The following is a 69157-nucleotide window of genomic DNA, read 5'->3' as shown; positions in this document are numbered from 1 at the left end:
CAAACACAAACTCAGCTATAGACCAACCTAAAAGCTTAGTATCCCATCTTCAGCCCCTCCCCCAACAGGAGGCTGATAGCCCTTTATCTGCCAAGCGGTCCGTAATGAAGTCCCTTAACCCAGTTTTGTCACCATGATCTACCTTACCTGACGTCTTCACCCAGGGATTTTGCAGCACTTTGACAGAACCAGGTTAGGTCCAGGCTGCAGGTGCAGTTGTACCAGTGCTTTGGAGAGGTATTAACTGGGAGGGAGCATCGTGGGGTGTCAGAGGAGCTGTGATGGGCTTCAAGCCACATCATCCTACCAGCATCACGATCAGTAGGAATAAAAAACGCCTTCCCAGAACCTACATTTTGCTTGTGGGGGCCCTGTTTGTTAGTGGATGCTCTGGGACACGTGCATTTGTGGTTGTGTTGCAGCTTCTTCTTGCGAGACGTACGACTACCCCCAGCACGGGGGCGGCAGCGCCGTGCAGTCAGTGGAGTCCATGCACGACGGGTACAGCTCCTACCTGGTGAGTTGGCTTTACAGGTTCAGAGACGAGTCGGTTCCAGGCAGAACCTCAGGGGCCCGTCCTGCAGAGCTGACTCGAGAAAGGTCGTATCACTGATTTCCTGCAGGACAGAGCTGGAGGGACAAACACCCAACCCAACATGCGTAGCTTTGCTTTGGGTGCTTCCACAAAGTGTAGCTGCTTGGAGGTTTGACCCAAAAAAAAGGCCCAGGAGGCTTCTTCCTGAAAGCTGGCGGTGGTGCTGAGCTGCATTTTGACATGTTGCCAGAACAGCCTCTTTTGTGCACTTTCTAAGACTTCCTGAACTGGAAATTACTTTACAGTGGCCTTTCATATTGTGTTTTAGTGCAATGGCCAGAGCCCAGAGAAAATTGACTTTCCAGGGTTAAGTGTGCTTCTGCAGATCACTCTGATCATGAGAAGAGACGCCCATCTGGGTGACTAAAACCTTTCCCTGAACTCAGGGTCTTGAAAACATGGTAGGTAGACCCACTCTGTGCCAACTAATGGCCGAGCGGGGGACAGACTGGCCCTTCCATCTATGCCGAGATGTTAAGGCTGGTTTGGTGATGATGATGAGATGCAAGGGGGGTTATTCATAGAATCATAGAATAGCCTGGGTTGAAAAGGACCTTAAAGATCATCTAGTTTCAACCCCTCTGCTCTGGGCAGGGTTGCCAACCACTAGAGCTGGCTGCCCAGAGCCACATCTAGCCTGGCCTTGAATGCCTCCAGGGATGGGGCATCCAAAACCTCTCTGGGCAACCTGTTCCAGTGTCTCACCACCCTCTGAGTGAAAAATTTTATCCTAATATCTAACCTAAATCTCCCCATCTTACTTTAAAACCATTCTCCCTTGTTCTATCACTACCAACACGTATGAACAGGTGTTCCCGCTCCTGTTTCTATTCTCCCTTCAAGTACTGGAAGGCTGCAATGAGGTCTCCCCAGAGCCTTCTCTTCTCCAAGCTAAACAAGACCAGCTCCCTCAACCTTTCTTCATAGGAGAGGTGCTCCAGCCCTCTGATCATCTTAGTGGCCCTCCTCTGGACCTCTTATTGCAGGCTGGGGCTGAGCAGTGTCTTGATTCTCTCAATGTCCTCCCACTTGTCCCCCAGCAGGCCAAGGCCGTGGTGGCCCGCTCCCACAGCGCCGACTCTGAGGACAACTACGTCCCCATGAACCCTGGTTCGTCACCCCTGATCCACGCTGAGAAAGCCAATGACAACGCCCAAAATCTCTACATCCCCATGAGCCCAGGGCCGCATCACTTCGACCTGGTGGGGTTGTCCTCGGCCACCCTCCCCTTGCACAAAGGAGGAGCCATGGCGCAGTGCCACAGGAGGTTGAGTGAAATCCAGCCCCCGCCGGTCAACCGCAACCTCAAACCCGACCGGAAGGGTAAGAACAGGTGTTTGTGGGCAAAACTTCCCTGGAACCCTTCTATCCTTGTGATATTTTCGACTACATCTGTCTTGTGCCACAAGCAGCACGGTCAGACCCTCAAGTCTTCCTCTTCCCCGTACCCTTCCTCTTTCAGGAGGACTGTGGTGATCCCATCAATAGTATGTCAACATCTAACCCAATCAGTGCACCAGATGAGGGCTGGGGCTGCAGCACAGTATGCTTCTCTTCCACATAATGAACCACCCCAGATGAGAAGAGCTTTCACATTACCTTACAAATTTCCTTTTCAAATCCCTCTGGGCAAGTGCTCTGGCCAGAGGTTGCTCAGTGCTGCCAAAGCCTTGGTCAGCTCTGCCTGGCTGTGAGATTTTCCCCATCCAATGAGGCATCGGGGATCCCTAATGAGGCACATTCCACTTTTGGGGCCATCCATCTAAATTTGGGGCTGTGGGTCAGAAAAAAAAAAAAAAAAAAAAAAAACTAAATAAAAAAAAACACTTTTTTCCCCAGTCCCAATTTAAATGATTGCAAGGGGTTGGACTGGGGGTATTTGTCATCAGCAAGGAGGGTTGTAGGGCTGATGGGAGAAATGGGAAGAAGCAGCAAGCAAGTTGCAGCAGACTGTCCCCTCTCATGCCTGTTGTGATCTGAATAAATAATTCCCCCCCCCAGCAAAGCCATCACCACTGGACTTGAGGAACAACACCGTCATCGATGAGCTTCCCTTCAAATCGCCGGTCACAAAATCCTGGTCCAGGCCAAGGTGAGTAATGGCATAATGTATACCAAATTTCCCTAAAAGCTGGGTGACCCCTTCTGCCCTATTTGTTTGTTTGTTGATGTTAGAAGCAGGAACTGCAGAGCTGGGTCATGTCTTGAAAACATACAAACATAGGAGCAGCTACGTTGACCTAAAAGTCTGTCACATCCTCATCCATCAGGGCTCAGCAGGATGAGGATGGGAAGAGGATGAGAACTGAGCATTTATAGAGGGATTCTTTCTTAAAGTATCCTGCCACACCGTGGTGGTTTGGGACTCGGGGATTTCCTTGGACACATCATGGCCAGACTTTGGGGTCAGACACTGTTGAAGAGGAGCTTGATGGAGCTTGTGAGCTCCATCAAGCGTTGTGAAAGCCAGAGTCATGTTCCCCACATCACAGCCAGTGGCAGGAAGATAAATTGGTTTAGGTTAGGCTTTCACATGAAAGCCCAGCATGTGGTCAAGAAGCTAATTAAGATCCCTCGGAGACGTTTCCTATTTCTGGGATCTGACACCTCCCGCAGAGCTGTGGCTCCGACGCAGGACCTGTGGTCCGCCACAACTCATGACAAGGCTGAGTGACCCCAAACCAAGCCACACTCAGGGCATGGTACCAATTTCACATCCAGTTTATCCCCAAAAACCCTGTTTCAGCCTAAAAACACAGGGTTTGACCGAGTCGTGTTTGGATTGCCTTGAAAGCAAAGCCTAGCCTGGAGGAAGCCTGCAAAACGAAACCAAAGCACTTCACAGCAAAGTCTGCCGGCCAAAAATAACAGGATTCACACAGTTCCAGTCCTGCTGCTAATTCGCAGGCTGATGTTGTCCAATGAAAGGAAGAAGCCAGGCTTGGCTGTTATGACTCTTCTCATAAATTGGATTGTGTGGAGACTGACTGCAGGGCATGGGCTCTGCGTGCTGAAAGCACTGCACCAGGAAACGGCGAGCAGGCTTGGATTGACAAGATGTCCGAGCCCAGAGAAGCTAATGGGTTCTTTTTTCCCCTTATCAGCTAATCATATGACCCTGCCTTTACTGCAAGGCAACAAATAGCTTTTTAAGACATGGGCTTTAATGCCAGACGTTGGATCGCATTAGGTTATTCTCCGTAATTAGATCTGGCCAATTGAAAACAAGGCAACGCCTCGGAAATTTTGGTTTCCAGCAAAAAAAAATCCAGCTAGGGCCCTACACAGTTAGCAAAGCCTCAAGCTATGGCGGGGCTGGAGGTGAGAAGCCTGCTGTGGACCTCCACAGAGGCTGGCTCTGCATCCTCCCCAGTGAAATACTTCCTGTGAGATAAAAATGTTTATGGGGCCGGATTTATGTAGCTGATAGCAGGAGAGTTACGGGTTTATAGCAAGCAAGGTGTTATTAAAAGAGTCCTAGAAAGAAAAAACAAAACAAGGAGACCAACTGAGTGATTTGTTGACCCATGGGAAGGTCAACCTCAATGCCACCACCCACCATGAGCGTGGTGGTGTTTGGAGCATGCCCTCTCCCATCCCTTCCCAGCCACGAATGATGAGCCCCCACAGCCGTCCCTAAATCCTTGCCTCTTGTCCTTACAGCCAGACCTTCAACGCCGGCTCGCTGCAGTACTGCCGCCCTGTCTCCTCCCAGAGCATCACCAGCACTGACTCAGGAGACAGCGAGGAGAACTACGTGGCGATGGTAAGGGCTAAGATATAGGGCTAAGATGGTGAGAAGCTAAGATATATGGTCCCAACGGGACGTGTACATCCCCCAGTGCTGCAAACGCATTCCTAGCTCGTGGCATGGGAGCACCACAGGGATTCTGGTAGCACCAGGACAGATGTAGTGTGCATCCCTTTGTCCAGCTATGCTCAAAACAGTGGCTTTTGTTCCTAAAATTGTACGTCCTATTGGGGTTTTAACTCAATATGAGAGCAGAAACATGTATTACCCACTTTACAAGGAATTAAGAGGAGAAAAACATGCCTATGAGCTGTCAGGATAAATTTTCCTGATTTAAGTTGTTTTTTTTTTTCATTTTTTTTTAATCTTCCTAATAGCTGCTGACATCATGTTTGTGTGGAGGGCAGGGGCTATCGCAGCAGCAGCAGGGAGTGGCCCTGCTCACAGGGAGGGGATTTTGTCTCTCTTTGCAAAGCTGCTGACTTGAAGCATATTTTGAAGGCTGTGTAACGGAGGGGGCCAAGCAGATCTGTAGCGTGGCTGCGATTAGCAAAGATCCCAGCTCTGGCCTGGCCTTGCAGAGGTGTGGCTCCCAGGAAATGCTGGAGCTTACGTCCGATGTCAGGCATGTGAATAAAATGAGCACAGAGGCAGCAGAAATGCTGTGATATATGAAATCACGAGCGTGCATTTGTATTTATTAGTCCTATACACAACCCAGCAGTGCTGCACACCCTGGTCCCTGCGAGACAAGTGAGAGCATCTCCAGGCAGGGACCTCTTTTGAAAGTGCCGCTGAAGCTTTTCTTTGCCAGATTTGTGTTAACTCCTTTTTTTTTTTTTTTCCTTCTTCCCATGTTAATGCTCATTATCTCTCCTGTCTCTTCCCTGCATTAGCAAAACCCCATTTCTGCTTCTCCTGTTCCTAGTGGCACCAACAGCCCAGCGCCTAAAAAGAGTTCTGGGAGTGTGGATTATCTGGCCCTGGACTTCCAGCCGAGCTCACCAGGGCCACACAGAAAGGTACTGGGGGGTTTCTAAACTTCTGGTTAAGAGCAAGGCATTTTTAAAGGGTTTTTGTGCAGGGCAGGGTTAGTAACATCAGAAAAGTGATTTTTTTCTTTCCTGCAGATCTGCTGTTGTGTTTATTCTAGGTTTGATCTCTCTTGTGTCTGCAGCTTTGCTGGAGGTGTCACCAGAAACACAGGTGTTGAGGGGTTCAGGGATACTGATGAGACCAGAAATTCTGCTAGAGCTTGTAGATCTGGTGCCATAGTCAGAAGCTGTCGGGAGGTCTCCCAAGAAGCAGCAGCAGAGCTTTTTGCTCCTTCAGAGCAACAGGCCCTCCAAAACCAGACATAAGATGCCTTCAGGAGGTCACGCAGAAAGTGCTGGGTATCTGTCTCTTGCTGACATTTGGATGCTTCTACCAAATATCAGGTGGAAATGTGGGAGGGGAAGCTTCCAAAGACCCAGGCATTGGTGACTTTTCTCTAGGTTCAACCATGGCATGAACAGACTTAAAGTGAATCACAGGAAAATAGAGCAAGGGAGAGCCTCGGGAGAACCTTTGTGGGAGCCACCTCTGCATTGGCTTCAGCTTTCTCAACCACCACATTGTTTCTAGGGAAGGCATCCCACTGCTTAGCTCTTCGTATTATTTAACAGTTTTCCCCTGATTGCTTCTTTCTGCCCAGCAGTATTTCTGCAGGTTTTACCAATTTAAATAATAAACCACATGGGTTTGGGACCATCCAAACCATCAACTAGCTCCAGCTGCGGCAGCTGAAATACTCGTAAGAGGCAGAAGAGTTTCCAGGGCCCAAGAAACTATGAAAAAAATATATCTCCTTTTAACCCAGCAGCTCTCTCCCCTGTTGTTTAGGGGATTAAAATAATCTAGAGTTTGTGGAGCTAAGAGGGGTGGGGCTGGGATTTTTTGGTGCACCTACAATTATTCTTGAGCTCTTTACAAGAAAATGATGCAATGCTGAATGTGCAGTATCAGCAGGTAGGTAACACGATTCCAACCAAACATTCAGGAGGTTAGAGGGAGGCTGATGTGCTATGGAATACGAGGGAAAGCCAGGGAGGATCTGGTGGCCTCTGGAGCTGACGGGTGGCCACGGGTGGCCGTGTTTCTCCTCCCCGCAGCCCTCCACCTCGTCGGTCGCCTCGGATGAGAAGGTTGACTACGTGCAAGTGGACAAGGAGAAGACACAGGCGCTGCAGAGCACCATGCAGGAGTGGACTGACGTGCGGCAGTCCTCGGAGCCCACCAAGAGCACCAAGCAGTAGCACCCAGGGCGGGCCGCTCAGCGAGCAAATATCCCCATGGTTTTCCCAGGCTGGGGCTCGCAGCTCCGCTTGGGCTGGATTCCTGAGACTGTTGTCTGCTTAGGGGAGGGGGTCTTCATGACTTTTTTTTTTTTTTTTTAAGACAAAAAGAAACTTAATTTCAGGGGAAGACTTGGCGGATACTGTTTGCTGGTGATAAAGAGCAGCCATGCTCGGTGGCTATGTTTGTGCTTTAGCTGCTGGATGCGCCATCCAGGAAGTTCAACGTAGCAATACCAGGTTTCACCCTACACGTCTGTTGCTTACAGCTATTAAAGCCACCTTGTATGTGCTAACATCATCTCTCCCCGTCTTCTTCCATACCATACCCCCAAACCATGCCATACATGTCTGACAGCATCTCTCACAGGACCTCATTCCCCAGCTCCGATTCCCCAGCTCCTCAAGGTCGCCCTCTTTTCTGCCTCCTCCCAAATCCCAAAACTGAGTAAGGATTGTTCCTGTCTGACTTTACTTTCATCATCCCATCTCTTGTAAATAATGATGTGTTCAAATCCTCTGACAGCTGTTCCCCTGGTGGGACAGCCCCTGTGTTTCTGGTTGTGGCTGTTAACCCTCAGGAGCCTGAAGAGCATCCAGATTGCCCCGTTGAGCCCAGAACTTGCCCCACCATACACGTATATATGCCAGCATGTGCTCACACATGCATGCGTGCATGAAACAGCCAGGTTACTTGGGGTGTCTTCTGCTGTTGATGCTCTCCTGCATCTCTCAAGGTCAGTGGTTTGGAGAGAGAGGCTTTGGATGGCAGAATTTAAGCCTATCCAAAGTCAATTGCCTGTGAATCTGGCCCTAAAAACCCAAATCTGCCTTTGTGGCACTAAAAGAAGTCCATAGGAGAAGAGTCCTACATCCCTGGCCATCATGAGAAGCTCTGTGGTTGAGTACGAGGTGTGTAGAGAGGCTCTGGAGACCCTGGTTGTCCGGCCTGGCATGAGGACAAGTGGGAAGGAGGGAGCAGGAGGCTGTTGTGGGGACCAAGAGAAGGCAGGTGCTGTACCTTAGAGGTTGGATTGGGTTGAAGAGGGTCTGGCAAGGTAAATTTCAGACAAAAGAGTGGAGTAACTGAAACGTTGGTCGGTTGTGAGGCCTTGGGCTTGGGAAGACGCTGGTGAGAAGAGGACAGAGTGTCTCAATGTCAGCTTTAATGTAGCATAAAAGTCAGTTCCTGATGGGCACAAAGGGCCGGACTTTGTATTTTTCCCCATCTTCAGTGATGTTTCTTCAACACAAATAGGACTTTTTGACTGTTGTGGATGGGAATCTGCTGTTGCCCCCTACCTGCATCCTTGACGCAGACAGGCTTTGGAATCACTCCCCAAGCAGCTGGAGTGGAGAAGGAAGAAGAAGAAAGAGGCAGAGATAAGAATTCGGGATCTTACAAAACCAGGAAGGCCTAATGAGCACCACGGAGTGGCCTGGCTGCCAGACAGTGAGTGCTGACACGGACACACAGGCTGGCTGCGAGCTAAGAGCTAAATGAAGGGGACATTAGTTCAGGTAGCGATGTTTGTTAAAAAGGTTGAGTTACCCTTCCTTCGAGCTGAACCCTGCCCCACACCAGGGGCTCTGCCTCCCACCACCACCACCAAGAAAAACAAACATTTGTGTTGATTTTTGATGCTTAAGTGTTAGCACATTTGCTTAATCTTGGCCTGAGTTTGGAAGGGGCCATAGATGGCCCACACAAGTATGGGATCTGGTCCCTTAAGGGCTGGGTTGTAAAATAAGTCTCCAATTTCCATCCCCAGTTTAGGTTTTCTTCTCTTTTGCTGTGAAAGGGGAGGATGTTAATGGAAAAAGCTCTAATGACCCTTTTAAGACATTGCAGCGCTGGCCTTTTACAGGAATAATGAAGCAGATATCCTAATGCTTTTGGTAAAAATAATCATCATCTAGGAAAAAAAAAAAAAAAAAAAAAAGACCCAGAGGGGAAGATTTAGCAGAGCCAGATGCTTTGTGAAGGCCAGGGAGTGTTACAGCCTGCAAGGGCCTTTGCCTCTCATTGAGGGCTTGCATGGTGAGATAATGAAATGAAGAGCAGAGAGCAAGGCTTCAGCTTTCTGTAGCCCCTTTCATCACCGCATCTCAGGGGACACAGAACATTGTCCTGGTCCAGAGCCTGCTGAAGTCACTGCAAAGACTCCCGTGAAGCCCAGTGAGCTCATCAAGAGGACGTAGACAGATCCTGTGGTCTTGGCATCCCATGAGTGCCTGACACACGGGGGGGAAAGCCAAGCCCAGGGACCTGAAGGGTGTTGGCCTGGCTGGGAGCGAGCTCTGCACCATCCCTGCTGAAAAGCAAATGTGATTCAATCAGAAGCTTGCTTTCCCAATTTCATCCTCTGAACTGCTGTACACAGAAGGAGATCGGGGGTCAAGAAGAAAAGGGTCCCAAAGGCACCCTGAAAGCAGGGAGGTGAAGGGGAGGCAGCAGCAACCCTCACTTCTGAGGGCGCAGTGGCTTGAAAGCCAAAACGGGTGGGTTTTGCATTTCCAGTTTCCCAGAGACAAATATATTTCTCATTTTTTTCCCCACTGAGCATCAAGCAAACAGCCCCTCCATACCAAGCAGCAGCTTGCTGACTCCATCTCTCCCTCGCCGTATGTACATGACTATATCAGCCCCTCCTGAAAGAAATCGATGGCTCCAGTGGAAATAGTCATTCCTGCCAGTTGCCGAGATGATTAGAGCAGTCCCCGATGATTAATGTTTGTGCAGTATTTAGTCTTAAACTGTATTGAAAAGCAGCTGGTTTAATTACACGGCCTGCCAAGAACTTTGTCCTGAAGGCATTGAGTTTATCACATCCACTTTATACTCGGATGCTCAAGTATGACTGGCTCTTCTGTTAGGAATAGGTATTTTAGGAAGCGGAGAGCATTGCTAATGATTCATTTTAATTGCAAGCAAAAGAACTGTCTTGTATCCTTAAGTCAGAGCCTGTGCTTCAGCTTTGTGGTCTCATTTAAGAGAAGGGCTGTGCTTTTACGTGTGTGTGCTCATAGAGAAGGGTTGGCTGCGGGACGAGCACTATGACCCCAGTAATTGATTTTAGGAAGCATCAGCACCATGTCAGAAAGCTCTCCCTAAGCTTTAGAACTGCTAAGTTGGTGGGTTTAGAGGCAGAAACTTCCAAAAATACGTATCTCTTGTTGTGAGTCTGCACCTGCTGCTCGCAGCGACTCGTGAGACGTGTGAGTTGCCTTGGAACTGATTACTCCGAACTGGCATTCGAGTGTTCAGGAGGAAATAAATTGCTGGCTCTAAATAGATACCGGGATGAGGTTTAGTCTCAAATAGGAGAAAGAAAATACGTGTGTGTGCAGATTGTGCTGGGGCAGACTGGCAGATGGGGCTGGCACCAAGAGGTGGCCAGGGCTTGGGTTGCCTGGAGGATAACTGGGATGGGCTTGGAGCCACCCAGGCACCGACGAGGGTTGTATATGGGGTGGGAGGACAGAAGGCGGGTGTGTTTGCCAGCAAGAATTGAGTCTTGGTCATCCACACCTCCTTTGGCATGTCTCAAGTCAGATCAACAGAGCGGGTTTGTGGAGGGAAGAGTTTTGCTCAGTGAGGGCCTTGTGCTGGTGGGAGGGCAGCACCCACTGCTCTCAGGACTTACCCAGAGCACTTCACCCCTTGAGGGGTTTGTCCTGCTAGTGTGCAGGAGAAACCCTACCCAGGAGGTGGTGGAGACCCAGCCGCACTGGGGAACACCTTGTTTTGGGGCTCTCTTGCGCTGGTCACTGGGAAGCGGTGCCATGGCTTTGCAGGGTGTCCTGTGAGGAGGCTCTGCTGTCTCCAACCTTGGAGGTATTTTAAGACCTAACTGGGTCAAGGCCTGAGCAAGTGGGTCATTACTGCTGATCCTGCTTGGAGCAGGGAGTGGGACTAGAAAAATCCCTTCCCCTTGATTTCCCCTGGGACCCTGCTGCTGGGGCTGAGTGGGGCCTCCTCCGTGTGAGGGAAGGGGCAAAAGGCAGTGCCTGGATGCCTATAGTGTCCTAAAATCTTCTCCGGCCGTGAAATGACAAGGCACAGCTCAACACCTGAGGTCGTACACCCCAGTGAGGAGGCCTAATATACACGGGGGCCACCCCTTGAACCTGGCAGAGGGCTGGCTGGCCCAGGCCACATCATCCAGGACATGGACACACAGTCTGAGCCACCAGGGAACAGCCTGAACCTGTACATTTATTAGGATAGACATTGACCCAGGGCTCTCCGGAGCCCCACCTGAGCCCCCCCCTCCCCAGGGTCCCACTCCCAGGAGTGTACCTGGAGGAGTTGGTTCCTTTTGGCCACCCATGGCTCCTAGGCTGGGATAGCATTAATTTTCTTTGTAGTAGGTTTTTATGGTGCTATGTTCCAGGTTTGTGATGAGAACAGTGTTGATAACACACCAGTGTTGTAGCTGTTGTTGAGCAGTGCTCACACAGAGTCAAGGACCTTCAGCTCCCGGTGCTGCCCACCAGCAAGGTACCTGGGGCTGTGCAAGGAGCTGGGAGGGGACACAGCCAGGAGCTGACCCAGACTGGCCAAAGGGATGTCCCATGCCATACAGCACCATGCTCAGCAATAAAACCTGTGGGGTAATTTGCCAGGGCTGCCATCGATCAGGGACTGGCTGGGCCTTGGTCAGCTGGTCATGAGCAAATGCATTGTGCATCACTTGTTTTCCTTGGTTTTATTTTTTTCATTTCTTTTCATTTCTTTTTTTCTTGTTTTTATTTTTTTTAACTTGTTATCTGTTTATCTCACCCCATAAGTTTCTAACTTCTGCCCTTTCAATTCTCTTCCCCCTTTCCACTGCAGGGGGAGAGAGAGCGAGTAGCTGTGTGTGTGGTGCTAGCTGCCTGCTAGGGTTAAAGTACCCTGTGAGCTTTGATAGGAAGATGTTTAAATAAACTGAGCCCTGGCACAGGCTGCCCAGAGAGGGGCTGGGGGCTCCTCCTTGGGGATCTCCAGCAGCCGCCTGGACGTGGGGCTGGGCCCCCTGCTCGGGGTGGCCCTGCTGGAGCAGGGCTGGCACCACAGGGACCCGTCACCACCAGCCACTTGGTGAGAGCCTTGGTGTCATGATTTCTCCATGGCCTGAAGCAGTCCATCCCCCCATCAGCTTGTCCTTTGTGTCTCATCCTTGTAGTTGTGATTTTTATCTCCTTCATTTCGCAGCTCTGAGAGATGTGCCATTAACCAGGTTCCTGCCTCAGTGCTTGATCTGAGAAGAGCTGATGTGTAGCAAGGTCTCACCCAACCAACCCACAACCTACATGGGAGAGGTTATCCCCAAAACCATAATAATAAATAAATAAATAAATAAAGCGTCATTTTTAGTGTTGCCCTTCGGGTGACACCACACTTCAGATGGGACAAGGGAGCGTACCTGAACTCTCTGTATCCTGCTTTCTCTCCAGCCTGTAAAATGAAGGTTTTTTAGTGCTCATTTCCCCACCTCACAGTGCGTTGTGAGGTTTAAGTAGTTGACAGCTATGTTGTCACATTGTCCCTGAAAACACCGTGTTTTATCTGAGAGCCCTTTGGACACGTGGAGCATCGTGGAGAGGGAAGGGAGCAGGACCCTGCAGAGCCCCCCGATGAATCCCATAGGGTTAGGACCAAACCTTTAGCATAGCTACATCCCACTCAACCCAGCCCTTGGTGAACACCCCATTGACTTTGGGCATCGTTGCGTGGGAAGGGACCCAGCCAAATTAGGGTAGTTTTCACCATCCCTTTCTTAACCTGCTGCGAGGAAGGGTCAGAGCCCCGGCTTTGAAGCCGTCGCATCGGCAGCCGAATCGCAGGGATATTTTGTGTGTTTCAAAGCCTATGACTGTTCTTAAAGAGGAGTATTTTATTTTATTTTTTCCATTTGTAGAAGGAAGGACAAGAGTAATCTGTGGCAAACTGTACAGTACGTGTCTTCTTGTGGTGTCACTGTTTGAATGGTTATTAAGTTTTCAAATCACTGTGGACAGCTAATCACTTAAGTTATTAATTTATTCTTTGGGGTTTTTTGTTTGTTTTGTTTGTTTTTTTAAAGTAATTTGAAACAATTATTTATCCTGTAAATTGGTCTTGAGTGAAACCTAGGTAATACTTTTTTTTGCTGTTAATAAACATGGTACATGCCTGATGTGAAGGTGATCTCATTTTTAAGTACTGTATATGCAGCGGAAAAGCAACGGGAAAATAAAAGAATGAAAACAAAAAAGGATCTCTCACTGCTGACTCCCTGCACGGATTCAGAGCTGGGAGGGAGAAAGGGGGAATTAACGGTTGGGTCAAGATGAATTAAGCAGCACTTTGAAGCTTTCAGAGCATTCTTCAGGTCACGTCACCAAGCTTCTCCTACAGCTTCAGGTGTCACCTCTCTGCAGTGACAAACTTAAGGATGCACCTAGGGCTCTTCTTGATACCAGAACCCAAACCAGATGTTTCGGGGCTGATAAAGTGAATTTAATACTCTGTCTATATCTGTTCTTGGGACACACTTGGGTACATGCAGGGTGAGGGCAATCACTACCTTCCTCACCCATCAGCAAGGCAAGTCCCAGCTCAGGGCACCAAATCCCCCATAAAACCTAAGAACAAGAACAAATCTTTCTTGCCCAGAGTTAAAAGTTCAAAACACATCACTTCAAAAAAAAAAAAAAAAAACTAAACCTAATAATAATAATAATAAAAACACCAGTGGAAAGCCACCTCCTTACAGCACAGCCCCCCAAAACCTTCTTTTCTAGACAAGGGCAGCATCACAGCACATCTCCAGCACATCTCCAGCACATCTGAGATCCCAAATGTGGAGCTGAGGACCAGGCTGGAGACTCTCCTTGGGCAGAGGTGGATATGAAACTACAGCCCATATGATATCAATATGCTATATACAAATATTCCTGCTATTAATAACACTAATAGTAACATAGTAGGTATTATAATTGGCATAGCATACATGGCAACATCCAATATGGTATTATAATAATGTAACATATTAATAGTAATCATGGTATTAATAATTGATGGCCCAGGCTGCCATCCATGCTGAGCACTGCGTGCACTTTGCCCCTGATCATCAAAATGAGACCTATTCAGGAAGAGCATAGCTGTGGAACAATCTCCCCAGCTTCCCGCATTGCGTTCATTATTTAAATTAGGGTCTCCTCAAAGCAGAGAGTCTCTCCTGCTAAAAAAACCCTCCAGCAGGTAGCCCAGAGCTCAGGAAATGCCCCCAGGTAACACTCAAACACAGAGCAGGGAGCTGGCGTGGCAGAAAGAGGAAGGCTGTGGAATGCTCCTCTCTCATCATCTTTCTGACCCCATCCACCCCATGAGTGCTGCTGTAAGGCACAAAGCTTCTCTGTTGAATTAATTCATTTCCTTTATTTATATGTAGGAAAGACAATAAAAGAATATATATGATAGTATATGCCAGAGATTCGATCCTGTGCCAGAAAATGTCCTCTCTAGCAGACTTTCTGCTTGCATCACCCATAGCAGTGTCTGTGCTTTGTCTTGTCCTCCACTGCAAAAAAAAATAATAAAAAAAAATGCTTCCCCCAAACCCCCCCGGTCAGGATTAGGCCCCACACCCGGGACCTAAGGCACAAGTCTGGAGCTAGAGGAAATCTACTACAGGCGCAAGTGAGGAGCAGGTTGGAACAATAGGTGGGGAGCAGCCAGGGAGGGAGCCACAATCCTACAGATGCATTGCCCAAGGCTTGGGCTGGCTCCTGCCACCAAAATCAATCCCTGTCCCATTGCTGATTTATATAAAGCATTGGTTTACATACTAGGTATTTATGTTGGGTGCAAATAGCATATTTGGTTGGGTTACTCTCCTTGTAAATCAGGACTTTGAAGAAATAGCTAGTGGTTGCAGGGGTCTTTGTATTTTGGTTCAAGATGTCCCAAAGGGAAGCCCCAGTTTTCAAGCCATGAAATGCGAGGTTAACTGAGCCTAAAGACACATCTGGACAAGCAGCTGCGTGCCTTGGTGTGCTGCGTACACTAACAGCATCCAGAGGTCACCAGTAATGCAAGAGGGGCTTGACAGAGCCTGCAAAAAACCACCACACCTCATCAGTCTCTCTTGGCTGGAGGGTTTTGTGCCCCTCAGCATCTTTTAGGTGCTTTGCAATGGTGCACCAAACCCCTCTGGTGAACCTGCTGATGCTCACTGACCCTAAGGAAGCTTGCAGGCTCCCCACCCGGGCATTCCAGCATTGCAATATTGGCTGTGGGGCCTTTTTTTCAGCCTTTTTCCACCTCTAAAGGTTTGTTCAGGTGATCTTCCACAACCACATTTAAAAAAAAAAAAAAAAAACTGTGGAGAGTTTCCCCCAAAATTCAGTGCCACAGAAAAGGCTGCAGGTGGGACCCTCCATCCCCAGACCATTGCTGGGTTCTTCCCCAAACCCCACCCCGTGCCCTCCCCAGGCTGGTGGCAGCAGGCAAGACACGGCTGCGCTGAAGCACAAGAGCACTTCTCCAAACTGTCTGCAGGCGCTGAGCTGCTAGGGTTAAGGCGTTAAGACTGAGTGCATAGGAAGCAGGACAACCCTCCAGGTGCCAGCAATGCAGTCTCGAAATCAGCCCGAGTCCTTTTCCATCACGACATTCCCCAAATCTTCCTCTGAGGTGCTCGCTGTCAGCAGGGTGAGGAAGAGGAGCCTCTGGCTTTGGGTTGGCCACGGGGATGTTTGATGTTCTGGTTTAACCCAGCTGCTAGAAGACAAGTCCATGAAAGGAGCCAGACCCACCTCCACCCGCCGCAGGGCTGCATCCCCCCGAGGAGCTGTCATCGTCCTTGTCCCTGTCAAAGTCCCTCCACCACAGCGGGGATTTCGGCAAGGCGGAAATGTAGGCAGCTCGGTTCCTCGCCTCTTTTTCCTGCTCCTGGGGGAAGGAGGAGAAATAACACAAAGATATTGCAATTTTCTGCAGCTAAACGGCTCCCACCTTCCCTGAGGAGTTAGTTGGCAGCCTGTTTCCATGCTCCTGGGAGCCTCCTCCAAATTAATCTGGGGTTACCAGGCCTCATCTCTAGAACTTGGCAGGGGAGATGCATCAAAGCGTCGTGTCCCTCCAGCCATATGGCTGAGCAGAAAAGAGCCCTTCAACAGGAACCTCGTGAGGGGAGAGGGCCCTCAAATTTCCCTGGGACTCCCAAATTTCACCTCAGATTCCTACAGGACACTGCTGTTCGCAAAGCTCTGAACTCTGCTGATGAATAAAATCTGCTCCGGGGATAAATCTGGTGCAGATTTATCCTTAGGACTTGACCCTGCTGCTGCCCAGAGGGTGGAAATTTGCCCCATGAGCTGCCACGGGATCAGACCCTGCAGTAAGCGGCAAGGGGGGTTACCTGCAGGTAGAGGATGTTGTCTTTGGAGATGGCTTCCATCAAGTCCTTATTGAGGGAGGGTTCACCATGCAGGTGGCCGGCCTCCGCCACAGCCTCGTGCAGCGGGCAGCTCTGCCTGCCCGGCCGCTGCCTGTAGAAGAGCACGTAGGCAGTGTCCTTGGGGAAGAAAGAGGTCACGTTGCTGACTGATTCGAAGGAGGAGAAGGAAACCCTGGTGTCGTTGAAGAGGTACCACTGGATTTCAAAGTCCAACTGCTTGTCGGAAGCTGGTTTCGGTGCCCCGTCCCGCGGCTGCCCGTGGGGAACGGTGTCAGTGCACTCTCTGGAGTAGCAGTAGTAGTGTCCGCTCTCGGAGGAGATGCCCGAATGCACCACCACGCTGCAGAGGTCATACACGACGGACACAAAACTGCTGCCCAGGCCAGCTCTGCCCTTTCTGTGTTGCCAAACATCCTCAGTTTCCTCCGAGGAGACAAGGACAGGTAGCTTGAGCACCACAGGGATGGAGACATTGTCCAGGATCTTCTTCCTCTTCATGGTCCGCGGGTCAAAGGAGAACCGCAGCAGTGTGAGGATGAGGTAGTGCGGCCCCTCCGTCAGCTCCGCCACCTTCTCGGCGTCCTGCAGGGAAGCACATTTCTCACAGTGGTATTTATTCTCTGCTGTCAGTCTCTCCGGGGACAGGAAATAGTTGATTAAATCCGGGACTGATCGGGAGTCCTTGGGAGCGGACGCCTGCTCCCCGAAAGCCAGTATTGGGTCTTTGGTTGATTCTGCTCCAACAGCATCGCTGCTTAAGGGATTTGATGGTTCTCCAGCCTCCTGAAAACCCAACGTTTCCACCGGCAACGGCTGAACTGGGAGGTCTCCGGACACAGGGGGCTTTCTTCGGACCCAAGGAGACCCCATTACCTGGTTTGGGTTTTCAGGAGGCTTGATAAACTGCGGGCCAATTTCTTCCACAGGTAGAACAGAGACACTCCCTGGCCTGTGTATGTGCCTGCCTGGCGGGGGGAAAGCCAACGATAGGTCTGTGAAGGCTTCTTCTCGGGAGGAGACATTCAGACACTTCAAGCAGCGGATCTTTGTCATCATTTTACCCCCAAACATCTTCTCAATCAATGTCTTGTTTAAGTAATGATGCTCCACGGCCTGAGACATCAAGCTGGACTCCTTGAGTTTCTGGTAGATCCTCTTCCCAGTTTTTTCTTCTTCGTGTAATCTTTGGCAGGGGAAAAAAAGTCTGCATTATACACCAAGAACTAGTTTCTAAAGTATGGTTTCTGTTCTTCAGTTGTAGGGTTAATCTGGGTTAGCCTGCCTGTGCACAGGGGTCTGCTGCAGGAGGAAGGTGGGGATGGGCAATGGGCCATTGACCCCACTCCTAGGGGCATCACCAGGACACCAGGATTTGGGATTTCTAGGTGAGAGAAAGGCAAAATCTACATTTTAAATAGTAGGCCTGTCAGGCAAACAGCTTTCCTCTGAGCATAGTACAATTCCAGGAATGTTCAAGCTGAACTCATTGCTGACCTCACCGCCAGGATGGCACAAGCAAGACACTCCAGACTGGTCTCACCATCCTTCACCCCAAGCCTTTACTCTTTGAGTTCCTCCAGCTCTCAGCCACTCGCCCTGCATCCCCGTGGGTCAGCATTAAATATCACGCTGGGTCTATGGGAGCCTGTTGTCGCTGTGCTCTTAAATCAGGGTGCTTGCCACGTACCGATCCAGCAGGTACTTGAGATACTCCGAGCAGTCCTGCTGAGCACCGGGGGTAAACCAGGGTGGCCAGGAGGCAGAGAGGAAGCTCTCAGGTGAGATGGCAGGTCGCTGGCACCAAGAGGGAAAAACACGTTTAAGCCATGGGGTCTGGAGTCCCACTTCACAAAGGGGAAGACTTGCAAGGTTTGCTGCAAGCCAGGACTGGAAGGATTAATTTCAGCCCCACTGAATCTCTTTTTGCTCCACTTTTATGAGAAGAGGAGCTTCTATATGTTCACTTTTACCAGTATATATTTTATATGTATTTCTATGAAATATCCATGTATTTACTTCTTCATTCAATTTTAAAATGGTTTGTTTTCCTGACCCAGAGACTTCTACTTAATTCAGCCTGAATTTAATTTGATGATCAACTTAATTTGATCACAATCTCTCTCACTGAATCCCTTCCTTAAAAAAAAAAATCCCCTAAACTTCCAGCCATCATTCTGATCACTGCAGGCAGGTAATCTGCATAATCACTGATAATGAAATTGCCACCACTAGGAAGCTGCTGCCTAATTAACATGGGGAAAGACTCATCACTGGCAAAGTGACTTTAAGTACTGCCCAAAAAAAGAAAAACAACTAGAATGATGATAGGAAATTACTAAGATACTATTATCTACAAGCTACCTAACGAGCAGTTATGTTACTGTATTTATACACCGCAGGCAACTTAATCTGCCCTGAAAAAAACAGACCCTTCTATGGCCAAATATTCAATTTAACAGGTTCTCTATACTTTTGCCCCAAAGTGATCTGTAATGGCATAATACCACAGTACAACGAGCCAACTCAAGGTTGGAAAATAGAGAGGCATAAATGAATGGGTTCACGGCAAGTGAAAATTCAAAACTGTTTCTTTTGAGGGATAGGAAGACGTTTTTTCAGGAGAGGTCCTAGATATGACCTATAACCTAGATATGACCTATCATCAATGTTGAATTTCAGATTTGTCAAGAAAGCATTCACAATTAATTTGATTATGGGTTATAACTTTTTAATTTCCCTCAAATACAGAAGATTCAAACCATCTGGAATCCACAGGTTTGTTGCTGTTGCTGGTATTGTGTATTTTTTTCTGACCAAACTGTTTTTAAGGAAATTTCTATTGATTGACTGCACTTTGCTGTGAAGCAAGGGGACAAGCAAACTGCTCCAGTCTTCTTTGCTGCACAGCAAGAAATAGAAGCTGCTGCTTTATACCAACAGGCTTTCAGCTGGCCACATATGTAAGCTATTACCAAATGGATTTCATTGTCAAAACTATTAGTGATTGCATCAGTCAAACCCAGGAAGGCCAGAGGCTGAAGAAAGGCAGCCTGGTGTGAACACAGCTCACTTTCATGGGTGATAGGAGCTCGAGACTCGCTTGCCTCCTCCACCCCCAAAATTAGCCTCTTTCACGTAAACAAAATTCGTCCCATTATAAAAATCCACCAAGATCCACAATTCCTTATCAGCACATTGGAGTCGGCAGGAAGCAACTTGGAGACGAGCCTTTCCGCAGCCGACAGTCCAAACAAATAACTAGAACATGAAATAATTACCTGACTGTGCTCCAAAAACGCAAAGAGCCACTGGAGCTTTGTCATCAGGGGCTGGGAGTTGCCCTCGGTTAAATTCAACACTGAATGCCGAAAGCTGCAAAAGAAAACCAGAGAGGCAAAACAAGATGGAAAATTAGTGTGGAAAGCATAACGCCTGTGTGATGAGCAGCCCCGGAGCAGTCTTGAATGGGAGCAAGGGAGCAAAAACTCACTCTGAAGCCATGAAAAGAGACTGTATGATGCTATTCATGTAGCAGGTGTTTCCCAAGTTAATTAAGCCAATCTTTCCTGTCTCTGATTTGGATGCCAGGCGTGGGTAGAAGCAGGCTAGCTCATTCTTCTGGGAGGTCCAAGCATTCTGTCCCAAGAGATGTTTAATCCGGTCTTCGTTTGGAATTGGAAGAGCCTTGGAAAGAGAGATGGGTGTCATGAATCCTTGTCTTTCTACATGAAGAATTACTAAATGGCAACTGCAAAACTCCTCTACTGGAGGTGTCCATGACACAACGCATTTCCCTGCTCTTCACATGAACATGCATCCGTGCAAGGAACAGTTTAGCTGCTAGTGTTAGTACTTTAGAGGCACTCAAGTCTAAACCTATAGCAAAAACCCACAGCCATGACAAGGATTTCTGCAGACCCCCCATAAGAGAAGTCTCTACTCCCAAAACGCAGCCAGCTTGCCCACATAGTGTTCAAACTCAGAATTTTAAGCTGTTTCTTCTGCCACAACTGGAGGTGCTGAGGTTTGGACATCCTTACCAGTAGGACAGTACCTCGGCGCTGCAGTGCAAACTGAGATTTCACATCCATATGCAATACAGAAAAAATGGCCAAGAAGTACATATCTTACTTTAATTGCTTCCAAGACTGGTTCGTAGAGATCTGGAAATCCTGAGAAGCGGAAGAACATGCAGTGGATGAGCTCGGCCAGCTGCTCCAGGGAGCTGGTGGCAGAGTTGGAGTCCTCCTTCTTCAGAGAGGCCACCAGCCTGGGGATGTGAGGGAGCAGCTGGAAAATAAAAGTTTGCCATGCAGTATTTTCCACTCTTAGTGCAGATCAGTACTTGCTAAAACACACACCCATGCTGGAAAGGAATGTTATATGTTAAGCAGGGATTCAAACCTATCAAATAGGTGAATTAACCTACAAGAGGTGTTATCTCATGTGCTATATTTTATTTCATACTGTGTAAACTAAATTGGAATCAGTACAGTCGGATGGGTAGAGACAGGCACGTAAAGAGTACGTTCGTTATTTTGCTTAATCTAGAAAATTTTACGAGCACACAGACCCAAGCACAGATGATACATTGCTCACGGGCACCCTCTGCCGACCCCACAGCTGCACAGAGCCTTGCTAACCGGTTCCCAGCCCTGCAGATGTACTAGTCAGGCAATGTTTTTCAGTCAGTTCTATTTTACGTGATTTTACCCCAGAACGATCCTGGTTTGGAATCCTCAGTTCATCCTTTACCTGGTCGTCCCTTCCTCCCTCTTCTTCCTGTCTTTCTTTCTTTCTCCTCAAAACGTTGGCAATTTTAACCGCTTCCTTTCAACTGGAAAGCTTTGGTGGGGGAAACTAATGAATCCCAGAAGCATTTTATGCATCGATACTTCGCCAAGCTGTGATCAGAACAATTCTCAAAACTCTTCCAAAGTGCCAGGGCAAACAGAAAGAGATAAGAAGTATGACAGGCTTATGCCTTGTTGTTTTGTTGGGTTTGGTTTTTTTTCTTGTTGTTTTTTAAACAGGGGAGGAAATTTGTGCTTGCTGAGCTGCAGATGGAAACTTCAGGCCAAGAGCAACTGATGGCTTTTGGAGTCTTTCAAATTTTGGACGCCTAATCGAAGACAACCCGTTGGAACGTCTATTTTTAGAAACTGAGGAGTTTCTCAAGAAATCAGGCTCATTTTAAAGCGGCTGCAGCTGAGGAACAAGAAAACATCAGTTGAAAATGTTGGCTGGCTTTGCTTTTTTCCAACCTTATCTGTTTATTCTGTGAACTTTAGGTGAAAAGCCAAAAGTAAGGGCTTTAATGCAAAAGTATAAAATCAAGCATTAATAGCAGTAATTTTCCATTAGCTCTTTTATCAGTTCAATCACTGCAAGCATGCCTTTGCTCTCAGACCTACTTTTTAACCACAGCATTCTGGGGGCAACGCTGGTGGGAAGCACAGCTCTTTGTCAACAGTAAAAAAAGTACCACCCTGGAAATGAAAAGAGGGTGCTAAAAGTGGTTGTTGGGGTTTCTTTTGTCTTTTTTCTTTTAAATGAGGCGAATTCGTGACTGGAAGTGTTCTGACCCAGTCTTCAAGTCTTGCTGTGCCGATGTTGTGTGACACTTGGGAAGATGCCCCCATGGCCTCTAGAAATGATAAGGGGGGGGGGCACGTACTGGTGTCACTTTGAAGTCACATATGGGATGGGGCCCACAGAGTTCAAGGGCTAGTCAGACACTTTCTTAGGACACAGCAAGGTTGTTTGGGATTATATTTGCTGCTCCTTGGGCCTTCCAAGATGTTCTCAATGCAAAGTCTTCTAACGCATCGCAAAGTCAGAGTGACAACATCTGCGATACCTCAGCTGGAAGGATGGGATCAAATATGGGGCCCTATCTTCTAAACCTGCCCATGAAACCCCATCCTGGGTCAGCGTCGCCCTGCACACCTTCCTTCCCAGGCCACCCCTCTATGCCCCCTTTCCTTCTGCAATGCAATAGTGCAGTTTGGTGGTGACCCAGACCAAGCTGGGCAATACTGGGCAGGACTTTATTATATATATTACTGTATGACTTGTTCACCAGAGGGTGAGAAACCTCCAGCAGGGCCAGGCTGCAAGTTGACAAGGGCTGGGTTTACATCACAAGACAGAAGCTAGCAGACAAGGGGAATATTCAGCCTTTTGGGCTCCCTCCCAGCTGTGGCGAGGCACTCATCGGAGCGCTGGACGCATCCTTACCAAGTGAAAGGCTTCGTGGGAGTGCTGGAAGCTCAGCAGCATGTACTGCAGGACAGACAAAGCTCCCTCTCTCACGATGGGGTACAGCAACTTGGAGAAGACCTGGTGGGGAGAAAAAAAGCGAATGAGAAGGCAGGCTGGCATCACAACATGAGTGAGAAGGGCCCGGCAGGAAAGGGAGGCACTGGGCATCTACCACACCTCCAGAGTCATCTCCTGTCCAGAGCACCCTAAAAATGCCATCTGGGTTATCAACACTCTTTCAGGCCTGCGCAATGCCTGGCACACCAAGGTGCACAGCTCTGGGTGATTCTGATAGCCGTAACATACCTCCGGACCGCCTGATAGATGAGGCCACCCGAGCACAGAAGGATGCTAGATTTTCTAAGATGTCCCCCTTCTGCTTTATGGTTCTAGTTGGAACCTTATCACCTATCTTTCAGGCAAAGAGATAGAAAGCAAGGGCCTTTCAGAGTCTCTCAGCACTTTCAAAGGCTAAGCAACGATATTTATCTCACTCTACAGAAAATGGCAATGGTCTCTACCCCTTTCAGACCATGCTTCTGAGAATTTTCCAAGTATCACACAGCATTTTAATGGCGGTGTCCCTTTTCTATGCATTAACAGTGGGAAAAAAAATAAAAAATAAATGTTGGAGATACTCCCCTACCTTTCCACTGCTTTATGCACGTGGGGGATCACAGGGACAAATGCAGTTACTGACAATGTTCTGATACAGATAATTATGGTATTGGTAACTTCTGCGGTGACTTCCACTGGAGACACAGCCATGTATTATCTCCATCTTACAAAGGAGGACATAGCAGGACCACAGTATAGAAAATTTTGGAAAATGGCAGTGGAAGTAGGGCTGTATCTGTGCTGGTAAATCAAATAAGGCCATGATACAGGCTTTAAAACTGACCTACGACTATGTGGCCTGTTAACCTACTCACTGGTGTGATGGACCAGCACAGATCCAGGCACAGTTGAAGGACAGAATTTCACATTCCCAAGAACAAGTTGTAGAAGAACTTTGTGTTCTGGGAAGTTAAGTGTTTGGTTGGCTTTGAAGTCCTTGGTTTGTTATATTTCATAACCTTTAAGATATCAGTACCTCTGCAAACCAAGCCCTAAAGAACTTCAGGTTAGGGTCTCAGCTGCCACCACGCCCAAAATCTTTTGGCATGGTGCAGTCCCAAAGTTGGTTAAAGGACTCCCCAGTGTCCAGCTCCCTCTAGCAAGGAGCTAGGCACACAAAGCTAAAATGTGTATTTCTGGAGAACATCATTCCTAGCTACTCACCATCCCATACACAGTAATGCAACATCTACAGAACATGCAGTAGGCTCAATGGTCCTTCAAAACCCCTTGGGACAGCATATTTTCTATACATCTTAAGTCATATCTCATCTTTATTCAGTCGAAAGGCAAGATCTTCCAGATGCAAGGAAATGCTTTCCAAAATGCCCACTGACCTTTTCGATTTTGGAAAGAGTAACTTCAATCAAGATGCTGAACTTCTTCACCGCAGCCAAACCCTTCAGGAGAGCAATAATCCACTTGTCTATGTTCTTTCCCAGGGGCCAGGACACCCAGTCAATCATCCTGAAATGAAATCCAAACTCTTAAAGTAAACAACGGATATATTGTGAAAGCCCAACTCCACTCTGGGTTAAACCTCTTCCAAGTTCCTGTCCATTCAATGGGTTGGCCAAGTAAGAGAGAGGTTCCACATAAGACATTTAGAATCACGTAATAGTTTGGGCTGGAAGGGATCTTACAGACCATCCAGTTCCAACCCACAGGGGGTTCATCAGGACATCCATCCCATTATTCACAGCACAACAGAGCTTGAAGTTGAATTACAGCAATGGCATCAGCATCCTGTGGCTCGTCAGAGGATCTGACCCAAGTCCATGGAAGAAAGGGAGGATTTCTACCATTAACTTAAATCAATTCGAGTTCAAGTTTCTAACACCAGTCTGGCGCCCTATAGACTGCTTTGTGGATTCTCAGATATTTCCTTCAGAGGAGGCCCTAGAAGGACAGCCTCTGTTTTTCAAGTGCTGGATATCTGCGTGAGGTCTTCATTGAGGTCTTCACATTGCTGCTGTTAGAAAACTAATGATACTTGTATGATCTTGGCATTGCTACTGGTAAGGAAAAATACCCAGATCTGGATCTTCATCTTCTCTGAATAGTAAACTTTTATTTTCCAAATCACATTAACAAAAGAAAATACTGCTAACCTTAATAGAAGCCAGGCATTCCTGAAGGTCACAGCTAACAAATTTCTTCTATAGCCACTCAGCCAAAAAGCTGCCATGTTTCTGCAGCTAACACTTCACAGGAGAGTCACTCGTAAAAAAATAACCTCAGACTGAGTGATGACAGGTTGTTTAAATAATTACTTAAATTAAGCCTTTCTAAAAAAAAAAAAAAAAAACATGTTTAAATTAAATGTTAAACAGAACTGCAAGGTAGCCAAGGCTTAGGATCTCCAAAGGTCAAACTTTGCTAATCATTTCAGAACCTTTGATTTGAAGATATCCCAGATCTTCCCAATCTCCCACCTCAGTCCAGCTTTCTTACTCAATCAGCCCCTTTTGTTTATAACCCTACGTCTTGTGCAAGATATATAAAAGCAACCGTGGATAAATAACCACATAAGGCAAAGAGCAAGTCCACAAGGAACCGGGAGGGAAAAAAAAAAAAAAAAAAAGAACAGCTTGAAGAGCAGAATATGTTGGGATGTTGAGAAATAACAAAAATCAAGCCAAGTTGGATAATACAACAAATACCAGAAAAGCTTCTGCAGACATTTGCATCAGAGTAGAATACGGAAAGACACGCAATCGCTGTATACGGAGGATGTGATGGTGATTAAAGATATGATACAGCCTCCAGATTTGACTTCCAAACTAAACACATCCTCTGCCTCTGTTTTGACCGGGAGGAAGGAATTGATCAGGGTGACAAAGAGGAGGCAGATAAAAGATATGAGAATGGAAACAGGAGTAATGACAGCTGATACGAAAGAGTAACGAAGAGCTCATACAGTCCAAGGGGAGGCAGTGATGTTCATCAAGTAAAATTGAACTCTGGTGTGTTTTAATTAGCCTATTAACAATGGCATGGTGCTTTCTGTGGGAAGAATAGGAGGAGAGTTCCTATAATGAAGACAGGAAACAAGAGGGTGACTAAAAAGAAGGGGTAGCAAGCCACGGTGGTTTATCATAGATGACAAAGTAAGATTTGTCAGGATAGCTGATTTTCTAGTCAAAGGACACAAGTAGATCATATCTGGCTGGGTATCTGAGCGGATACAGGACCTAATGGTGTTGGCACAAACATCCTGAACACAGCTGTGAAACTTGTGATGATGCAAAGCTGGGAGGCATCATCAAAACAAAAGGATTGAGGTATCATGAGGTTGATGACTAGAGATGCAGAACCAGGATGAAATGCCTCCATTCAAAACACACGCAAGGCATGTGGGGAGCAAATAACAAGAAATGGCTACTTTGTGATGAGAATTGATCTGCCTGAAGAAGACCAGCAGGGCATCAGATGACTGTGAGTTCCCAGTGTAACAGTAGCCATGGAAAAGGCCAGCACAGTGCTGCAGTGCAGAAGAAAATGACATTTTCCAAAGCAAAACCATCACCTCCTAAGCCATTATTTAAGGCCACAATGCACCTCATCGGGAACACAGTGCACAAACCTCTCCATCCGTGTCCGAGACCGATGAACTGAAGTGGAAGCAGGTGCTGAAAAAGCCTGTTAAGATGGTCAGGAAAATGAAGAACCTCTCCTGCAAGAAAAGCTTGAAATAAGCTGGATTTTTCAGTATACCCCCTGAAAAGCAGAGGGGATGGAGCTGCTGTCTGTACATACATCGACGGAATAAACACCAGGGAGGGAAAAGAGATATTGCAGCTATTTATGCTGGCATAAAATCAAAAGAACTGTAAGAAAGCAGGAAATAAATATCGGCTGGCCATTAGAAGAGAGTTCTGAACCATTAAAGAAATCAAATGGTGGGGCAGCTATGAAAGAAAGCAGTGGGAGCAAAAGCCCTTCCTGCTTTGAAGGCTGTGGCTGGATGTTTATGAAAGGGATCTGTAGCATCAATGCCTATAAAGCAGGGAGATGGATTCAGGGATCCAAAGGCCTCCCTTTACCTATCTTCTTTTACACTGGCATAAAACAACCTTGTCTGCTATACGCTATTTTTTACCAACATTAATAGCCAAGTTATAACCCTGCCCCACCTGCTGCCTGTATTGCTGCAGTAGGAACAAATTCCATCTTAAATTCACACTGCAGTTTCCACATTGCAAGATGGACAAACGTTTTGCAAGCCAGGCCCCTGATTTGCCAAAGGAGCCATTGATGTGGCATGCCCAGCTTTGAAAAGCTCGAATCCTGATTTCCAGAGATAGCAAGTGCTTGCATCTCTGTGGGACAGTAGGTGCTCTCTCTGCAGCCAGAGCTGGGCTCTTTGAAACAGATATACCCTAAGAAAAAAATAAAAAAATAAAAAGAAAAGTAAAAATCGGTACTTCTGAAGTTGTGGATTCACATCTGTAGAGTTTATCTGAAAAGAGACAAACTGAAAGAGATTGTGGTGTACGCTTACACCAGCAGGTGCCAGGCTTGCTGTTTTTACCACTCTTTGCTCTTTAAATGCTTGATCAAAAGCTCTGCCCCACATCCAGTTTGTTCCCCTGCCATGCGCTCCCAAACCCAAGCTTTAGAAGAAGACTTTGCCATGGATCCTAAGCTGAAAGACCCTTTTGACTTTTCCTTTTTTTCTTTGATTTTCTAAGCATGCAGCACGCTCATCAAAAGGCCAACAGTCACCCAGTTTTCTGGGACATCCGTCTGCTTGTAAACACACCGCCAAAACTTCTGCATTTCTCCTAAGTGAGCTTAATTACAATTTGCAGGCCCTGCTTAATGTTTGGCTCAGTCTGAGTAATCATTTACTCACCCTTCTGCGTGACAAAGAATTTGTTAAGGAATGATGCAATCGCTTTTGCAACTCCTATATTTAGACACTGGCATTCGTGGAGGATTTATCGCCTGGAGCTCACAGCAGCATCTGGGAATAGGATCCCAGAAGGAGAAAAAGATGGAGAAGAGGGTTAAGGACTGAGCTGATAACTTGTTGTTGTTGTCTTGGGTTTTTCTAGCCCCTGAGAAAAGCATGACCCCCGCCCCCAGCAAGTCAAAGTGAAGGGATCTCTTTCTTCAGGCATAAAGTTCCCATCAGGAATAATGTGGGTTTCTCTCGTGTAACTTACCTGGGGGAAGGGGGAGAAATCCTTTAAGAGAGAAAGGGAAAAAAAGAGATTTTTCCAGTGAGATCAAGTCACTCCAGCTCCCTTGGGTTAAATGTGTGTGCTCCTGCATGTGAACATCACCCACTTAAATGGAGACCTCTGAGGAAGGCATGGATTAGAGATGTTCCTAGGCAAGGCAGGAGGAAGGTACAGGGGCACAGAGGAGCTGTAGGACTTGGACACGGCTGTGCAAGGAAGATCTGGCGATGCCAGGGAGGATCCTGGCTCTGCAAGGACCAAGTCCAGCTCATCAGGCAGTATTTCACCCACTACTGCTTCATCATGCCTTGATGTCTCCAAGAGCTCTGCCTGCACTGACGTCAGGGATAAACATGGCACAGCACCAAGATCCAGACCAGCAGCACTGCAGCCGTCTGGTGAAGGTCGAGGTGGGCTTGTTGAAACAGTTGGACATTAAAAAATACCTGCGAGGTTTTTAGCTGTGGCTGGTGATTCAGGGTCCTTCTGAAGGGATACAGGGATCGACATGAAATTCTTTAAAGGAGATTTTGGGAAGAAATGGCCCTTTGCATCTTCTGGAAAAATATCAGTTCTTTTCAAGATACGTTATGCTGGATATCCCATAACACTTCTTACTTCTGAGAAAAAATAAACCAAATCAAACCAGACAAATACAATAATAATGATAGTAATAATCAGTCTTTATAATAATATAAGAATAAAAAACAGTCTTTGTTCTAGTTCTTTAGGCCCTCAAAGCTGGAAGAAAGGAGTCAGAAACTCCCACTTCACAAGACACCAGCCAAAATGGCCTTTGTTACAGCCCTGGGATAAAACCCCACAGAGGAAGCAAGTGCAGCTTTGGGGCAGTTTTTTCTCCAGACTAAGAACAACATTCACTAATGCATTCACTAATTCTCCTACCTGCCAATGGCCATCATCATTTGCACGTCGCTGATGCTGTCATCGTTGGTGAGGTTCCTTATGACCCCATCCATCAGCTCCAGAGGCACAAACTGGACCACGCTGGCCAAGGCGTTGGATGGCGCTTCCTGCTCCTCTGAAAGACACGGGCGAGCAGCAGCAGGGAAGATGTTAGTCCCCGGGGAAACCAGGCACGCGAGGTCAGTTCTCAGCTCTAAAAGGCAGATAAATCCTGCCTACATAAATGCAGCTGGCATAAACAGGCCATGAGGAGTCCACGTGTAGCTGTCCTAGGAGGATGATTCCACAAACCCCAAAATACTGAGGCTGGGTTGCATCAGATGGGCTGGTGCAGTCATACACAGCCCAAAGGGATTGCAGACACTAAAACATTATTGCCTGATCCCAAATTCCCTCTGGGTGCTCTCTTTATGTTAGTTACTGCAAATAATCACACTGGGATATGACTGCAGGCTTGCCTGCCTGGAGCACGTTCCAAAAGATGAGGTTTTCATATAGGGAATATTGAAATGTCCATCTCCTTATGGGCTCAGGAACAGCTGGGACAGGAGCTCACCTGCCTACAGAGAGTCCGACCTTTCATGACACTGGGATCTCCAAAAATCTTCTGAGCCCCTCTGCAACAATCTAAAGGCCCCAGAAGGTGGATCAATATCTTCTGTCCTACCTTAAGACATAAGCACCATCCAGAGAGACAGCAGGGCTTCCTACCGCTAGGCTGATGAGAAGTAAGTCCTTAGCTTTGCTCTTACTTTCTGTTAAGGAGCAGGCTGAGGGGTTTCATCGATTCATCGATTGAGAGTGACATTTCTAAGAGCTTTCAGGTCCTGCTCTGACCTGCTACAGATAAGATGCTTTCCATCAAGCCCAGCTGATGCTGAAAAGTACTGAACACACAAACCTGTGCTGCGTATATTTCAGCCCAGCTAACAACTCCTGTGCACAGACTCCACGTGGTTTCAGGAGTCGTTATTTTCTTAGCCTAAGGTCCTGGGTAACAGTAAGTTTATTATATTTCAGTTGTAGTTGCATTTCTGGAGTGGATGGGAACCAAGAAAACCATCAAGCGCTTTTGTTTCTCATCAAAGCCAATCCCTACATTCACACTTTTTTTTTTTTTATCATTACCTGTTGAAGAAATGATAGTGAACAGCTCCTTCAACGAGGGCAGGATGGCTGAGGTCTGAGTCCTCCAGATCCTCTGCAGTAGACCGCTCACCTTGTTCACATGCTCCAAAAACTCCATGATGTCCTCTTCCCCCTCGGAGACGCACTGGAACTGCCCGATGCACCGGATCAGCTGCTGACAAAACAAGACCTGATGCTTGCCCGTGGGAATGCACTGAGGATGCTGGGTTAAGAGTTTGCTGATCTTGGCGCACTGCTTGGGGCCGGGCCTCTCGCAGACTTTCCGGAGCACCTCAATCCTCAACAAGCTGAAAATGCTGCTTGCTGATGGGCTTTCCAAGACAAACTGCAGCCCTAACTGGATATAATCGAGGATGTAATGGCTTCTCTTCCCCAGAGGCCCGTAGCCTTCCTGGAGGAGACTCAGTAGGAAGCGGACATTGAAGAACTCCTCAAATTCCTCCGGGTGGTAGTGGCCATAGACCTCCAAAACCTCTTTCCCAATCTCTCTTTTATATTTGGTGTCCCCCACGAGATACAGCTTGGTACACAGCTCCAGCATAGACCAGCACTGCTCACTGTCCATGGGCTGCTTCGACGCCTCGATGACACGCCTCACGAGGCCTTGCTTCACGTTGTTGGGGTAGGAGGACATCACCACAGCTTCCAGTATCTTATCCATCCCTGCTCTCAGCTGCTGAAAGAAAGAACAGAGCATCAGGTTAGTTCAGGGAAGATTTATGGAGCTTTCAGGACCAGAAACAGAGCTTGGAAGCCATCTGGGACACTATAAAGATGATAATCCTTGTGAGTTTTACATGGTGATATTCTGAGGGATGCAGAAAAGCTTTTACTCTGGTGATGCTTCATTGAAACTGAAGTCCCCAAACTGGAATAAATACACAAAAACACAGATCTTCTTCAGACCAGTCACATCCTTGAGCATTTTTGTCTTGTAAATAACCAAATACAACCTTACACTTGACCCTAGGAAAGGATGAGCTCCCTCTCCTCGAGGGGTGCAGTAGTTCAGGTTGATGCCCCACATTTTCCCAGATTCACTTGGCTCTGAGCAGAGGGAGTGGTGCAGTGCTGGCTGCCCCCCAGGTCCTGCCGCATTTGTTTGCTGGACCAAATTGAGAGGGGAGAGAAACTGCAGAGTCAGGCAAAGCTTCCTATTCGTCACAGCCTGAATTCACCAGCCATAAAATATTAGAAAGTGCTGAAAAAGCCCCCAGGGGTTTCCCTGGAAGAGCTCAGACCATTTCCAGCCAGGTGCTGGATGCACTGCTGCACAAGAAACCCCATCAGACAGCAAGGATTTCTTAAAACCTATTACAGGGAGCCACAGCAGGTTCCCCCTGGTGCTACATGCTGCCCAAATACACAGTGGGAGATTGTCCATTGCTGCCTAGAGCCTGAAATAATCCAGCAAGAGGGAAAAAGAAGTTGTGTATCACCTTCATTACCTAAATGGGATCAGGACAGCGCCATCCATGCTCACGTGTGTATGACCATGTATCCCCATCGCCGGTGCTCTTAGAGGTTGAAAAAAACATGATGTACTCATATCCCTCTCCAGCAACAATGGTGTGATGGCTCTCTAGGCACCATCCTGGCCTTTCTGTCCCCTTTCTGTTCACTGTTCACAAGCTGACCTTGTGGTGGAGGGTCCATCAGCAGCAAAGGATTTCACAATACAGGGTTGGGCTTCAGGTACCACAACCAACCTACACCTCTCTAACCACCCTGGTGTCAGCAGGCCGGGGATAAACAACCCCACATTTCTGTTGTGTATCAGGGTACACCAAGGTGCTCCCTGAGCATGAACCACAAAAATGCCAGCCAGGCAGCCCTTAAAAAGGAGACATTTACCATGCACATTATAATATTAAAACTGTATTAAAGCTACATTCCAGATGCATTGTACTATATAAAAATAAACACTACAGTCTTCAAACTGCACTAAGACAGCATTCAAGTGGCAAAGTTTAGGAGTTAGGATGGCTAATTCAGCCCCAGCACAGCTCCAGATGCTTTCAGAGATATTATTTTAAGGATCTCGTATTAACTTTGCTTTTGTTTTTGTTTTTCCAGGGCCCTCCTGGAGAATGAATCAGGGTTTGCAGTGAAGGAGACTGTTGCCTGTAAGAGCACTGCCTCATTTGTTGCAGAAATTGGAAATGTGTCATAAACAACCCCGGGAACTGCAGGAGAGGGAGGGAGAGCTTCATCATTGGGCAGCCAAACACTGCCCTGGAGATTTGGTTCCTGGCTCTCCTCTAAAAAAGAAATTTAAAAAAAAAATGAGAGAATAAATATTCAGAGAATCAGGTATCTATCATAAGAAGTGGAAGGACTTTAACATTTCAGCATTTCATATTCCAGGCAATAATAACTCACAGTAAAGTTGGGAGGATTGGCTCATTCCTGCTTGTATAAGAGAACTGAGTTCCTGGAGCACATGAAGATGCTGGAGAAGGTCACAGTGTTAATTATTAATCTGAAGAGCTGCTTTGAGGTTCCATCTGTTGTGTAGCTCACATAAAACAGAAAGTACACAATATGAGCTTTGAGTGAAAAAGAAAAAATCCCATGAAGTGGTGAAACTGTTCTGCTCCCCTCGTGAACAACTGGCAGGAGAAACATGGGTAAAATCAAAGGATGAGGAGGGAGGTTTGTGGTCCAACCCTTGCACAAAGCTGAAATTAAACCAAGTTGCTCAGGGCTTTCTATGCCATCCAGGTCTTGAAAACATCGTAGGACAGAGATCACACAACCACCCTGAGCAACTTGCCCCAGTATTTAACTATCTCACAGTGGGAAGCTTTTCCTTATTTCCAGTTAGAACTTCTTGTTTTGATTTATGCCTTTTTTTTTCTCATTCTCCTGCCATGCACTGCTGTGAAGAGCCTGGCTCCATCTCCCAGATAACCTCCTGGTAGGCACTGGGCAGCTGCTATCAGCCAGGGCCCAGCCTTCACCAGGGGGTTGGTACAACCCAGGTGAGTCCATGTTGGATGAGTCCATCCAGAGATGAGTCCATACTAAGGGCAGAACTTTGCATTTGTCGTTGCTGAATTCCATGAGGTTCTTGTCAGCCCTGGCCTGCCCTGGTCCTCCTGTGTGACAGCCCTGCCATCAGGCAAACCTCCTTTGCGTGCCCAGACACAGCTTTCAAAAGGATGTGCCCAAAGATTTTCCCAAAGAGAGGCTGACAAGGCTAGTTTCCGAGATCATCCTTCTTGATTTTTGAAGATGTGCTAGAGAGGGAGGAATGTCTTCCTATCTCATCTTTGTCATGCAGATGCTCAGACCTAGGAAACTGTCCCGAAGACAATCTCCCTTCTGCCTGGCAGGTCAACGAGCAAGGATGGCATTTGGTAGCACACATTGCATTCATAAATACACGGCAGTGCCTTCTTCCCATACCTCCTCAAAATTATAAATAAATAAATAAATAAATAAATAAGAAGTTTAAAAAAAAATGGATGATGTAAAGGACTGCAGCTCTGGCTCCAGACTTAAATTCCACCTAAAGCCACAAAGAAAATGAAGTATTTAAACATCTGCAACAGGCTTTGTTTGCTGCAAGATGTGTCCCTGCAAGGACAGCTAGCCAACCATGCTTTAGAAAGCAGAGAGCGAAATGGACTATAAGCAAAGAGCATCATCGACCAGCTTAGTTTCACTCTCCCAACTGAGTAAACTGCAAACAAAAATAACAAAACAAACCAAAAAAAGAGCCCAGGATGAAAAGTCACCTTGGGCTTTACTTGGGTCTAATCTTCATATTCCGTAATGCTCAGAGGTGTCCTTTTAATATATTTCTCTCCTGACTGTGGTGGTTTTTTTTCTTTAATTAGGACTCATTTCACTTGAAGTCTATCCAATTACTTCTAAGTCAATTCATTCCCCTATCTCTGCCAGCTGCAGATTTCCAGTAAAGGCTCCTCAGTACGTTTTGCAGAATGCGGTATTAGTTCCTGCACCCACACCATAAAAAGCTGCGAAAACATAGATCTAAGATTTACCTTACCTTCAGGAAATCTAGGTAATAAATTCAGCACATTTCCTACAGTGGCATCCAGATTGTTTCATGCTATATAGCTTGATAAATACCACTAAAAGAGGGGAAAAATCCCACCGCCCAAATGTAGGCTGATAAATAATGTGACTTCCTTCTTACTTAAAAAGAAGACAAAATCACGATCTACTTCCCTAAATGCTCTGGAGGTCTGGAAGTACAGAAACAAGAGTCACCTTTTATTGTCCTTAACTCCTGCTCAAGTGGTTTCTTTTATGTCAGCCTAGACATTACTGTTACTCTTGCTTCATCCTCCAGGCAGCCAGGCAATTAGGGCTCAATCCTGCAGGATGCTGAGCTGCTGCAGGATGGAGGAGAGTGCACACAGCACCTTCCTGGAGCACAACATACTGCACGACAGTATTCTCCAAAATTTCTATAAAATTTGCTGTGACTTATTAGACAACTTGTCCAAAGAAGCAGCCCCTTTTGTCACACACCTCTCTAGGTCTGTTTTCCAGGAACATCAAAGGAATTTGCAGTCCTAATGATTTTCTTTTTTAGGGAACAAGTATCTCCTTAATTCATAAGCAATAGGGATATTTTTGGTCCTAAGTACCTGTCCATCCATCCAGCTGAGGAGGGCAAACAGCCTGCAGCACATCAGTACCACATCCAATAGATGCAGCCTCACCAGCAAGTATTGAGCAAGCACAAGCAGTCATTCTTATCACTTCCCTATGACTTTATTTTTCTAAAAGGCTAAAAAAAACTTCATAAATAACCATAAAGAAATTGCAATTGACCTACAGAGTTGTAAATCATCAAATAAAGGCCGTCACCACTGCTGCCACAACCCCTACTCCTTTCTCCCTGTGATCTATTACAGTTTACACAATCAGCTATATTCTTAATTTAGCTGGGATCTAGCTGTTTTGGCTAAATCACCTGAATTAATTGAAGTGATGTGATTCCAGCTCTGTGATCTCTCATGCATGCCTTGAGCACTCACAATGACTTAACGCTGCGGTTTCTTCCTCAAGTCCTCTCAGTGACACAATTGCTGCTTCCCTCTTTATTTCTTTCCTAATTATTTGATATCCTGCTGTTCATTAATATCTAAAGCCTCAGACTGCCTTATTTATTATTTGCACTGTAATAATGTCTGGAAGCTTCAACTGAAGCAGTGCCCACTGTGTATCTATAGGAATATGCACAGAGGAGCATATATCGCATTTGTGAGACAAGCAGATAGCACTCACACTGTTGCAGCAATATAACAGAAACTCAGAGCTAATAACTTCCCCCCAAAATGCAGCTAAATAGCCCTTTAGAAACCAAAGTGAGACTCTACCCATCTGCAGTCGTAGCAGGGAAAGATTGCCAGCATGGAAGCCTGGCCAAATTACAATCTGTAATTACAATCTGCCTTCTCTAATCCACCTTCTCTTTTCAAGGAGATAACATACTCTTCATTTCCTATCCCAAACTGCTTTCCAGTGACAGATTGCACTTGTGTTACGTGTCTCCTACTCACTACAGTTAATTAATTTGGGCTCGTAAGGCTCTTCCACACTTTCTTGCCCTCTGGTGTACTCCATCTGACGCACACTGAGCGCTTGTGGGGCTCCAGGAGGTTGTCTCCATGCTCTGCAGGACCCCCTACCCTGCCCAGCACCTTCCTGTCCTCTCCAGAGACTAAAGATTCATTCGAGTATCATTGCCCAGCTGGACCATCAGCATTTTGTGGGGCTTTGCTGTACAGCAGGAGGTCTGCCTTGGCATCAGCAGGCTTCTTGTGGCCACCCATTTCTCTGAGGGGTCCCTGAAAAGTAACTAGCCAAAGTGCATGCGTCCAGTCAGCCTAAATTTACCAGACAGTAGTCCATATCTTTACTAAATTTTGTTGATGTTTCTAAAATCTGTTGTTTTTATTTCTCCTAAGAAGCCAGAATTGGGGGTGTTGGGCCTGGGGAAGAGAAGGCCCCGGGGAGAGCTGCCAGCAGCCTGCCAGGGCCTGCAGGGGGGGCAGGAAAGCTGGGGAGGGACTCTTGGTCAGGGCTGGGGGGACAGGACGAGGGGCACCGGCTGGAGCCTGGCAGGGGGGAGGCTTTGGGGAGGCCTTGGGAAGAAATTCTTCCCTCTGAGAGTGCTGAGCCCTGGCCCAGGCTGCTCAGAGGAGCTGAAGGCAGCTGCCTCAGCTACCCTGCTCTCTGATCTCCAGTGCTGCTCCTTCGATCCCTTTGGTGCACACAAACCCCAAAGTCTCTTCTCTTGCTTTATGTTTCTCGCTGTTAGGCACTCAGTCATCAGACAAAAAAACGGCTTTGGCTAGATGTCAAAGCGATGAGTGCAGTAATGCCAAATAAAGCCCAAGGCCCTGACATTTTATCCTCTCTCTGTCTCCAGTCTCCTCCCAGCTCCATTCCTCCCCTCCAGACAACAGATACACACACAGCTCTAATACATGTCAGCATCCTTTCCTAATAAAGCATCTCAAAAGCCTTGCTAGCATGTTGTCAGCCATCATCTCCAGCTGTGGCTGCAGAAACTGAGGCACAAGGGATTACATTTCTCTATCCCATTGTCCTGAATTCAGTAGCAAAGACACAGGAACCAGGACGTAGACCACCACTGACAAACCACTGGCTTTATGGCTAAGCCCAGCACCAACCACAGACAAAATTTCCTCCTCCCAAAACCTTTTGCTTTCCTCCCTAGCCAGAGCTCTCAGCCAGGGCTGCGTTTCTCTGCTGCCCCTGTGCGATACCAGGAGTGCCTGGCTCCTGCCCTGACCTTCAGACCAGTGTCCTTTCTATTATCACCCCCAGGGACTGTAAATACATCTACTCCGGAAGGCTTTTTTTGAGGTATTTATAGCGTAAACATCACTCTCCTTCCTTCACATTTCTGTCTGCTTTTATCTGTGTATAGAAATAAAAGCCCTGGAGATAGCCCAAGCGAAAACCACGTCCCCTTCACCAAAGCACACCGGACTGAACGCTGACTGGGATTTATCAGACCCTGATACAGAGACCTCCAGTTTTCAGGAAATATGGGATATGTCCCTCATTTTAGACCTCGGTATCCCTGCAGCCCCCATGTATTTGGCTTTGCCTCAGCCAATCCAGAAACCAGGAAGGCCAACTGAGATCGTGGCAAATGGAGACCATGGCAAACTTTACTGACCCTGTCACAAAACGTGCTCTGAATCTTTTAGGGCCTTTTGGCTCCCTAGGGTATGGGAACATCCCTGCATGTTCCTCTCCCCAGGTCAGTTTCTCTGGGTGAAAACCTGAACACATTCTTGAGCAGCTCCTCGGGACAAGCTGCTGCCTTGCAAAGGAAGGTTTGCAGAGCTCTGCAGGCACCAGGGGAATGCACACACACCCACTCAGCCAGCATCGCTCTGGGGTTCCCCACCTGCATCCTGAGCATCCCCCTTGCATCCCAACCTTTATTCCAGCCACCCTTTCTGCGTACCTGCCTCCAAGCCTTTTCTCCTGTATCCTGACCCCCAAGCATCGTTCCTCCCCTGTGATGCAGCCCTCCTGCATCACAACCCCAGAGCATCCTTTCTGCGCCCATTCCCCCGAATATCCCTCCCTCTGGGCATGCTTCCCTTTGAGCATCCCAGCTCCTGAACACCCCTCCTGCATCCAGACCCCCCCAACCCCCAAGCCCTGAACACTCCCCCTGCACCCAGAACCCCAAGCACCCATTAATCCCAGTTCCCTCCCCCATCCTAGTCCCTGAGCATCCCATTCTCTGAGCATCCTGGCCTCCAAACATCCCTCCAAGAATCCTTGCTGCATCCTGAAGCCCCAAGCAACCCTCCCCCTAAGCATCCTTGACCCTTGAACATCCCTAGTTCAAGTATCTTTCCTGGACCCTGAAGCCCTGAGCATCCCAACCCCTGAGCATCCTTCCCTCTGAGCATCCCAAGCCCTGAACTTCCCTCTCTGTGAGCACCCCGAGCCCCAAACACCTCTCCCACATCCCTCCCTCTGAGCATTCCTCCTGCATCCCTTCCCCGGAGCAACCTGAGCATCTCTCCAACTCCTAAATACCAATCTTGCATCCCAACCCCCGAACACCCCTCCTTTGAGAATCCATCCTATATCCTCAAGCCCCGAGCATCCCAACCTCCGAGCATCCTGAGCAGCCCGACCCCCCAGTACCAATCCTGTACCCCAACTCCTGAGCATCCCTCCTGCGTCCTGACCCCAACCATCCCTCTCTCGAGTATTCCTTATGTATCCTGAAGCCCCAAACATCCCAAACCCCGAGCATCCCTCCTTCTGAGCATCCCTCCAGCATCCCTTCCGCGGAGCATCCCAAACACCCCTCTCTGAGCATCCCCCCCTCGGAGCATCCCTTCCCAGGAGCATCCCTCCTGCATCCCTCACCCAAAGCATCCTTCCTTCCTCCCTCCACCCTTTTACACCCCAAACCACCCCCCAGCACCCCGACCCCTAACCTCCCCCCATTCCTCCTGCCCCCCGTTACCTCCCCCCGGAGCCGTGCCGAGCCGTGCCAGCCTGCTTCGCTCCTCTCTCCGGCAGAAGAGCCGCAGCCCTGCGGGCAGCTCCAGGGGCAGGGCGAAGGGAAGGCGACGAACTACAAATCCCAGCTCTGGCCGCACCGGGAGAGCCGGGCTCGCCGCCCCCTTGCTTCCTCCTCCTCCTCCTCCTCCTCCTCCTCCTGCGGCGCCCGGGCGGGGACGGGGCTCGGCAGGGGCCGCAGGTGGGTGCGGGGCCAGCGGGAGCTTGGGGGGAGCCACCCCACTAGGGGGGAGCGGGATGGGTTGGGGTCACCCCCTTCCCATCCCACCCCGAGCTGGGGAAACTGAGGCACGGGTGGGATTTTTTTTTTTTTTTTTTTTTTGGGGGGGGGGGGGAGCTGCCTGCTGGGCCAGAGAGGCCAGAGGGAGAAGGAAGGGCTTTGGGATGCGGGGAGAATTTAGTGGATTTATTCCCGTTATTACCACTACCGTTATTATTATTACTATTAGGATGATTTTAGCATTTCATTCTGCTTTAGTGAATTCCTGGCTGTGCAGGGAGGAGCCATCCCCATGGTGCCTCTCAGCATGGCGCAGCACTGCCCGGCAAACTTTGTCCTCCCCTTTCCCCAGTCTGATTTTTCTGCATTTCACAGATTTTCAGCACTTTGGGGGACGCAGAGTGAGCCCTGCACACCCACAGCTGGATCTGCGGGCGGCCAGGTCGGATCCTGGCTGTCCCCTACTTCATTTGTGTGATTTCTGAGCGCTTTTTGGGTCGTGGGTTGGCGATCACTCAGCAGGACACAGGTGGTCGCCTTCCACGTGTGCAGGATCAGCAAAGAAATGAGTGGCTGGAAGGTACTCCAGCAGTGCTGATGCTTGGCCATGAGAAATCAGGGAAAACCTTTACTGGGGCTAGCATTACCTTGGCACAGGCTCCCTCCCTGCCCTCCTGGTGATCTGCTTCACCAGCACGGCCTGCAGATTTCAGAGGTCACAGCCACCTCTGAGTGCCCCCACACCATGGCTTTTATTCCCTGAGCATCCCTGCAGCTGCATCTCTCCAGCTCTGCGCTCCCCGTCCCCCTCCATTTTGTCTTGTACATTCTCCTTCAGTAGCTGTCACCTTCATTTCTTTTCCCTTCTCCCCACCGCGTGCTGACACTCTCATTCCTCATATCTCAGTATGAACCTGACCTTTGTTTTATATTTTCTTCCCCTTACTGTGCACCAGTCGTATTTTCCTTCCCCTATCTCCCACCCCCCCTTCTCTTTGCCCAGAGCTGCACATGGCTTAAATTCAGCATCTGCAGATGCAGCCTTTTGCGGCCACCTCCATCCCTCAGCAAGCAGCAGCAGCCTGGGCCAGGAGATGCTCCAGACCCCAGGGAAGGGGGATCCTGGCCCTGGAAGGGATGGAGGAGCAGCATCGCCCCACCAGCAAGCTGGGGATGTTCGGAAAGTCGTGTTCATGCTTCCCTGTTGTCTCATCAGCGGAAGGTTATTCCCGTGTTTAATGCGGCATGATTAGGAAATAAAACTCGAGTCACTGGTGAGCTTTTCCCCGGTATTGCAGCAGGCAGCAGACGGCCAGGGATGTTTCCTCGAAGCCATAGGGGAAGGGTGAGGTGGCGTTTCCTGCACGGTGCCTGCCGGGAGCTGGAGTCCCCTCCCACAGCTCTCTGCGTATTGCAGAGGCCGACAGAGCTCCTCGCGTTTGGCCCGGTGGCCAGACCGAGGCGGGATTGATTTCCATCCAGCAGCAACAGGGAAACGTGGGGTTCCCTCTGTAGGATCACTGTAAATAAGCATGTAGTGTGTAGAAGGTGTGTTGCAAATGTTTAACGTTTAACCTGCCGGAGCCGAGCATCAGCTTAAGCACCTCCTTATGACACATTTTATCCCAAATCCTTCCTTAAACCCAGCTCTCACGTGGTGCCTGCTGGCTGCTGGGGGCTGCCTCTCACTAGGGAAGCCATGAACCAAGTTTTCCTTTTATTTCTCTTTTCTAAATCCTCCTTATTTTATTCCACCCTCCCTTTATCATTCTTTATTATGACTTTTCTCCAAGCTGTCACTGTAGGGTGACTCCTGGACGTCAAAGTGCCTTTTCTGTAGCCCCCATAACACAGATCCCTAGCTGAGGGTCTTGCTTTCCCCTACAAAATCACCCTCTAGAAAAGGGATGAGCTGACCACAGGGCTGGTGCCTCCACCTAAATCCAGGTGGAGATTTCGCAGCCTAACAAATGTTTTTCCTCAGGACTCGGATGTTTCGTAGAAAGCGGGATTTTCACCCCAAACTGAAGTGCTCTCTTGCAGTCAGACGTGCTGGTGCAAAGCGAGACGTGGAAAGTGTGGGGGATTGGGAACAGAGCCCAAACCCGATCAGCCTTTGGCTCATTATTCATTTGACATTAATGCACTCTAACGAAGCAGACTGGAGCCCAGTGCTGGGAACAACCATCTCCTCCCGCCGAACCATGTCTGAAGTCTCTGGCAGCTTGGATATTTATTTTTTCATCCCTCCTTTTTCCCCCAAATCAATCTGGCCCCTCCTGGCACAGAGCTGCTTCCTGCAGTGCATTACCTGGCCAGCCTCATGCGGTGTTTCTGCAGCCGCCGCGGCTCTCACCGGCTCTCTTGGGCAATACTCAGAAGTCAGGGAGGTTTTTTAGTCTGGCTCTTCTTCCTGGTGCTTAGCAGAAACGGTCCCCGTCTTGCTTTTATTTTATTGCCACTTAGGCTTTCTTCGTTGCACCCACCTAAATAATTCATCTCCTATTTTTGCTGCGTGTGTGCTTTGCTGCTTGTTGTTAATCCACAGCTCTTTCTTAACTAAGCTGCGTGTTTCGCTGTCTTAAAGACTGGTTTCCAAAGTTTCAGCCACAGAGGGATGTTTTATGGGTTGGGTATCAAAGAGTACACTGTAAAATCAATCATCAGGGCAGTGCCATCTATATAAAATCAAAATGCACTCCTCCCACATCACAGACCTCACCCTTTGCTGCTCTGTGTTTAATTTGTTTCACTAACAAGATCCTCTGCATGATGCTCTGAGCAGCCTGTTAACCCCGTCTTACGTGCTGCCTCCCCAAAGTCCCCCAAAATGGATTCATTTTCTTTCCCTGCCACTTGTGAAGGGAAACCTGTTTCTGTAACCAATTCCTGCTGCTTGTTTTCTCACTCCAAAAAATGCTTGGGTTTACTTGTTAGGGAAACCGTGGCATTGCTACACCTTTTCCCAAATAAAAACTTCATTTTGTTTTCTCATCTGCTTAGGATCTTTTGTATCTTTTCTCTGCCCTGCCAGCATTTCTAGCTTTGGCCAAGCTAGAAATCTTTATTTCGTTATTGCAGAGGCAGTTTTCTCCAAATATTTAATGAGATTGTGAAACAGAACCAGACATTCAATCCCTCATGTTTCATCAACTTGTTGTTTCGGGGTAGGTTATTTTTAACTGGAATGATCAAATTTTATCTGAATAAGCAACCAGAAAAGTCGTATTAAAAAATGGCTTTTCCTGGGCTTTATATATGTATGCAAATTTATATATTCCTTAAGGAAGGGTCCCTGTTGGTTCTTATTTTTTTGAAAATGTTATAACTTTAGAGTTTACAGCAACCTGCATTTTCTGGCTAAAACGGGTAAAATGCAGCTTTGCTCATTTTTCAGAGAGGTTAAATACTTAGCAATTGTTGTGCCATTTGCACCATTTTTACTTAAGGAGGCACATCATGAATGATGCATTTTTTGATGGCTACTTGTACATGTATGGGGTTTTTTGCTAAGTTGGGTGAAACTGGCACTCCATTAAATTATACATGCAGAATTTTATTTATTATCTAATTAAAGCACTTGAATAATAAGCGATGAATAAATAAGAAGGGAAATAAGCTTGTCCAAAGCTGTTTTGGATTTAAAATTATTAAACAAAGAAGCATTGCAGATAATGAAGGAACTGAGCTGGTGGTTATGAATATGAGAAGATGTCAGTAGGTGAAAATGGGTAGATTTTATCATTTCCCACACTGTTTCCTAGCTTCCTGCTGTGTCAACCCCATGACTCCCCCAGGTTCAGACCAATTATTTGTTGTGCTACACTCACGGAGTAGAAGGTCCTTATAGAATTGGTCGCTTTGCATCTGCTGAGGATGCTCCTGCCAGTAAAACCCAACTTAAAATTTACAAACCCTGGTCTGCTGAAATGCTCAGATGCTCAAGCAGCAGCTTGGACTCAGAAGTTGGACTTCTCAATAAAAAATCATCATGAAGCAATGCTAGTTTCCTCAATTTACATTATCTGAAAAGATTATGTCTTTAAATAACTGCAGTTATTTTTATTTATTTATTTCCGTAACACTAAATTACATCTATTTTTTGAAAGAATAATGTATTTAAACACAAATCACTCTAAAAGCACTTAATAATACTGTGCTCTTTGGTGAAATTCACATTGTCAGCTCTCAAATTAGATCTCTAGGTGATCTAGTCTGACTGAATTTTAAGTACTGCTTTGGGAGCAGCTACACAAAAGGCTTGACTGTAATTCTCCGCTTCCAAGAACCATAACCCAATTCGTACTTGTCCTTGGGGACTGCAGGTTATAGCCACCCACGTCCAAGGCAGATGCTCTCCTGGAACCTCATCTTCGTGGAAATGCCACCCAGCGGCAGTGAACTCTGTGCTGCATTCTTGGAGAGCCTTTATCTGCCGTTAACAGAGCAGTCGGGTCTGATAAACCAGGGCACTGCCATGCTGGTTGGGCGAGCAAAGAGAGAACTCACAACCTATTTCATCTGCATTACTTCATATTTAGGAGGTTGTAAGGGAAAAGTGACAGAGATTGACCTTCATCCACAGCACCTGGAGTGCTGGGCCCAGCGCTGGGCCCCCCAGCAGCAGCCAGAGCTGGGCACCCTGGGGAGAGCCCAGCGCAGGGCCCCCGAGGTGCCGAAGGGCCTGGAGCAGCTCTGCCGTGAGGAGAGGCTGCGAGAGCTGGGGCTGCTGGGCCTGGAGCAGAGGAGGCTCCAAGGTCTGCCAGCCATGGCCACCAGCACTGCCGGGAGGTGCCGAGAGGCCGGAGCCAGGCCCTTTGTTTTTTAATGTTACCCATTCAGATCGGACTGAGCTGTCTGCCTCTCATTAGTATGTGTATAACCAGCCAGGTTTGGGATCAGAATAAATTTAGGGTGGATATGGGGTTGGAAATGGACTCTCTCTTTGTCTTCTCACTGAAGATTTGGGCCATCCAATGGTCTTTAGGTTCTTGATGAGGGAATGTGCCAAGAGAAGGCTGTCACGGCCCCATGGAGGGGGGCACAGGCTGGCAGACAGCATGAAAAAAATCCTCCCGTGGTACAAACAAGCAGGCGTGGGCTCAAAAATCTGCAAACATGACCTATAAAGGAAGAACATAAAAAAAAAAAAAAAAAAATGGGTTGTTTGGTCTAAAACAGCCCAAGTTTTAGCAGAGGAGGGAAGCAGTGAACAGGCCTTTGGGGCCACTGTCAGTCCTGCCTCATCAGTCTGCGTTATCTGCAGGGAGATACAGGGAATGCCTCTGTTCTTGGATAAAACTTGAAAAAAAATATGCATTTGGGGCTGGTTTTGTGAACATCAGATTGTGTTTGTAGCAACACTTTTACAGGCATATTGCAAACCCTTAGGGGAAAAAATACACGGCAGCCACTCGTGCAAGAGAATTAGACCAGTTGGAGCCTATATATGATGGGTTTGAACAGCTCTTGACTCTAATTTGGGTTGAAGCCTTCAAGAGTGGGAATTTTGCTGATACTGCAGTGCTGAGGGGAGGTTAACACTGAAACAAATAGTGTTTTTTTCACGGTGTTTCTGGCTGAAGTTAGTAACAAGGACGGTCTTTGGTCATGGGGGTGGAGTGGGTGTTGTGTTGCTTTACACATGCGTCTTTATTTTCCAGTTTTACCGGATACTGAGTGCTATGACTTACACAAGCAAAGCACTCAGTGGATTTACAGATCTGATTATTTCCCTTAATTATTGTACAGTGACAAACACGCTGTGTGCTAAGGGCCAACACGGGCTAAAGGACAGAGGGGAATGTTATACTTGAAGTGAAATGCAGATTCTCCTTCAACCTGTTCATTCACTACTTTAGTGTGGGTGAGTTTTTCACAGGAAAATAGGCTTGCTGCCTAGAGGTGTAGTCGTTTTAAGGTGCTATTACCACGATTATTAGGGTTTCAGCAACCGTAAAATCAATATCACAACCCACAATGAAGTTCTTCCAATCTGTATTTTGCTGTGACTCCAGAGCTGATAACAGTGTTATCCTGTCTATGATTATTCCATGACTATTTAGGCTTAATAAACTCAATTTTGAGGCAGCTGTTTGGCTGCTTTCTGTTGGATGACCACAGCTACTACAGCAAGAGCTACCTCATATTTCTGCAGCAAGCACTGATGGGTTCCCTGCTGTTTTTTAAACAGTCAAAATAAAGCTGGGAATTAACTTGTTGATGGATTTGGATTCAGCAAACAAGGCAAAGCAGTTGTGCAATGGAGCAGCCAGATTTGCAGATCCTCATCTGGTTCCAAGGTGTAGCAGAAACATATCCTGAATAGCAAATGATGGGCTTGCTCCCTAAACAGGCTTAGCATGGGGTCAGAAAAGTGCTAGAGCTGGTGTAAGGAGTAAGGAAAGTACGGTAGCGGGTGAAGGGAAGTATGTTCCCTCCAGAGGCAATGATGCTGAACTGCATCATAAACTCACATCCTCTTCAGTTTGTCTCAGCTGATTGCAGAGGAGCTGCACAGAAGCTACGTCAACTGAGGATATGGCCCCAATTAATTAGGAATTTTTTTCTAAGGCAAAGTACATTGGAAGGAGGAAGTCTGATTTTTTATTTATTTTTTTTCCTGAACGGTAGCACAGCAGCACAGCTCGCTGGCTCCCTGGTAAGATGACTGCACACAAATGTGTGCTAGGGGGATTCTGCCACCACAGCTTTGTAGCTTTAATTACACCTTGATATACAATGGAAGATACTGGGAATGTGTCCGGTTCTTGTCCTGCCTTTCTGTTCCCTCTAAATCCTGTGGTCATGAGGGAGATGAGATCAGGTGAGCCCAGGATAGAACTCTTGAAGTCAGCAGTCGTTCTGCTGTAGGCACCTGTAGGAGAAATTTCACATTTGGAAGACTCATGATTTCTGGCACTACATTAAATTAAACAAAGCCCTATTAAAGACCCTTAGGAGAAAAAACATCCTTAAGTTTCTTCTCAAGATACATCCTCCAATAGTATTTCCCAAGTTCTAATTCCTATGATGAATTATTACCATGTAGTTACATATTTAGTACTCTTTTTTTCGCTGTTCCTTCTGAGCAGGTTAATGCAGCTGAATGTGTGGTGTTGGATTTTTTTTATTTTTATTTTTTAGAATTAGTCCCAGCACCGTGACTTTTCCACCATGTCAGAACCCATCACGCTCAATGTTGGAGGAAAACTCTATACCACCTCTCTGTCCACCCTGACTAGCTTTCCAGACTCCATGCTGGGGGCCATGTTTAGTGGGAAGATGCCAACCAAGAAGGACAGCCAAGGCAACTGCTTTATCGACAGAGATGGCAAAATCTTCCGCTATATCCTCAACTTCTTAAGAACTTCTCACTTGGACCTCCCTGAAGACTTTCAGGAAATGGGCTTGCTTCGACGGGAGGTAGATTTTTATCAAATTCAGCCTCTGATTGAGGCCTTGCAGGAGAAGGAGGTGGAGCTTTCCAAAGCAGAGAAAAACGCCATGCTTAACATCACCCTCGATCAGAAGACCCAGACCGTTCACTTCACCGTTCGAGAAGCGCCCCAGATCTACAGCCTGTCCTCCTCCAACATGGAAGTGTTCAGCGCTAATATCTTCTCCACTTCGTGTCTGTTCCTGAAGCTTCTCGGTTCCAAACTTTACTACTGCTTCAACGGAAACCTCTCTTCCATATCCAGCTACCTGCAGGACCCCAACCATTTGACCTTAGATTGGGTTGCAAGCGTGGAAGGCCTTCCCGAAGAGGAGTACACGCGGCAGAACTTAAAGAGACTCTGGGTGGTGCCGGATAATAAGCAAATCAATAGTTTCCAGGTGTTTGTGGAAGAAGTGCTCAAAATAGCCCTGAGTGATGGCTTCTGCATAGATTCTTCTCATCCACACACTTCAGATTTCATGAATAATAAGATTATTCGCCTAATTCGATACAAGTAGGAATGGCTGTTTATGGTGGTGCCAGCGTGGAGATAACACAGGTTAAGTGTTTCCCTTTAAAACACACTTACAGCCTAATTCAGAATCGTGCTTACCTGGATTAAGAGTCACTAACAGGGAGATGATTTTCCTTTAATGTATTTACCGATGCGATCTTTCAGAATATGTCCATATTCTAAACAGAAGGAATATTGTCTAGCGCCTGAATTAAGGATTGGTTCTGTCTCTGCCTCCACTTCTAACCTGCTGTACAATTGTGGGGAAAATCACTTAACTTCTACCCTTACTACATTTTCCAGTTGGAAAATGGGATGGTCCTTAACCTATCCTGCAAGGGTGATGAGAATGTTCAGTAATCAAGATTTTGAAAGTATTTGGAGATCTGATGCGGTGAAATAAGCCATGGAGCTACAGTCCAGTGGCCAGCCCTGGGGGGGCACATTTTCCTTGTCTTACCATGTCACCTGCATGGAGCACGCAAGAAACTTGTTGGTTCCACAAAGAAGCCTCGCCACGTGGACACATTCAATATAGCTGTAAAGGACAGTGCAAACTGCAAACAGGTAGGGGATCCTGTCCTGTTGCCATCTGAAGGTGACTCATTTGTGGTTTTTCCTGAACCCTGGGACGAAGCCCCTGCTCTGTTCTGCTTTCAAGGAAGCCGTGTTTGAATGATGTGGCTGACACTGGGAATGACCAAGAAAGCCGTAACAGAGAGAATGATGTTCTTACAAACTGAGAAGATTGTGTCTGTTGGGGAACTTTGCTTTGGATGCTCTTAGACCTTTACATTCCAAAGTCATCCAAGACCACTGGTCCTTTTCTTTCCCTTACAACGCTATTGTTTGTCCTGAGGATGCTCCTGAAAACTCTCAGTGGTGAAGACATCAAGAGGGCAGAGGCCCCCAAATAGATTCTGAACGGTTGAACCTCTTCTGCCTGGACACGGCCTTCTTTTGGCCATGTCTCCCTTGAGCAGTGCCGGGAGCACACGGGATGGTCTCGAGGTAGGATGGATTCCATCTGAAAGGACTATTTTTGCATCATTACCCCTAGCATTTATAATTACAAATCTAGGGGCTCAGTTTTTCTGCCGCTGCACGTTGAGCCATTTCTTACGTCCTTGTGAAACGGTCAGACTGCTAAGGCAGCATTTTGCCTTCTTGCTTGGATTTACTGTCCAGTTGTCAGAAAGATTAGGCAGGAGGAATACAGAGGTGATGACGGTGGTCAAGTCCTTTCCTAAAAGCTTGGCCCGTGCTATGATGATCAAAATGATGATTATTAGCTCTAGGCATCATTTGTGCCACGTTCAAGGTGGTTCATTCTCAGCTAATTATGTTTAAAAATATCTTAGGTGTCCCTAACCAGATTGCTACCAGTGTGCATGAAAGACCCCCCCGAACATTTCCCATAACCTCTAATGAAATAGAAGGGAAAATGCAATAACCAACTTTTGCATTTGTAATTTTATTCCTTCCAAAAGTTCTTGGTAGGGGGCTGCAGAGCTCGGTATCGCTCATGTTGTTGTTTCCCAAAGCAGCTGGTCTGTTGCTGTGTTAAGCTGACCCCTAAACAGCATAAAGAAGCGTTTTGTACTGTTGTAAAAACAGTGAGAGAAATATAATAAATAAAACTTCTACTGTCCCAAGCTGTAATTGCACGAACAACACAAATCAGCATGCTGATGGTAAAAATGCACATTCCGTAGTTATTAGCAACCTACTATAAACTTCCTTCCCTGTCTGCCTTGGTGCAAGACCCACCAGCATGATGATGGAAGTGGGACCATGTTGTTAGGAAGCGCTGACTGGGATTGAAAACCATGGAACCATTAAACCCAGCCTTTTTTGTGAGCCTTGAGGATTGTAAAGGGTGTGCTGTGGCCAAATTCCAGCTTGTGGCAGCATTATTCGGGGTTTAGCTGCATTAGGAAGAACGTTATTTTCCCTACTCCAGCCCTGAAATGTGAAGCAGGAGTCACCTACTCCAGGAGTTGCCACATGCCACTGACAAAGCAAAGCAAGGCCAATGTAAATCTCATTTCTGCCACGAGTTTGCCAGTCTATTGGACATTCATAGTGATGATCTATGCATGTGATATTATTAGGAGCTGTAAAATACCATACCTGAACCCTCCTTCATCAAATCTATGCCTTCAAATAAGTACGCCCTTGCTGAACTTATGATAACAGTTTTTGGAGGATGTTACTGTATATTTCTTAAACTCAATACACAAAAATAAAAGAAGATTTTAAATGATTTGTAACAGGAATTCTTGTATGCCAGGAATAAGAGTACTAATCTGTAATTAGTTTCCTTTCAGCTTGAGTTTATCAAGGGGCAAGAGCAATGTGCTTAAATCTCATTTGATAGGGGAAGAAGGTCTGATCTATGCCCCTTAGAGCTCTGGATTGGTACTGCCCCATTCTGTTTCAGAAAAAAAAAAAAAAAAAAAGAGAGATTTGTATAATTCATTTTCTGGTGAAAAGCATGTAAGAGTCACCAAAAGCACTATGCGTAGCTTTATAGAGAGCTCTAATCCTCCATTTTGCCCCCACCCCTTTTTCTTTTCTTCAGACAGTAGCAGAGCCCACACTAAAAGCAGTCACATAGTTCCTTAAAAATCTGTGCAAGAAATGAAGAGTGCCCCAACGTGGCCCTAGTAACTGGGGCAATCTGCTGAGATGGAAATACGGGTTTGAACCTCCACAGACCAAGGAGAGAAGTAGCCCAGGTCTTCATCTGGAGTGCTTGAACCCATCAGGCTGTTATGCAAAAGCTGGACCACTTGAATCGACATTTTTCTGTGCTCAGGTAACTAAATCAGGCAAAGGTAGGGTGGACCACAAATCTCTGACGTTTATTAATATGCAGAACAATGCAAAATTTCCAACCAGTGTAAAGACAAGGAATGAAAACAGGCTTTGGGAGGAACAGAAAAGCTTGAAATACCTCTAAATTGTTAAATGGAATAAACACCTTTGAGAATGAGGTATTATTTATAGTACCACGGTAGTTCTGCGTGCTACCAAGTATGTGAAATAAGTGCTACGTGAATCAGCTGGGATTGCAATCAAACGTGTTATACGAATGTAGTTGCTATTTCAACATACATGCTAAGCTAAATTTGTAGCTGCTCCCTAATTTTGCACTCTGATTTATGTTGTAATGACTGTTTGTAGGCACATTCTCTCTCTGAAGCATTTGTTCCCTTGTTATCTTGATAGCTAGCTTTTGCTTACCTTCTGTTTCTGAGCCCAAGGGGTGTAACTTGCTTTTCTTTCACCAGTCAGCAGCACTGGTGATTCTTGTTCTCTGCAGTTCTCCTGAGTTAAAGAAAAACGAACGTGCACAAAGCCATATCAAGTGCTTAGGATACAGCACAACCTCATCTCTAGTCAAGGAAAGCACTTGACATTTATTAGCAGTAACATCTAAAAATTATTTCGCTGTTGGAGTGGAGTATTTCCTCTGAGAACAAACTTATTTTTTTTTTCCTTAAAACAAGGAAAAAATCTTTCTTTCCCTTAAAGTTTGAAGGATGTTTTCTTCCACATCTCGGAACTTATCTCCTGTTCTGATTCTGCCATCAGCCTGTCTCCCTCACCACCTCCATCTATAAAATGAGGCTGACATGCACTTTTTTTTTAATGGCCTAAATGCTGAGAGAGTCACTGGGTAGAGAGATCAATAGTTTTAGAGCAGAAGAACATCAGAGTTAGGGCAGATGATAAATAAGTTATGAGCTGTACCATAATGGCATTTTCAGACATGTGCATGTCCATGGCACAGTGGGATTTCTTATAAGACAGAGAGATTATTATAAAGCATCTTAGTGGAGTCCAGAAAGAATCGGTCATGGATTTATCTTACGTGTTTTTTTGGCTTGATATTTCTTAATTGTCTAATAATGTCCAGTTATGATAAAAGGACTGAAATCATACCTCAGATGTCTTTGGTTCATGCTGCTGTTGTTCAGAGTCATTAGGAGACGATGAGAGGAGTGTTTGTTTCTGCAGGTGGTGGTAGGGAAATAAAGGGCGTAAAATGTTGGACCTGGAAGAATTCTTAAGTTAACAAGAATTTGAAGGGAGAGAATAAAGAATCTAGGTGTGTTCAGGAAAAGAAAACAGCAAGGTAACAATGGAGAGAAAGATTTTGTTCTGGAAGAAGGCTGTGATTAAAATGACTCACTGGTCCTGTCCAGTTTTAATCTCCTATTAAGCAACTTAAATATTGTCCATGCCAACAGTTATGCTAGCACCCTGTCAGATGTAGACGGCTTTGCTTAAATTTGGACGTGCTTTAAATTGCCAAATATAGGAACTGCTGTAGTTACCCATATTTTAACTTGGATGCTGAATATAAATTGCTACTTGAGTTTACTGGCAGTAAATATCTGCAATCAGATTTATTCCCACTCTTGAAAGGGCTGGTGGGGTCTGTACATAACGTTCAAAGGGTTGATAAATACTGCCTTCATCCCATGCCATGGACTGTGTAAAAGAAATCTATGATCTCCTGATACTTCACAGATAAATGGAGAAGTTAAGAAGAAGACTTCTTTTGGAAGCTTTGTTTTCACCCCATCCCTTTTAACTTGGTGTCACTGCTCAGAAATGCCATGTCTTTGGGAATATGAAACTGTCCTTGTGATGTGAGCAAAATTCTTTAATGTCTCCTTTACCCACACACTGCTGGTCACAAACGTGCAGGGTACAAGCAGTGCTAATATGTGATGGTCCCAGTAAAAGGCTCGTACGTGAATTAGTACAGTCAGAATTCTATGTGAGAAGGGCTGGATCAAGCAGATCATGCTGTCAGATTCACTCAGGAATAATAGGAGCAATGGTTTTCCTACGGATTCAGATTTATTTATTTATTTATTTATTTTTAAAAAAAAAAGGAGCTACAGGGGAGGGCTCCGTGGAGTAAATAATTTATTTTCTCTTCCTCCTCTTTCCATTCCCCTCCCTCTTATTTTCTTGTTCCTAATCCCAATTTGGGATTTTTCAGGATTTTTCTGTTGATCAGAACTGGGTCCCTGATTCACTAAGAGCTATACTTTTGAATTAATACCTTTTGGAAAGAGTCAAAAGATGGTTTTACCTTCTTACCACTTTTATAGAGAGCCTGTAGGGTATCACACTTGAAAATCTGGTTGCATTTATCTGCCTGCAAGTCTTCTGTGAACTGTTATTAATATGTATTTTAGAAGACAGTAAATAAAATGTGAATGAAGCAGTAGATGCTCTGCCTGACATGCATTTCCATGCAACGATCTCTGCTGAATCTGTAGCTTTTCCTCTTACTATTTTACACTGTGTCATTGCAACGCTTCCCAAGAAGTCTCCACAACTGAGAAGTATAGGAAGCTCACAAAAAAAGTGTCATTGCAGAAAACATGCTTTTCTAAATAATCCAAGCCATTTTAAATGTAGCTCATTCATGTTTCAAACGTGTAATAGAAATTATTCGTTTTTGAACAAACCATAATGTATTGGTGATGGAAATAATAAGTTTAACATATTATTAACATGATTCCAGGCTGCCCCTATGAGTACTGTTCCTGGAAGGACAAAGTTTGCTGTAAGCAACCAAAGAAAGCATCCCCTTTGCACATATCTGCCCTCTAGGCTGACAGAACTAACAAATGGAGTATGTTCCTGTAGAAGAGCACATTGTACCTGGAAGGTCACTCAACCCCCAGCGACACTGTTTGGAGATGGTACCTCCCTGGAAGAGGGCTAAGCTGGTATGTTTTGATGTGGCTTCTGCTCAATTCAAGGAAACTTTCAGCATGAAAGCTGCTACACGTTTCCTTCCCACCTTAATGCACTCACAAACACCGTGCTTCTGGCCCTGTGGAGGAAGCTTTCACAAATCAGATCGATAGGGTTAAACCTGTGCTGATGAGTAGATTGGCATGGGGGGCTACCCAGCACACTGCCCATTGCCACAGCAGAGGAGATGCAGAGGATTTACAAGAGAGACCCTGAAAGATTACCCAGATCCAGTGTGAGCCAGATCCCCACATCTCTTTGACCATATCCCAAGGTTGTCCTGGAAGAAGCAGCAGCTGATGTTGAACCCCATAAGAACAGCATTTCTCAGCCCTAGTAAAAAAAAAAAAAGAGCGGAGCGTGAAGGGAGGGAGATAGGACCGTGCTTGGGCAAAACCAACCCTGCATGAGACCAGTAATGACAGACATATAACCAGCACCACAGGTTGTCCCCTCCTCATGGAGGTGCTGGCCACCAGGAGCAGCTCAAGCCCTGGCAGCAAATACAGCCTCAGAGTGGCTCCACACCACCCAGCCCCACATCCCCCAGGTCCGACACAACCCAACTCCATAGGCAGTTCCACAGCCACCCAGCCTCACTGCTGGTCCCACACCACCCAACCACACATCACCCAGACCCGCCACCACCCAATACCACTGGTGGTCCCACAAGAGCCAACCCTACTCCTGGTCCCACAGCACTCAACCCCATGCTTTCACCTACACCATGCCTGACCCCGTAACACCCAGCACCAGTCCTGACCTCACGACACCCAGTATCACTCCCAAACTCAAGGGGGAGACATATGGGGGGTGGCTGAGGACACCTGGTGTGTTCAGCCCGGGAAAGAGGAAACTGAGGGAAAGCCTCATGGTGGGTTGCAGCTTCCTCACAAGGGGAGCGGAGGGGCAGGCACTGAGCTCTGCTCTCTGGGGACAGCGACAGGACCCGAGGGAACAGCATGACAGGAAGGGTCAGGCTGAGCGTTAGGGCAAAATTAGGGTAGTTAATCCACTGTGACAGCCTCCCCAGGGCAGTGCTCACAGCACCGAGCCTCCAGGACTTCGAGAAGCACTTGGACACCGCTTTCAAGCACATAATTTTATTTTGAAATGGTGCAGTGTGGAGCCAGGAGCCGCACTCGCAACCCCTTTCCGTCCCCTCCAAGCACCGCCATTCCCCCCCCCCCCCATGTCCCCCCCTCACGCCCAGCTCCGGCGCATGCGCGGCGCGGCGGGGGGCGCGGCCGTGTAATGGCGGCGGGCCGATAATGGCGGCGGGCGGGAGGAGCTGGTTCGGCGTCTTGGCGCTCGGCGTCTCCTTCCTCAAGTGTCTCCTCATCCCCACGTAGTAAGGAGGGGACAGGGAAGGGGGGCTGCTGGCTCTGCCCCTGCTCGGGTGGGGGGACTCATTCGGTGTGGGGACGGCCCCGGGGGAGTTTGTTTCCCTGAGCTATTGCTGTCCCTGGGGTATCGCCGCCTCATCCTCTGGGCGGTGCAAAAGGAAATTAAGTTTGGGCTTCAAGGTGTTTACAGGCATCCTGGCTGTTGTTCGGGGGCTTTAATGTGCTGAAACAGGCACGATTTTTAATTAATAGGGGAATAAATGCAGGTTTTTCCTCATAAACTTTTAATTATTTTTAAAGAGTTAGTTAACCCAGAAAATGCAGCATTAATTGTAAGAAAAGGCTGAGCTATAAGTCATTCTTGACCTATAATATACCTATATTATACCTACAATGCGCCTTGTCTTATACCCATCTGTGTCCTGGGTATGAAGTTTGTGTAGCATCTCTGTTACTGCCCACATTATTTGATCTCTGTCTGGGAGCTGGGCGATGTAAGCCCCCTGTTTAGCTGCTTCTGGTCTTGTACTCAGTAATGTTTCTCCTTCCAGTGCATACGTGTGACTTAACGTGAACCTTCTGTAGTCATTCCACAGATTTTGAAGTGCACAGGAACTGGCTCGCCATCACGCACAACTTACCTCTCTCTCAGTGGTACTATGAAGTAAGTTTCTTTAGGGTTGAATGTTCTTTCATTAGTTGTGTATGAATTAGAGATGTATTAGTTATGCCAGCCTCTCTGAATGCTAGAGGGGAAAAAAAGTACTTCATTTACAGAACATACATGCCAGGGATACTGATGGCTGGCAGCTGGATAGCAGTGCTACAGAAGCATATCAATCCCAATTTGTTGGCCCTATATAACACTTAAAAAAAGAATAGTTTGGGACAGCTGCTAGTAGTTACGAAGGCAAAATGGAAAAGACAATTAATGCACGTGGTTTATTAAAAGGCTGCCTAACACAGGAGCAAGCTGTGTGGTAGTCTTGCATTGTTGCTGTCTTCGCTGTTGTCATTAATAATTCATAGTTATTGCAATAAAGAATGAATCTCATAAAGGGGTTTGTGCATTATGAAGTTAACGAGTATATTAATGTTATGGTATCTTACTAGCTAGTATCCTACTAGCATGCATTGATTTTAACCTAGGTGGATCCTAATTCAGGTTGATGATAGGTTAAAACCCAGTTGTAGGTTCAGTATCACCAAATATTTCCTGGAGTTCTGGGATAAAGAGCAGTCTCTAGGACTCCACGTAAGCGTTTAGGAACTGTGTATCCAGGGATCTGTGTGGGTCAGAACTTTCCAACAGTCTGATCTAATAGGGTAAAAATGTCAATCATTGCTCAGAGCATAACAACTGTCCTTTTAATAAAAGATTAAATAATACTATTGGATTTAAAAGGGGTTATTAAAAGTAACATGTAAAAAGTAATTTTTGAGATCAAGAGGATTGATTGTGCTGGTGATGTCTTTCATGCAGACAAAAGATAAGGTTGAGATAAAATGTCAACTGATTTGATGTCATGAACTAGATGTGAAGGACTGCAAACAGCACAGGTTGTGTTAAAGTATTTAATCTCATTTTATCTTTAGGCAACTTCAGAATGGACCCTGGATTATCCACCTTTTTTTGCTTGGTTTGAATATGCACTCTCACACATTGCCAAGTACTTCGACCCCAAGATGTTGGTCATTGAAAATCTGAATTACAGCAGTCACGCAACCATCTTCTTCCAAAGATTTTCTGTCATCTTTACGGATATCCTTTTCATCTATGCAGTTCGTGAGTAAGTCTTAATGTTCTGATTGTAGGGACACTGGGTAGTCTTCAGGATTCCAACTTCTAGAGTAATATCAAAATTATTTGTACAAATAAGCTTGTAAACGCATGGAATTGTCAAAGTTGCTTTAACCTACTCATGGGACAGCTATGGAATGTGCTGCTAAATGCAAGATAACGTTTTGTTTCTCTTGGAGATGTTGCTGTAGATGTGATCATATTCCTACTAATTCAGGCATCAGCTGCCATTTCACACGCTCTGGGTATTTGCTTTCTGTGATGGGTTCACTTTGTAGGACCTGTGAGTCAGCTTGGGTGAGCCCAACTGTTTTTTTTTCCTATTTTCTTATCACTCTGTTCTTCTAAAATAGAAGCGTATAAGAAATCTGTGATGAAATGCCAGTATGAGCTCAAACATAAGTCACTTGAGTGCTTTCGAAGTTCTTGATAAACTGGTTATTCCAAGTCTTACTTAGCAGTATTAAGATTCTGTGCTTTTAGGGTGCCCTGGCTTTCTGAGGGAGAAGAATGATGCTACTCAGAGCAATAAAACACATCACCCACAAACTTTTAATCTGATCTTCAACATATGAACCAAATGGCTTCATCCTGAAGTTAGAAGATGTTCTTAGCCAGTAAGCAAGCATGTAGCTCACAGTACCGGGGGAAAGCCAGGTTTACTGGGGACTTTAAATACAACCCAGTACACTGTCTCCAGATGTAGCAGTACTCTGGTCTCTGCTAAGGAGCTGACAGCAAACAGACAGTAAAAACTAGTGTTATAAAATGAAGATGAGATGTTAAGTAACTTGGTCTTGATCACAAACCTTAGCATGTGGGAAATGTTACAGCTACCGGTATTTTAAATCCTTTTTTTCCTAGTAAGCTTTATAAATTACTTTATATTCTCTTCATGAGTTTAGCAAGAACTGTCATTGTCTTCCAGCCATATGCTATCCTCAGGTTAAGTGCATGTCTCAGCTTTTAAAAGCAATGTGGTTTCGTTAATTGTTTCAATTAAGACTTAACGTTTCTTCTGCTGTTGTTCAGATGCTGCCGATGTGTAAATGGAAAGCGAGCTGCAAAGGATATTTTGGAAAAACCAACATTTATTCTTGCTGTTCTGCTCTTGTGGAACTTTGGGCTGTTAATTGTGGATCGTATCCTTTCAAATCAGGTTTTTTTGTGGGGTTAACACTTTACAGCATGTGGTACAAACCCATGGATGTTTTTACTGTCACAGCAAGTAGTACTGCTGTTCATGTTCTGGGGTTAGTTGAATAACTTCATGTTTTCTTTGCAGTTATTATTTGTCAAAATAGAAAATGACAAATAATTGGTCTGACTTGCCAGAACTGCTAAAGGACCAGCCTGGTGCAGTTCTAGGTTTATCCCAAGTACAGGAAAACCTTACAAGTGCTTTATGTTTGGGATGTATTTAACTGGTAACACTGTGTGAGAATTAGCAAATTTTCTTTAAAGAGGGTATAAAAACAATTCTGGGAGGTCCAATTATTGTCAGTCAGTTTTGACATAATGTGCGTTGATTTTGTTGAGCAGGGAACCGGGGGAAAAACAGATCCTTAACGGGAAGGACTCATTCTGTGTTTCTTTGTCTTTGTCAAAGTTGCATGCTTACAGGTGGTAGGTGCTAAGTGAGGACTACCATCTCCATCCATAAACCAATGTAAGGCAGAAACTAGTATTTAAAAATTCAAAAAGTGGATGATTAACCTTTTATTTTGTCATGTAAGCTTCACGACAGATAAGCAGTCAGATTGCTAAGCTTCATTTCATCATGATAATATTCTAGGGTTAGGGTTAGTAGTCTTTGTGTCTGTAATTGGTGTACTTACAGGTAAGATTAATGACTTTGTCTACATGAATTTAAGATTAATTTCTTGACTTAAGTTCTATTTTAATTTGATTATATCTTTTAAGTCTCTTCAAAAACCTAATAGTAGTAGAGAGTGCTTACTTTATTCCTTTCTTGACTCAAGTTCAGATATTCACTTCCAGTACAATGGCTTTCTATTTGGCCTGATGCTTCTCTCTGTTGCTCGACTATGTCAGGTAAACTTGAGTGGCTCTTTTCTCTGTATTTGCATAAACATTTTACATACATCAATTCACTTCTTGGGCTGCTGCTATTGAAGCTAACGGGAGTGGCTCCAAGTTGGGGTGTGCTAATCTGGGTGTCGAATTATTTGTTGAATTTGGGGGGAAGAAGAGAACCTGAATGTAGCCACTGTTGCTTATTGATGCTGAAGCATTTCAGTTCCCTGTGAGAAAGCTAGATCCTGTGTTACACCTCAGCGAAGTGACATGGTTTGCTGCCATCTTATCTCCTTCCAAGTCATCAGTCCTTAGAAAATGTATTTCTGAGGCTGCAGGCAGGGGAGGCCTTTAAAGTTTTAATTTAAAGTTCATGCAGAGGAAGAACAAGTAGAAAATCTGGGACTTCTTTGTTCTTTCTTTTATTTTAGAAAAGGTATTTGGAGGGCGCTCTACTTTTTGCTATTCTTCTGCATTTCAAACACATCTACGTGTATGTGGCCCCTGCATATGGCATTTACTTGCTGCGATCCTATTGTTTTACTGCAAATAATGCAGGTAAGATGGGGTTTTCCTCGCTCGCTTTTTGAGGAATTGTGTTTAATGGGGTATGGGGAAGACACAAAACATGCAGGTACCGTTGGATCAGAATGGCTGTTGGCGAAATGAAAGTTCATCTCGGGGAGCAGAGTTGGAAAGATCCTTAGAGATATTTTTAATATATTTGTATGTCAAAAATTCCTGTTTCTAGGTAGTTCTCTATTAAGAAAATCCAACATGAACAAAATGCAGATGGCAGTTTGAAGCTATAAGAATTATTCTGAGTAAGAAACGATTAGATGGCTATTCCAAAGTCCATCTTTCAGGCTTCTGTCCACTTTTTAGCACTGAAAAATGTGTTTATTTCTCACATGAACAAAGAAATTCTTCCCCTTTAAAGGGGGTGGGGGGGGGAACATTAGATCGTATAATGTCGGAGCTGCCTCATAGAAAAAGTAAATGGGCATAGGCAAATGCAGAGCACAAACATCACTTAAAAGAAGTGGAGCAATCTCAAGTTGTACTTTCCTTCTCTACTTAAACTCAGAATAAAATAAATACCCATACTCTTAACTGTATGAAGATACTACACTAATACAAAATTTGTTTTTCTGTCTGGGTCAGCCTTGCTACTTGGTTTTGCCGAGATGGGCAGTAGTATGTAGATGTCTAATGAGCAAAATTGGCTTTGACATGTACCTTAAATTACAAAAAAACTAGCTGCTGAGGAAAACAATTGAATATATTGATATGAAGGACTGTGTTTTTTCAAGATAAGTGCTAGCGATCCACTGGTGGGGTGGAATGCTTTGTCTGCCTCTCCACTTGCTGCAGTAACTGTGTTCATAATCTGTTTGCTTCTTGTAGATGGATCCCTGAAGTGGAGGAGTTTCAGCTTTCTTCATGTAACTCTTCTGGCATTGATTGTTTGTCTTGTTTCAGCTCTTTCGTTGGGCCCCTTCATAGTCTTGGTAATAACCCCTTTTCTTGTTATTCACCTGAACAGCGAGAAAGCTGTGTTACAAAACTATAAACCATATCTTTTTTTATTGTTTTTTCTTTCCATCAGGGCCAGCTGCCTCAAGTCATTTCACGGCTCTTCCCTTTCAAGCGTGGCCTCTGCCATGCTTACTGGGCCCCAAACTTCTGGGCTTTGTACAATGCCGTGGATAAAGCGCTCACAGTTGTTGGTACAGTATGCACATCTTGTGGTTTGGTGCTTATTTGCAGATAGAGCTCTCTGGATTTTAGCTTCCTTCCCCGTTTAAAATGCAGGTAGAAATCAGTCAGGTCAGAAATCAGTCTTGCCTGTTATATTTTAAAACAGAAAAATCTCAACCATGTACTTAAGTTCTGTTCTACAGAACAGTTCAGTTTGGCAGTTACTGTATTTTCTTTATTATTTTTTAACGGTATACTCTTTTTTTTCAGGCTTAAAGTATAATTTTCTTGATCCCACAAAAATTCCTAAAGCCTCAATGACAGGGGGGCTGGTTCAAGAATTCCAGCACACCGTCCTTCCTTCTGTGACTCCGCTGGCAACGTTGATCTGTACCTTTGTATCCATATTGGTAAGAACAAATCATGGTTTGGGAAACATTTGTTTTGTCCCCAGCAGCTTTTAAGCTTGTTAGCATGTACTTCATATGAGTTTTAATTTCATTTTAATTTCAAACAATACCTTTTCTTTCATAATAAATTATTACGATGGATACGGGGTTAATCTTTCTGGATACAGTTGTATATCCAAAAGAAAATGAAATTATTTTTATTTAATATATATTTGGAACACAGTTGTTCAACATTGAAAATCTTTGGATAATGGCTTGCCTTCAGGATTGCAAAGCTTGACTGAAGTCCTGTTTTTGCCTGTTGTTTCTAGCCCTCTGTTTTCTGTCTTTGGTTTAAACCTCAAGGGCCCAGAGGCTTTCTCCAGTGCCTTGTTCTTTGTGCACTGAGCTCCTTCATGTTTGGTTGGCACGTGCATGAAAAAGCAATACTCCTTGCTATTCTGCCTTTAAGGTAAGCGAATCCCACGTGTGGTAGTTGGCCAAACTGAACCTGCAGCCGCTTGTTGAAGAATCCTCAAAAGAGGATCACTTGGTTTTCAGTGTATTTCATAAAATAAACCTGCTTATAGAATGCCTTAAGCTGTAAAGTTTTAATAGGTTTCAAGTATGTTAATTTCAGAATAAAATGTGGCTTAGAGTGCTGAGTGCTGTTAAGTTGTGTAGTGTAACAGGAAATCTGTGTCTTTGGATCCAGATGTGATTTTTAAGATAATGGGGGGAAAAAGCTCACGGAAGGTTTTCATACTTCAGATTGTGGGTACCCCAGAGCTCTTAAAATAATTCATTTAGCTTCCCCTTAAAGCCTCTCTTCCATACTGGTAACTTGAGGGCAAGCTTAATAAAATCATAGAATCAGAATGGTTTAGGCTGGAAGGGCCCTTAAAGATCATGTAATTCAACCCCTGCCCTGGTCAGGGCCACCTGCCCCCAGCCCAGGCTGCCCCCAGTGCTCAAGTTTGGCAAAGCAGGTCTGAATTTAGTGACTAAAATCCTAACCCAGGACTTGTACCCATGTTCACTTATCATCAGAACAATCGGAAAGTAACACTGATGGTGTGCTGCATCACTTGTAACTGTACACAGTCGCTTTGCAGTACTGGTGATAAAGCAGAATGGATGCTCAGACACCTGTCAAGGAAGCATAAATGAAATCTGTGAATATGCCTGGAAGTGAGATTACTAACGCTTAGCTCATCGTCACGGTTTCAGATAGCTCCTGCATGTGACCTCGTGAATAGGGCTACTGCAACCACCGGCATAAAACCTCAGGCTGGGCTGGCAGTTGTGGGAGGGAATTAACACTGGAAGAACAAAAGGAAGGAGAAGGAAGCAGGGATGACAGTGTTGCCAGGCAGATAGCAAGGGAAAAAGACCATTTGTAGGGGAAAAAATAGCATTTTTAAAAAAACTTTGGGATTTCTGATACTTGTGTTCAGTGAGTGAGTGGTTTTCTGGGAGAGGGTTTCTTGGTTGACTTTTCTCCTGCATTTTTAAGTCAGGTGGCTTGGTAGCAGGACATTCCATCACAGGTCCGGGATATGGAAGGATTGGGGTCCTTCGTAACTCATACTACCTGTTTTTCATCTCCTTTGTGACTTGCGTAGTGTTTTTGCTGAAACGAAGTTTCTTTGCTAAAAGAAAACTGGATAACATAAGTTCTTGTCATTTTTAGCTTGTTGTCCGTTCAGAGGGCAAAGGATGCTGGTATCTACTTGATCCTGACAACCACAGGGCATTTCTCCCTTTTTCCATTGCTGTTCACAGCGCCAGGTAAAGTGTCTCCTTTCTGTGCTCTCATGTTGTTACAGGTAGCTGAAGAGCGGATAATGGTTTTGGATTATTTCATGTAATAGGTTAGAAGTTGTAGGATGCTATATGTGAGCCCGTTTCCTTAAGTATGAGCTCTCCCACTAGTGAAAAGAAGTATTGGTTTAAAAAAAAAAACAGTGGGAGAATCATAGAATTCAAATTGAAATAGAGATGGGGAATTGTAATAGTCAATATTTGTTATCCCTCTCTCTGCCATGGTTCTAGAAACTTTCCCCTGCCTAACATAACATAACCATGTGAAGTAAGAGTGATAAAGGGAACTTCAGGCTACAACCCTGGCAGGCTGTTTTCCAGCTAACTTTTCCAGCTGACTACTGCTTAGTGCTATCAAGTAAATGAAAATCGCTGCAGTAGCAACAATTAAATCAATTATGTGTAGGGATAGATTTCTTTTCGTGTGTGAATGAATGCTGTTCCTTCTTCCTCCTGCCTCTGCTTAATCAAAGGTCTGATGTGTTAAGGTTTAAACGAAATAAGCAGAGCTATGACAACAGTGCAGCCTCTTGTGTGATGATTGGCATACTTCAGAGAGTTCAAATCCAGACAATCTCCTGGTCAAGTAATGCCATTTATGTGCAATAGATGAGCTTCTGCCTTGAGACCTGAGAAACTTCCTTTACATTCTCTGTTAACTAACTCCTCTATAGTGCGTAACTTAGAACTAGATTTTCCTGTCGTTCATATGTTTTAAGCTTCCTAGTAATTCCTAATCACTTTTGAACAGGAAAATCTTATTTGCAGTGCTGTCATATATTGTAATTGTGTTCACTATATATCCAGTGTGCTTGGCATTTTGTTTAGTAAATATATATGCTAATTCTTTTGTGTCTTAAATGTGTCTATTGTGTCCTAAACATATTCTATGTAAATGCATATATAAATAATCTGGTTTGGAGAAAATAACTAAATTGGACAACACAAGCTTCAATACTAGCACTTAAGGTTGCTGTAATTTACGTGGTAAATGTTTGTTGTGACTAATTTTAAATGTATATGTGTTCTTTATATTTCAGAACTTCCAATCAAAATACTGCTCATGCTGCTGTTTACGGTTTATAGCTTCTCTTCGCTGAAATCTCTATTCAGGTAATGAAACAAATGTGTTCCTGAAGTCGAGAATGAAACCACCTCGTCACTGGGAACTGTGTTGTCATAAAAGACAAACAGCACTTCAGTTTTCATGTTTTTTAGTGTCAGTTTTCTGTGTTAAAATGACAATACTTCTGTCCTCTTCCCAGGAGGGGAGGGCTTAAGATAGGATTTTTATAGGATATCCTTGTTCTGCTTGAACTGTGACAACTGTCCAGTTGGTCTCAGGGTGTAAACCTAGTTTATTTTGAAGGCCGTTGATCCCCTACCCACTCAACCAAAGATAGTGCTTATTATAAATCGTGTAGTCTCCACTATCCTATTTCCCAAACTTTTTATGGCAAAGCCAAGTTGTAATGAAGCATCTGTTGGAAATACTATAAACCTGTATTTACTACATCGGTCACCAGCTTTTTATAGGTCAACCTCTTTCAGCCAGACTGCTTTTGACCCCTGTAGTGTTCTGGCCTCAGGTCATTCCGTCTCAAGTGCCCTAACTCCCCTGTAGGTGCTTAGCTTGTGTAGAGCTCAAGCTTTTGCAAATTTCTTGTTCATGACTTTTGCTAAAATCAGAACGTGTGTGTAGCCTGTTGACTACTTGCAGTCAAAACCCTACTAGCGGTGGCTGTTCCAAGAGACTAACTTAGGTTTCCTACAGAACGCTTGTGGGGAGGGGACAGTGGTTATGATAAACCTGAAGTTTCTAGTTCTTTGGGTGTAGAAGAACTTGCATGGAACAAACCCGTGTATGAAATACACGAGATCTGTGTAATTGTTCTTTGGTATGATGTGAAGTGAAGCAGAGCAGCTGCTGAGATTTCCACCTAGATTCATTTCTACTCAACAAAGGCCTGTTGGAGCTCGGTGGAAAAGACACACGATAAGGGAATTAGCTCTACTGTGTGTTAGTGCGTGTTTTCCTCCTGAAAACTGAAGGTCTGACTGTTACTTAAAGCCTTGCTGTGAACTAGTGGGTGATATTCTCTGCCCTCTTTGTGTCATCAGCAGTAGCTGAAAAAAGTAGTTATGTTTAGTAACAACATGTATTTAAACATCTTTTTCTTTTAATTCTGATAGGAGAGAGAGGCCTCTCCTTAACTGGCTTGAAATAATCTACCTCGTCCAACTGGTGCCTTTGGAAATCTTCTGTGAAATTGTATTTCCTCTGACCTCCTGGAAGCTGCACTTTCCTTTTGTCCCTCTGTTGTTGACCTCTGTTTACTGTGCTCTGGGTGTCACGTACGCTTGGCTGAAACTGTACATCTGTGTCTTGACTGAGCACGTTCTTGTTAGGCAAAAGGCTGCGTAAAGCTGCGTTGGTGGGACCCATCCCAGGTTATCCCTTTGAGAGGATTATCCAGCACGGTGAGGCGTTGTTGTAAGGATGTACCCTGTCTGACAGACACCTGTATGTTTGCCATCTCCGTGAGGGGAGTTTTTCTTCCAGCACTTCTGTACTGTCCAACTACTGTACCTCTGATCAGAAACATCACAATAACGTGGTGCAGTGAGACGACGCTTTGCCATGAATAAACTGTGAAGCTTAACGAAAAAGGATTTTGTATTCATATTGATGATGTAAGAGGTTCAGGCTTCTGTCCTGAGGAAAACCTGCCATTTCTCTCTGTATTTTAATAAAAAGGGAACCAGAAATTACTAGAGGTCATTCCTGTGTAGGGAGAGCACTGTAACTGCATACTGTTGAATATGAAAATAAAAGGAATTTGATATTTTTGTTTTGAGCCTTTCTTGCCGTTTATTCAGCTCCTGACCAAGCTCTTCTGTTGAGGTACAAATCAAGACATAACGTACAGTAGGAAACTCTCCTGGGCTGCTCTGTTGCAGCTTCAGGTGTTCAGAAGCTCAGCTTTGTGTTTTTGCTTAATATGGCCATGTCCCTCTGATCTTTCTATTTCATAGAGTCTTTTCAATGAGGTTTTAATGCATTCTAATCGTACTTCTTTTTGAAGACAAGGGTTTTGAAAACCTACATAACTCCCTCAAAGATTTTGCTCTAGGAGTAGAATTGTTTTGGGGCCCGGGGATGCCACACAAAACTCTGGGGAGGGCAGAGGGGATAGATCTTTTGAGCAGTTTTTGGACTTCATCCCTGTCAAAGAATGTGGTCCCCTTTAGAGGGGATGATTGATTAAATGGCTATGCTCTGTTCTTTGAATATTTTGAATGTTGATGTGTGGCTCTGGTAGGAAAGCAGGTAGCAGAGTGGTTGCTGTGAGAAGAAGGGTGCTCTGAGTAAGTAGGATTTTAGACCATCTGTGTAAACACAAGGTATGGATTAAACTCACAGATAACAAGCTCATTATTTTCTCACAATTTCTACTATTTTTATGTCATGTTTTGCCATACCCCCTGCAGGGAAGATGGGAGCTACTTCTGTTTGTATTTCGTGCTGTTTCAGCCTCAAAGCTGTACTGTAAGGCACTCGAAATGCTTCCATCTATAAATCCCAGGGAGGGGAGCTGTTCCCCCTTGGATGCTGCCTCCTGGTTTTACCAGCAGAGCCCTGCCAGGGGGTCTTGGTGTGAGTGTGAAATCCCTGTTCTTCACTCCAATTGTGACACCTGAAAGCTGGTGGTGATTCAGAGAACGTTAAGGTTGGAAAGCCCTCCAAGATCATCTGGTTCAACCATCCCCCTACCACCGTCACCCACCAAACCACGTCCCCAAGCACCACATCCAACCTTGCCTTGAACACCCCTAGGGACGGTGACCCCACCACCTCTCTGGGCAACCCGTCCCAATGCCTGACTGCTCTTGCTGAGAAGAAATGTCTCCTCATTTCCAACCTGAGCCTCCCCTGGCACAACCTGAGGCCGTTCCCTCTGGTCCTGTCACTGGTTACCTATGAGAAGAGGCCGACCCCCAGCTCCCTGCTTTGATGGGGGCTCCTGTGTCAACTTCAGCAGCCTGGTATGGGACATTGGTACCCAAACATCCTCCTTGCAGAGGGAGGCTAAGTAATAAATAGGGTTAGATGGGAAGTGATTTAGGAGTTGTGTTTGGCTATATTTTTATGGTTATGTTGCTGTATGGTTATTGCTCTCGCAAGTGGCTTAAAGTAATTTCAGATTCATAAAACATTATTCTGGGTCACTCTGTTGTGTTAGTCTTTAATCATCTTGCAGGAAAACCTCTGAAAACGAATTGGTTTTGATTCAGTTTAACCAAAACCTAGGCCCCCAAAAGCTGACACCGGAGCAAAAGCCTCACAAGCCGCCGCGACCCCTGCTCGACCACCACGAGAGGGCTCATCCCCATTAAAGCCGCCCGCTTCGGGGTGGGGGCGAGGGCTATCTGGGGGGCCGTTTTCGTGAAAAATAATAAAATCGAGGAAGGAAGGCGGCGGAACCCGTGTGAGGGGCCGGCGTGCTCGGCGGAGGGCGGGCAGCGCCGCACGGCGGCGGGCGGTCACCTTGGGCGGGCCGGGCGCCATGGCGTTCCTCCCTGAGGAGGCGCGGGGGCTGCCGCCGCCGCCGCTGGTGAACAAGGTGTCGGCATGGCTGGGCACCGCCGGCTGGATGGCGGCACTGCTGGCCAACGGCTTCAGCCAGCGGCCCGTCCTCACGGCCGGTGGGTGAAGGGGTAGGGGCTGCGTGAGGGGCTGGGGGGGCGTGAGGGGGTTGGGGGGTGAGGAGTGGGGTTGAGGGGGAGCTGAGGAAACAGCGGGGGGGAGGCTTGGGTTGAGGGGCAGGGGCGGGTGGGGGCGTTGGGGAGGAGTTGGGGGCGTTGGGGAAGGGGGATCTGAGGAATTGGGGGGGAGAGGCTTGGTTTGAGGGGTTGGGGAGGGATGTGGGGGACTCTGAGGAGTAGTGGGGAGGGATTTGGGGGGGCTCTGAGGGGTTGGGGAGGGATTTGGGGGGATTCTCAAGGGTAATAGAGAGGGATTTGGGAGGACAGAGGGGCAATGGGGAGGATCTAGGGGGGACTTCGAGGGATAACGAGGAGGATCTGGGGGGATTCTGAGGGGATGTGAAGGGGTTTGGGAGGACTGAGGGATAATGGGGAGGATCTGAGGGGGGTCTGAGGGGTAGTGGGGAGGGATTTGGGGGGAATTCTGAGTGGTAACGGGGAGGGATTTGGGGGGACTCGGGTAATGGAGAGGATCTGAAGGGGTCTTTGAGGGGTTGGGGAGGCATTTGGGGGGATTCTGTGGGGTAAGGGGAAGGGATTTAGGAGGACTGAGGGATAATGGGGACGATCTAAGGGGGACTTTGAGGGTTAGGAGAGGGATTTAGGGGATTCTGAGGGGTAATGGTGAGGGAGTGGGGGGGAGGAGAGGGATTGGGGGTGATTTGGGGAAATTCTGAGGGGTAATGGGGAGGATCTAGGGGGGACTCTGAGGGGTTGGGGAGAGATCTGGGGGGGATTCTGAGGGGAGGTGGAGGGGTTTAGGAGGATTCTGAGGGGTAATGGGGAGGATTTGGGGGGATTCTGAGGGGATGTGGTGAGGAGTTTAGGAGAAATGAGGGGTAATAGGATTTGAGGGGGGTCTGAGGGGTAATGGGGAGGATTTGGGGGGATTCTGATGTGTTGGACAGGATTTGGGGGGATGCGGAGGGGTTTAGGAGGACTTTGAGGGATAATGGGGAGGATTTGAGGGGTGTCTGAGGGGTTGGGAAGGGATTTTGGGGGATTCTGAGGGGTAATGGGATTTGGGGGTGATTCTGAGGGGTAATGGGGAGGGATTTGGGAGGACTGAGGAGTAATGGGGAGGATCTGGGGAGATTCTCATGGGTTGGGCAGGATCTGGGGGGATTCTGAGGGGATGCGGAGGGGTTTAGGAGGACTCTGAGGGATAATGGGGAGGACCTGGGGGGGCTTGGGGGTTTGGAGAGGGATTTGGGGGAGATTATGGGGTAATGGGGAGGGATTTGAGGGGTCTGAGGGGATGTGGTGAGGAGTTTAGGAGGACTGAGGGATGATGAGGAGGATTTGAGGAGGGTCTGAGGGATAATGGAGAGGGATTTGGAGGAATTCTGAGGGGTAATCTCTGGGGGTTCTGAGGGGTTGGAGAGGAATGTGGGGGACTCTGAGGGTTAACGGGGAGGGATTTGGGGTATTCTGAGGAGTTGAGTGGTTTGGCGGGGATTCTGGAGGGTGTTGGGGAGGGTTTTGGGATTCTGAGGGGTAGGGCAGGATTTGGGGAGATTCTGAGGGGATGTGGAGAGGGATTTAGGAGGACTCTGAGGTGTAATGGGGAATATTTGAGAGGACTCTGAGGGATATGGGGAGGATTTGAGGGGGTCTGAGAGATATGGGGGGATATGGGGGAACTGTAAGAGCTGTGGGGGGGAAGCTTTGAAGTGAGGGGCTGAATAGGGTTGTTAGGGGACTTTGAGGGATATGGGGGTTGAAGGGATTTAGGGGTATGGGGAGGGGAGTCCCTGAGGTGAGGGATGCTGGGGGGGATTTGGGGTATTCTGAGGGATAAGGGATTGGGGGGAATTCAGGGATATGGGGGGAACCCTGAGATGACAGGCTGGGGGGTATTTGGGGTGACTCTAAGGGATTTTGGAGGGGGATTTGGGGAGAATCTGAGGGAATATTGTGGGGGGATTTGTGGGGACTCTGAGGGATATGGGGCAGGAGGGGATGGAAGGGTTTTTGCTTGGTTTTGCTTGGAAGTTTGCAGGGCAGCTGGGGAAGGAAGGGAGGAGGATCTGGGGGGTCTGCACGAGGGAGAAAGTGGAGGGAGGCCTGAAATGAGGGATCTGGGGGACAGCATGCCTCGCAAGGGGCATGGGGTGCTAGGCAGGGGGTGTTGGTCTGTGAGGGGAGCAGGGCAGTCTTCCTGCTTGTGCCAGCCCAAGGCAAAGGCTGCCTCAGGCACTGCTGGCACAGGTCAGGGGGCGGCCTCCTGTCACCGCTGTCACCACGAGCACATGGCATTGTGAGCTATGTAAATGTTAAGCAATAACTATGGGGTTAGATAACCCAAAAGGGCGCTTTCTGTTGTGTTGGGATGTCTTCTGTACCACGTGGGGGGAATCGGTGTGCTCCATGCTGCCAGATGCAAAAAAAAAATCACACAGCCAAAGAGTCACTGAGCTGAAATCAGGACAGGTTTAAAAAGGAGAAGGAGCATCCCCAAGGATTCACCCGGGAGGTTTCTGATGTTGTTAAGGGCTTTGGGGCATTTTTTTAGGGGTCATTTGCGTCTTGCTCAATGTCACATCATCGCTCTGGCGTTTCTTTCCACCTTGCAGGTGTTCACCGCCAGATTCTGTTCAGTACCGTGGGCTGGTTCGTTGGCTACTTCCTTGCTAAACGCACTGAGTACATTCACGCCAAGAAGGACCGAGAAATGTTTGAGTACATCAGGCACCATCCGGAGGACTTTAAGACAGCAGGTTGGTACTGTGAGAAAGACCGCAGCCTGCCGTAGCGGGCAGGTTAATAATCACTAACGTATATAAAGGCGTTGATGTGCTGCTTGCAGGATCTGTTCTTTTTTGACAAGTCGTACTGAGTCTTGGATGCTTTTTCGCGATATCAATTGTAACAGTAGTCAGGAGTTGGCATCTCAAAGTAGATATTCTTATAAAGCTGATCAGCTTGATGACCAAATCCTCCTCTGAATAGCTTATTTCAATAGAAAAATGACAGAGCCAAACCTAAATAAATGAA

General features: G+C 46.4%; 5 protein-coding genes across 8 annotated transcripts in view; 4 read left to right on the top strand and 1 right to left on the bottom strand.

The window, feature by feature from the left end:
* Positions 1-8613, top strand: part of GAB2 (GRB2 associated binding protein 2) — an 80312-nt gene extending 71699 nt beyond the window's left edge. Inside the window, exons 5-10 of one of the 3 annotated variants that reach the window (XR_004751932.1) lie at positions 423-517; positions 1636-1918; positions 2597-2687; positions 4259-4361; positions 5275-5368; positions 6500-6636. Coding sequence is in view for 2 of the 3 variants with exons in the window: in XM_035330096.1 (XP_035185987.1) it covers positions 423-517; positions 1636-1918; positions 2597-2687; positions 4259-4361; positions 5243-5368; positions 6500-6643 (842 nt within the window). In the remaining variant the exon portion in view is untranslated. Of the gene's footprint in view, positions 1-422; positions 518-1635; positions 1919-2596; positions 2688-4258; positions 4362-5242; positions 5369-6499 lie in introns of all 3 variants that reach the window. The other 2 variants (XM_035330106.1, XM_035330096.1) reach the window with 2 other exon arrangements.
* Positions 8614-15025: 6412 nt separating this feature from the next.
* Positions 15026-38409, bottom strand: USP35 (ubiquitin specific peptidase 35). 2 transcript variants are annotated; one of them, XM_035330074.1, is made up of 11 exons: positions 38275-38409; positions 29739-30435; positions 28590-28725; positions 23832-23961; positions 22354-22455; positions 20245-20403; positions 19604-19797; positions 19392-19485; positions 17801-17907; positions 16075-17296; positions 15026-15605 (listed from the first exon to the last, which is right to left on the bottom strand). In XM_035330074.1, exons 2-11 carry the CDS (start codon positions 30418-30420, stop codon positions 15435-15437), a joined length of 2997 nt encoding a protein of 998 aa, XP_035185965.1. In that variant the 5' UTR covers positions 30421-30435; positions 38275-38409; the 3' UTR covers positions 15026-15434. The 2 variants fall into 2 exon arrangements, with proteins under 2 accessions (XP_035185965.1, XP_035185975.1); XM_035330084.1 differs by having other exon boundaries at positions 29739-30432; positions 38275-38398.
* On the top strand, positions 38392-48172 carry KCTD21 (potassium channel tetramerization domain containing 21). The gene is made up of 2 exons (XM_035330124.1): positions 38392-38511; positions 45697-48172. Exon 2 carries the CDS (start codon positions 45727-45729, stop codon positions 46507-46509), a length of 783 nt encoding a protein of 260 aa, XP_035186015.1. The 5' UTR covers positions 38392-38511; positions 45697-45726; the 3' UTR covers positions 46510-48172.
* A 5322-nt stretch (positions 48173-53494) lies between these two features.
* On the top strand, positions 53495-64251 carry ALG8 (ALG8 alpha-1,3-glucosyltransferase). Its single transcript, XM_035330115.1, has 13 exons — positions 53495-53646; positions 54227-54305; positions 55238-55431; positions 56475-56584; positions 57430-57497; positions 57911-58037; positions 58887-58990; positions 59089-59209; positions 59451-59590; positions 59902-60041; positions 61263-61360; positions 62434-62506; positions 63587-64251. Exons 1-13 carry the CDS (start codon positions 53567-53569, stop codon positions 63816-63818), a joined length of 1566 nt encoding a protein of 521 aa, XP_035186006.1. The 5' UTR covers positions 53495-53566; the 3' UTR covers positions 63819-64251.
* Positions 64252-65866: 1615 nt separating this feature from the next.
* NDUFC2 (NADH:ubiquinone oxidoreductase subunit C2) overlaps positions 65867-69157 on the top strand; it is a 4284-nt gene continuing 993 nt past the window's right edge. Inside the window, exons 1-2 of the mRNA XM_035330136.1 lie at positions 65867-66100; positions 68737-68880. Of these exons, the coding sequence (XP_035186027.1) occupies positions 65962-66100; positions 68737-68880 (283 nt within the window). The 5' untranslated portion in view covers positions 65867-65961. The remainder of the gene's footprint in view (positions 66101-68736; positions 68881-69157) is intronic.

This window comes from Oxyura jamaicensis, chromosome 1, assembly GCF_011077185.1.
Source record: "Oxyura jamaicensis isolate SHBP4307 breed ruddy duck chromosome 1, BPBGC_Ojam_1.0, whole genome shotgun sequence".
NCBI classification, from domain to species: Eukaryota; Metazoa; Chordata; class Aves; order Anseriformes; family Anatidae; genus Oxyura; species Oxyura jamaicensis.
This window is presented reverse-complemented; position numbering and strand designations above follow the sequence as displayed.

What these genes read in the sequence shown, in the direction of transcription:
- USP35 (XM_035330074.1), bottom strand. Translation starts at nt 30,420, where the DNA reads ATGGATAAGATACTGGAAGCTGTGGTGATGTCCTCCTACCCCAACAAC. An exon ending in CACTATCATTTCTTCAACAG is followed by an intron (nt 28,726 to 29,738) that starts GTAATGATAAAA and finishes CGTGTCTTTCAG; the next exon opens with AGGAGCAGGAAGCGCCATCC. An exon ending in CGTTTTTGGAGCACAGTCAG is followed by an intron (nt 17,908 to 19,391) that starts GTAATTATTTCA and finishes TCTTGGTGCCAG; the next exon opens with CGACCTGCCATCTCACCTGA.
- KCTD21 (XM_035330124.1), top strand. Translation starts at nt 45,727, where the DNA reads ATGTCAGAACCCATCACGCTCAATGTTGGAGGAAAACTCTATACCACC.
- ALG8 (XM_035330115.1), top strand. Translation starts at nt 53,567, where the DNA reads ATGGCGGCGGGCGGGAGGAGCTGGTTCGGCGTCTTGGCGCTCGGCGTC. An exon ending in TTTTACTGCAAATAATGCAG is followed by an intron (nt 58,038 to 58,886) that starts GTAAGATGGGGT and finishes TGCTTCTTGTAG; the next exon opens with ATGGATCCCTGAAGTGGAGG. An exon ending in ATTGCTGTTCACAGCGCCAG is followed by an intron (nt 61,361 to 62,433) that starts GTAAAGTGTCTC and finishes TTTATATTTCAG; the next exon opens with AACTTCCAATCAAAATACTG.